Here is a 72,089-nt window from a genome sequence, read left to right on the forward strand (position 1 = left end):
AATTCATTCACTCATTCAAGGATCTCTTGACTGCTTTGTAAGCTTCAAAGTTAGATGACCTACATTTTCTACATTAAGAAAGAAAATGTATATAAAGGGTCTTGATTTCTGTGTGTTAATTTTATATCCTGCCACTTTATCAAACTCTTTTAGGAGTTTCAGTAGTCTTTGGTGGAATTTTTTTGGAATATATATATCATCTTCAAATAGGGATAGTTTTACTTCCTCCTTCCCAATGTGTATCCATTTGATTTCTTTTTCTTGCCTAATGGCTCTGGCTAAATCTTCCAGGACTATATTGAAGAGCAATGGTGAGATTGTGCATCCTTATCTGTTTCTGGATCTTAGTGGGAATGCTTCCAACTTTTTGCCACTCAGTAAGATGCTGGCTGTGGATTTGTCATAAATTGCCTTTATTGTATTGACAAATGCTCATTGGATAACCAATTTGCTTAATATTTCCATCATGAAAGGATGCTGTATTTATCAAATACTTTTTCTGCGTCTATTGAGATAATCGCATAGTTTCCATTCTTCATTTTGTTAATGTGATGTATCACATCTATGGATTTGCTAATGTTGAGCCATTTCTGCGTACCAGGGATAAATCCCACTTGGTCCAGGTAAATAACAACCTTCGTATGCAGACAATGCCATGGCTGTGAAAGAACTTCTAAGATCAATTTCTTTACAATAGCTACAAAAAATGCAACAAAAAATTAAATACTTTGGCATATATTTACCCAAGGCTATCACACAAAAAATAGAAGTCTTCCATGTTCATAGATTGGAACTCAATATCATCAAAATATACATACTTCAAAAGCAATTACAGATTCAATGCGATCCCAATCACAATGCCAAATACATTCTTCTCAGATCCTGAAAAAATGGTGCTGAAGTTCATATGAAAACACAAGAGTTCCTGAATAGCTAAAGCAATATTATATAACAAGAACAAAGCTATAGGCATCACAATACCAGATTTCAAGATCTGTTTCAGGGCAGTTGTAATCAAAAAAGCCTGGTACTAGCACAAAAACAGACATGTAATCTAATGGAACAGAATAGAAACTCCAGAAAACAACCTACACAACCTTATATTTGGCGGCCATTTGAGGGGTGAACCAATGGAAGGAAGACCTTTCTCTCTGTCTCTATCTCTCTCTCACTGTCTAACTCTGCCTGTCAAAAAAAATATGTAAAAGCAGAGACTGAAAAAAAAATTCATTGTTGATCCCAAATATGAAGAGGTATAGCTAAAATTTTTGGCCAAGAAAAAAAAGAAAATTGCATTATTTCATGAGAATGTTTAAAATTCCAAAAGAGGACAGGCTTGAGGTTTGTGTTTCCTAATAACCCAGGCTGTCCCTGATGCTTTTGAAGTTATTTATTTATTTTTGTCTACACTTGCCTTCTCTGTACTCCCAGCCTCCTAAACTCAATGTCACAAGATGAATATTTCAGCTACAGGGACTTCAAGGTTCTCATTCAAGTTCAAAAAGATAGTACTTCAGCCCTTAGTCATCAAATAAGCATGCTAATTTGTACTCTATGCAGGGGCTGATATTGTCACATAGCAGTTAGTCAGCTGCCTAAGATGGTAGCATCCCGTACGGGCACCCATTTAAGTCCAGGCTGCTCCACTTCCAATCCAGCTCTTGAAAATGTACCTGGGAAGCAAAAGGAGATGACCAAAGTACCTGGGCCTCTGCACCCATGTGGGAGACCAGGATGAAATGCCTTTCTTGGGCTTTGCCCAGCCCTGGCCATTGAGGCAATTTGGGGAGTGAATCAGCATATTGAAGATCTCTCTCAGCCTTTCAAATAAATGAATAAATACATCTTTTAAATATATATATATATATATACACACTCTAATCAGTTTAACATAGCATTTACCCCTCTTCAAAAACATGTTGCACAAAGCCCTAGAATGGTACTCTAGTTGGACATTTGGCTTTACACTGGCCTGTTCATGTTTTACCACTGACCAAGGTATTAAAAGTATCCTCTTCCCTTACTACCAGTCCAGGCACCTATCTTGATTTGGGAGTAGAGTAAATCCTTCCCCTTTAAAAATCTCTGTCCAATGAATGATGGAAGAAGCTGTTAAGAATGATGTATTTCTTTAACCTGAGACTACTCAGCCTAATTTCTAACACTAATTCGATCTCTCATTACTAAATGCACAGAACTGATTCAGAGGACACCCTTCTCGTTACCTCCTGCTGTATTTTTTAATATAGTTGGCATAGGATTTGTGTATTTATGCTCGTCATTTAGGTTGGCCCACAATCACCCTTCATTCAAACATTTCTGATCAGATCCTTGAAAGACTTTGTTTAAGACCCATATTTTCTCTTTTTAAAGTATTTGGTAGAATCCACTGGTAAGACACCTGTTTCCTCTTTGAGGAAAGGAAAGTTTTCATTGCTGATTGATTTTGCCTGGTATGTAAGGGAAGGTTCAAGTTTCCTTTTCCATCTTGAATCAATTTTGATAAATTATATTTTTCTAAGAATTTATTTATTTGGCATTTTCAAAAGTTGCTCATTCTGTCCTCACTGTTGCTTGTTGTGGTTTTCTTTTTTTTTCACTTCTGATGTGAGTTGCACCATCTCTCTTATTTTCTTCATCAGGCTGTGATTTTACACAGAGCAAAATTTGTTAATGATCCTTATATTTGGTGGCTAATTATTCTCTAGTATTTATCATACTTTTTAATAATGTTATTAGTTTTCTATTTTTCTGTAATGAATTACCTCAATTAATTGTTTAAAGCAGCACAAGTTTATTGTCTTCTAGTTCTGGAGGTCGAAGTCTGATACAGTTTCACTCAGCCAAAATCAAGGTGTCAACAGGTCTGAAATCCTTTCTGGAGGCTCCAAGGAAGCACCTTTTTCTTTCCAAGTTCCTCATCTATGTCCTTACTCCTTGATTTGTGGCACCCTTACAAGACCTTCAAAATCAGCAAAGGCACCAAAACCTCATTGCATGTTTCTGGTCACAGTTCTTGCCTTCTATGCTACTTTTAAGGAACCCGAATTATTACTTTGGACCTACTCACATAATGGAAGATATCCTAATTTTAAGGCCATCTGAGTAGCACTTTAATACCATCTGTACCTTTAATCCATGGTTGCCATGTAAACAAATGTATATACAAATTCTGTGGCTTAAGACTTAGACATCTTTGAAAAGCCATAGTTCTGCCTGCCACTCAGTTTTTGTTTTTTTATTCTTTTAGAATCCCTTTGAGATAAAAGTTTGACATTAACTTTTGGTCTTTCCCATAATCTAATCCATCCTTTTAGCATTACACTCATTGTTTAAGTTGCTCCTCTAAGTTTGGGTAAGTCTTTTATGCATTAATATAATTGGGAACAAATAATCTCTTTTAAAGGGTATTTATTTATTTATTTATTTGAAAGGTAGAGTTACAGAATGGCAGAGAGAGAGAGAGAGAGAGAGAGAGAGAGAGAAACAGAGAGAGAGAGAGAAACAGAGACAGACTCTTCCATCAGCTAGTTCACTAGCTGATTGCCAGGCCTGCGCCTATCTGAAGCCAGGAGCCAGGAGCTTCTTGTTGGTCTTCTACAAGGGTGCAGGGGCCCAAGCACTTAGGCCATCCTCCACTGCTTTCCCAGGCAATTAGCAGGGAGCTGGATCAGAAGAGGAGCAGCTGTGGCACAAACCGGTGTCCATATGGGATGCCAGTGCTGCAGGTGGAGGCCTAGTCCACCATGCTACAGAGCCAGCCCTGAGAACCGATATTTTCTTTCTTTTTTCTTTTTCATTTACTTTAACTCATCAGTTAATTGGGCATATATTGCTAGTTATCTTTTTTTCTGACTGGTATTAATTTCATTGTCATTAGAGGACGTGTTTTGAAATTTCAGTCATTTGACAGAGCTCCAGTTTGCTTGAAAATAAGGTATGAAGATACTTCAGGAAATACATGAAAAAATATAAATAAAAGATAAGTTTATATTCATACAAACGTTTTTGAGACCCATGCATCGTAAGGTCTTCCCATGCTGCATGAAAAATAAATGTTATGAAAGAACTATAGAGATTTTAATGATTTTTTAATCAAGCAAACTTGTTTTTAGTTTGTTGTTTTTTTGAATGTTCAAAAGTGCTATCATATTTTGTGTGATGTTTTAGGTATGCAGATTGGGTCTGGTTAATCATGTTAAAATATTTTGAGTCATTATTGGAACCTTTTATTTTCTACCAATTACTGAAGTGATGTCGTTGAAATATTTTACTATAGTTTGTATTTTCTGTATTTGACGAGGTCCTTTAAATACTTGTCTGTCATTTTGTTTTGTTTCCTTTCTTCTGAGGTTGTATAATTAAGTGTATAACTGTCTAAAATCATTAAATATTTTTGAATTTTACTTTTTATCAAATGATAGTTTACTTCTAGCAACAGAGATCTTTTATTCAATAGACTTATCTATAGGGAGACTATTCCAGTGGGTCAAGTGAAATTCCAGGCTTCTGTGAAAGTGGACGGACACTGAAATGGAGGTCAGAATAATCTGATGTTGCAGCTTGTCCTGCAAGGCTGCACTGTCAGGGAGAGCAGGGCGACGGCGTTCCGTGTTCTTCCCACAAGGAGCACTGGGGACAGGCTTCGGTGAACATGTCTGATTTGTTCACAGCTACGTACATTTTCAAAGGGGCGAACACTAACTATAGGACAGAACCGATGCTGGTGCAAATATGCCTCTCCAATGAGCTTGAAGGTAGCTAGGATAGCTTTCCAGGTGGGCCTCGCCACACCCAGGAGCAGTTTACCTGATTGGCAGTAGGCGGGGTTGGGGGAAATGTGCCTGGGAGTTCTGCTGCCTGCCAGCAGTCAGGCTAACTGCAAGGGCTAGGCAGCAGGGGATTGCCCACAGACGTGAGTATTTGGGCAGCTTTAATAGCCTTAAGTTACCTTAATATGTACTTTTTATATCTGTAGTTTAATTACATCAGCTTTATTTATAGACTTGTCTGTTTTATAAATGTTCATCCTCATCCTTTTAAACTTCTTGTATGCTTACATTCCCACTACCTGTCCGATAAATAGCTCCATCTACTATCCAGTCTGGCCATCCTTGCGTTTTCTTCTTTGATGATATTGCTATGGATTGCAGCTCATCCTGCAACATGGATTATAGGTATAAGATGCAGGTATAAAATGTTCCTCACCAATGGGCAGGGAGATTTAGAGTACAAAAGAATGTGAAGGTGTAAAGTTCAGAATAATACTTCAGTTGATTCCCTTCTATCTCACAAACCCTACTTTGCGGAAATGAGGTTCTCACAGGATGGTCTTGCTCCTCTCTGCTTCATCCGCTGTCCTTGGTTTAGGCCACTCTTTTCTGATTGCTTCTTCAAGGCTCACAAACAGCAGCTGCATCTCATTTTTAAAACATACATCTTCCCCCCAAAGATGGACCATCGCATGTTCTCCACTGTTCCTTAGATATTCTTTGAATAGGAGTCTTAGGGCAAGAGGAGAGTCTTAGTGCTGAGTTCTGTCCTCACAAGTCTGCTTGGGCTTTGTCCAACTCCAATGCCATCTTTCTTTTCTGTTACATCAAAGAATCTGTCTTCCTTGACAGAACAAACACTACTTATTTTTCCTATGTCAGAAAGTAAAATTTTAGATTATGGAAATTAATTTTTTTCATACTTTGTTTACTGACTCTGGCCTATAATACACAATTTTGTGATGAAACAATGTTTGCTTCGTCAAGTTGAGCCCACTTGAAATGAAAACAAACAAATCATCAAGAGATTAAACACCTTCACTGTATCACAGCAGGTTCTGTCTTTCTGACTTAGATTGTCAAGTAGCAAGGGGCTGGAAAATTTTTTCTTGTATCTTTATGGCTAAGTCCTTCCACACAAGATAGAAGGAGGGATTATCATCGATTGTCAGGAAATAGTTAAAAAGAATTGGCACACACGGACTTTTCTTCATTTTACACACACACACACATACTTAATTACAGAAGGGATCTAGAAAATTGTTACTTTCAGTGATGTAATTTAAAATGAACTTAATAGTTCATGCCTCTCTAGTAGGCATAGATTTATATTTATATATGTATAAATATTATATATATATGTATATATATATATCCCAATTACACTACCTATAAATAAATACTTGAAAGATGATGGTAATATAATTTTCCTGAGTGGTTGGACGTGCTTTTCCATTCACAAACTTGGAAAAGAATATGTGTGTTACTGTTGTGCTTAGCAAACTAATAGTTGGTTATTTACTTACTTCTGGACCTTATATACTATGGTATCACATTAAGTAATTAATAACACTTTAGAAATAATTTGCATGTCTTTTAAAACAAACAATACTCTTTACCTTAAAGGTTGTAAGTGAAATCTAAGGACAGGTAGAGATTCAAAGTAAATGTCTTAGGAAATATCACATATAGCTGAACAAATATAAATGATAAATATGAAGTCAAGAGGGTGCAGTGATTCAAATAGATTCCATTATTATTGTATTAGAGTCTAAGTCTCCCTTTAAGTCCCTTAACATATCTTATAAATAAATCGGTGCCCTGTAATTAGGTGCATATACATTGATAATAGTTACATCTTCCTGTTGAATTGATCCCTTAATCATTATATAGTGCCCCTCTTTGTCTCTCTTAACAGTTTTTGTGTTAAAGTTATAGATTCCATTTCCTTTCAGCTTCCTACTTTTCTCTAAATCATCTCTAAAGGAAGATGTAGCAGTAAAATCATGCAGTATTTCGTTTATAATTACATATTCTTTCCATGGTTGGTATATAATTCTTAGTGGTGAGGTGTTTGGGGATCTGCTGTCTTGTGAACTCAGCGTCCTCAAGTAGGCATCAACAGAATATGGTCTTGAAAGATTGTGCTTACAAAATGGAGATGGTAGGGAGAGCAAACTGAGATATCTCAGGGGCTACTTCATGCGTGCTACTGTGTTAGACACCATATGAATTATTGTCTCTTTTCATGGTCAAATCAGTGGGTTATATTCTTGTCAGATTTCTGTTAAAAAATAAGCAAGATGAGGCCATGAGAACTTAAACATTTGTTCCAGATTTATCTAGCTGGAGGAATTTCATTTAAAAGTCAAACCAGTTAGATTTCTCCATATGTAGGATTGTGCTAAGAGAACTCTTTTCTAAAGAAAAAAAAAGAACATTTTAAAAAACTGATTGTGAGGCCTCTATAAATTATGATGTAAGCATTTTCTTCATGAGAATGTTGAGTGAAAGTCTGGATGGAGCTTCCAGCAGAAACTCCCTCTCCTGCCTGTGCTTCTCAGTTGGCCTCTATAGTGTGTTCTTTTTCCTACTTTGCTTTCACCTAAATGCATCTGGGTGTATTATGGGGAAAATGCCATGGAAAACGAGAATTATAGCTCATTAATTCAGTCAAATGATGGAATCACTTTTTAAATTTGTTGCTGGATGTGTGTGAATATTAAATAAAGAGACATGGACTCTTCACGGTGAAGCAACCTGTCTTTTGGAGTCGGCTACTTGTCTGTATATTTACTTTGTAACTATCCCCCCCTTCCCCCAAGTCAAGCATTTCTTACTACAGCAGGTTTGTCAGCCTCTACAGTGTAGACATTTTATAGTGTGGGGCTGTCTGTACATTGTCACATGTTCAGGAGTACCCTTGACCTCTGCTCCTTAGATGCCAGTAGCATTCTTACAATTCTGATGCTGTGAAAAATGTCACCAGATATTGTCGAATTTCTCTTGGAGCAGATTGTGTCCACTGAGAGCCACTGAGCTACAGGAATCTTTAAATATATCAAAGCTGGAATAACATATAATATTCGCAAGTCTGAATGTTTGATGAATTGTGAGAAGTTCTGATAATTAGATTTTTAAGGTGCAATGCATGGGTAAGAGTAGCAATAAATGTAAGTATTAACATACATTTCCAGTTACTGGTATATCATTTCTTTATCATATGCTTAGCTGCAACATACATTCTCCATATAACTACTTTCTTTTCTGTTAGTCCTTTCACAGTGTGCTTTATGGTAGCAACACTAGAATAATATATCTAAAATACATGATACATATCTATATGATAACACCTCTCTCATACATGTATCAGCATTAATTAATTTCTCAATTTTTCTACAAAATGCTAAATTATAGAGTCCCAACCATATATTATGGCATAGATTGTTTGAGAGCATAGGTGAAATTTTTAACGTGGATAATTTGTAAGAGCCAGATTAGTAAACTTATTGAACTGTGCTTTTTGATCAGCCTGTCCCCTTTTGCCATTTCCCCTCTACTACTGCCATAGGAGTTATTTTTATTCTCTTCTGAAGACCTTTGTCTTTTATTCCCATCTCTAGAGGTTGTGTCAGCTTTTTCTTTTCTTCCAAGTATTATTTTCAAATGATGCTTTTAACATCATTCAACATTTCCTGTCCCAAATTCTCCATCCTTTGTTTAATATATTTGTAAGAATTATCTTAGAGTCCTTATCTAGTAATTCTGAATACTTGGCCATGTGGAGTCCATCTTTTATGGACTATTTTATAAATTTATGTATTATATCTTCATGCTTCTTTGTTTGGCATGCACTTTTATTACGGATACTGAATATAAAATAAAAGTGGAGACAACAGTATAGTAACTTTCAGTTTTGTCTGTTCACCACAGTGTGTCACTCCTTTCTTTTCCTGATAATTTTAATGAAGGATGGTTCTTCAAATTTCTCTGCCAGTTACGTTGAACCACAGCTGTCAAAATTTATTTAGATTGGGCTTATCTGTCTTTATCCTTTCACCAACCTCCTATACTTCACCTACTTGCTATGGTTTTATTTTAGTAGAGGAAGCTGGCTACAGTTTCAACTCTTTTATGACTCCTCTTGGAGCTCAACATCAATATTGGTCTATCATTGCAGACTCATGAAAATGCAGACTTCACTTCTTCTGTATGCACAACTCCTACAGCTACTGAAAAACTGGGGGATAGCTAGTACTGGAATGAATGAAGTCTCCTTCCATATAGGCCTCATTTTTCCTGTTTATAGGAAGATTTAGTTAAGGAATGTGGAAACCATATTTAAGTTTCTTTTTCATTCACCTATGTGAAAACACTACTATATCATCTTTTTTAAAAAAATTATCTTTCTAAAACTTTTTCTGCTTTAAGCAAATCATGATCTCTAAAAATACACTTAAATGGTCCATTCAAGCTGCATAATCATTAAACACAAATCGGCACATGTTTTCCCACTTTCAAAATTTTGTTTTTCAATTAGTCTCCAAAAGACTAGAACTAATGCTACTTTAAGTTCATTTTCATTTGAATGAGTAGTCTCTGTTTTCCAAAACACAGACATGGTAGATATGAATAAAACACATACCAGTATTATGGCTTCCTCCCGCTGGCTCCCAGACCAACAGGGAAAAGGCAAAGGTAACCAAACATGTGAAGGTCATTTCCCCTAGCAGCTCACACTGGTTAGGATTCAATGCAGTCAGGGAGCAAGAGTGTCTGGAATTCTTTTATCCACAAGAAATGATAACACTAAACCTTGCATCCAGGAAAAACAACTTGGTCAGTGGATTTTAGCAGAATAGACAATCTCAGGTTTCTTTTAAAAAATTATTCACTTATTTATTGGAAAGAGACACAGAGATAGAACTGCCATTTCATTATTTACTCTCCCAGGCTCTTCAATGGCGGGGGTTGGGTCAGGGCTGAATCCTGGGCCCAGAAATGCAATCTAAGTCACCCAAGAAAGTGACAGGAACCTAGTCACATGACTCATCTCTTTCTGTTTCCAGGGTCAGCATTGTCAAGAAATTGAAGGCAGGAGGCAGAATGAGGTATAGATATGGGATGTGGATATATTTACTCCTAGGTAAAAAAGCACATTCCAAGCTCAGAATTTTTAACCTTTTGCTTTGGGTTAATGATGAAAAGTATAAGAGGTTTCTCAGTTGTGACACCCAACTATTTTTTTTATTTAAATACAATTAAAGTTTATTATTGATGGATTGATTGAATTGATTGATTTCATTTGTAAAGCAGAGAAACACAGACACACAGAAATTTCCCATCCTCTGGTTTTCTCCCTAAATGTCTGTACAGCTAGGAGGTGGCCAGAGTAGCCACTTACTCAGTCCAGGTCTCCTATGAGTGTAGTAGGAACTCAAGTACTTGGGCCACTACTTATTGCCTCCCAGGGTGCATATCAGCAGGCAACTACATGAGGATTGGAGCCTGTACTCGAACCCAGGCCAGTATAGGATGGGGGTAACTTCTGCTGTGCTGTATTCCCACCCATTTTCTGGTATTCTTATTCACAGTCAGTTATGAGAATGGTCAGAGACATACTAACTAAATGAAATTATTTCAGTTATTCTTTCAAATAATAAACCACTTCCAACTTAGTATAATATTTTTCTCTAAGTTCAAACAATCCTACTATATAAAAGGTCAATGATATTTCTTATAACTTAAGGTCCAGAGGCATAAACAAATTTTGAAATTACTTGGTGACTTAAGAGAAACAAGTAGAGTACCTAAAATGTAATGTATCGGAGTGAAGTTGACATTTTGAGATTCAATGATCGGTTATTAAAGCCCTTGTCTCAACTGTTGAGGAACAGTGTGTTTTTATTCATACTATTTGTTGAACTCTTTACTTAATATGGGATTAATCTTATGAGTATAAAGTGAACTGAAAATAGATGTTTGTGAAAGTTAGGAGTGGGAACAAGAGAGGGAGCACGAAGAAGGCTGGGAAAATGGGCAGGATGGAAGGTAAGCTGGGAAGTATCACTATGATCCTAAATCTGTATACATGAAAAGCATGAAATTTTGTATACCTTAAATAAAATTAAAAAGAGAAAGTGTGTTGTCACACATAGCTTTTGTTTTAGGATCTAGCCTCTATAAATGGGGCTATGTATATATAAGACATCGTGATACAGATTCCTAACAGGATCTCAAAATCGACAGCACACTTCTCTCTATCTGCAGATTCCCTCCCCTGTGTAAGGGTATGTAGGTCAGTGTTTCTATGTCGCCAAGAATATGTGTTGGTAATTATCCAATTCTCAGTCAATATGACTAACACTTAACAAAATATTGCTTTTTTCACACCAGGTATTGTACCTGAAACAATTATAAAGAAATACCTATCATAATCCTTGTCTTTAAGTAAAAATGTAGTTCTGCTAGTGCTCATTTTCAAGTATTAGTATGTGGTATGTGTACATTTTTGTATGTACATAAGGTGTGGGTTTACCAAAGACTTGAAAACAAATACAAAAGCCTAAGGTCACTATATAAAAAGAGTCAACTACTAAATCTACCAATTGAATTTTGGTTTTCATTAAATTTGCTCCCTTAGTTAAAGGATGTGTTTTCACTATAACATACACATTTAATTTGAAATGACATTTTAATTATATTATTTAATTATATAAGGTACTTAATTATAGAAGAATATATAGTGATAAGAAAAAATACAGAAAAAAAACCAAGTATCATTCACCCAAATTGTTTGAAAAATCTGTTTATTCATAAAGCAGAGTGACAGAAAGACTGAGAGGGAGAGAGATCTTCCATCCACCGGTTCACTCCCCAAATGCCCATAAAAATCAAGGCTGGTCTAGGCTAGAGCAAACAGCTAAGAAATCAATCTGGGTCTCCCGTGTGTTTGGCAGAGAACCAAGAAATGGGGCCATCATCCGCTTCTAACCCTGAGACATGAGCAGAAAGCTTGATGGGAAGTGGAACAGCTGGGACTTACCCAGACACTCTGATATTGGATATCAGCATTCCAAGTGGTGTTTTAACGTGCTATGCTATAATGCTCATAACTACCCAGTTTTATCATGTTGCATATTTAGTAAAATATCAGAAATAGGATGCTGCCTTTGATACTTTCAAAATGATTACATTCATTTCCATCTCTAGAAGGGATCCTTCCTGTTGCCCCACTTCATCTCACCTACCTCCTCTTTAACTCCTGAAAATGAATACTCTTTTTTTTTTTAATATTGTCACAGTGCTGTTATATAAATCAAATCATGTAGTATTTAACATTGTGGGATTGGATTTATACTTGATCTCAGCCAAAAGGCCAAGCAGTGATGGGATTGGATTTATTTTACTCAGCATAATACTATAGAAATTCTCCTAGACTGTTATGTGTATCAATAGATAATTCCTGGGGTAGGCATTTAGCCTAGTAGTTAAGACTTCACTTAGGACACCTGCCTTCCATATCAGAATGCCAAGTTTGAATGCCAGCTATTCTCCTGATTCCAACTTCTTGTTGATGTTCACTCTGGTGGTAAGCACTCATAGGTGGAGTAGTTGGGTATTTGACACCAGCGTTGAAAACCTGGATGGAGTTTTCAGGTTCTCAGCTTTGGCATGGCTACCTCTGGTTCTTACAGGCAATTGAAGAATTAATCAGAATATGGGAGCTCTCTATATGTGTATTTCCTTCTGTTTCTCTCAAATAAAATAAATTATTAAAAATAATTAATACTTTGAAATTGGTAAGTCCTATTCTATCATATGGATGGATGATGGTTAATTTTAGATGTCAGTTTGACTAGAATAAATGATACTCAGCTGGTACAACATTATTTCTATAGAAGTCTCTAGAAGACAGTATTGGAATCAGTGGGTGGAGTAAAATAAAAATGCCATCACCATATTGGTGGGCATCATCCAATACATTGAGGGCAACAGAATAAAAAGGTGAGGGAAGGGGAAAATTAACTGTATTTCACAACTAGCTCATCCATCTTCTCCTGCACTCAGGTATCAGAACTCCAGAAGCTGGGCCCTTCAGACCCTGGAACTTAAAAAAGCGTCTCCCTACAGCTTCTTAAGCTGCCTTGGCATATTGTGAAACTTCCTGGCCTCCATAATTGCATGAGCCAGTTCTGAAATTAGATTCTCTATCTATCTATCCATATCTATCTATCTATCTATCTATCTAATATATACCACTGTTTTTCTTTTCTTGGAGAACTCTGACTAATGTTTCACAGATTATTTCTTTTTTTTTTTTTTTTGACAGGCAGAGTGGATAGTGAGAGAGAGAGACAGAGAGAAAGGTCTTCCTTTTTGCCGTTGGTTCACCCTCCAATGGCCGCTGCGGCCGGCACATCGTGCCGATCTGAAGCCAGGAGCCAGGTGCTTCTCCTGGTCTCCCATGCGGGTGCAGGGCCCAAGGACTTGGGCCATCCTCCACTGCCTTCCCGGGCCATAGCAGAGAGCTGGCCTCACAGATTATTTAACAGGTGATGTAGTCCAAGTGTTTGTGTTCCTCCCAAATTCAAGTGTTGAAATCCAATCCCCAATAAAATAGTATTAAGAGGTGGAAATTTCGGGAAGAGATAGAGTTGTGAGCACTTCATCCCTATGAATGGGATCAATTCCCTTATAGAAAAGGCTGAGGTGAACTGCCTTGATGTTCTGCAAAGAGGCAGGGCCTTACATACCTCAGCTCTCCTGGTGATTTGATCTTGGACTCCCCAACCTCTAGAATTGTTAGAAAGAAAATTTCATGGCTTATTAGTTACTCAGTTTAGAGTATTTTGCTATAGCTTCTCAGATACACTAACGCGATCATTCACTCACTGAAGAACATCTGGATTATTTCTAGTTTTTTATTATTGTGGATCAATTTGCTAAAAGCAAGTCTTCATTTCTCCTGGATTAATGTCCAACTGTGTGACTCTTTTGTAGCAGTTGTAGGTTGTCAGTGATATTGTTGCAGTTCATCTTTTCACTTATTTATCATATCCTCACCAATCAAATATCTCTTCATATATTTTCCCATTTTCTAACCGGATTTATTTTGGTTTTTTAAATTATATTTTTGGTGTTCTTTAACACTAGTGTTTTGATGGATATATAGTTTGGAAACATTTTTCTGGCAGGTAGTTTGGCTTTTCATTCTGTCAACAGGCTATCTCATAGGGCAATAATGATAATAATAATTTATGATGTGTAGCACATCAAGTTTACTTTTGTGGATTATGATTTGGTATCAAGCCTAAAAAAATTTACCTAGCCCTGGAACATAATGCTCCAAGTAAATCAGGAATTGTGTAACTAACCTAAATAGAAACCTAAATAGAAACACAAATCAGTATTTGTCAATTATTTTTCTTTATACATTTAGTGGTTGAAATTCTAGATTAAACTCTGATGATCAGAAGGCTTAAAAAACTTGAATTTGGGATTTATTCTGTAGATTTATTCCATTTGCATTATTCTATCATTAATGTAGCAGACTCCGCTATTATATTAAAATTCTAGTCTAACTGTTACATTCAAGGGAACAAAAGTGTTTTAAAGTTGTGTTTAGTGAAGTGGATTAAGTCAGAACTTCCATATTTCCTTTTTCAAGTACAATACTCCCAAGAGAACTTGTTAAACTTTATTTTTACAATGTAAAGTATGCATTTTATAATACACCACTTCAGTATACAGTGAGGGATTTTCAATCCCATATTTCCTATTTCTGTGTAAATCTTAAATTGTTGGTTTACTTAGTGATATTGGAAGACATTTTTCCTTTTAATTCAGGAAGATTAATTGGATGTCAATCTCTTAAATTTTTTAAGTTTCTTGATAACAAAAGGCACAACACTCATATGCATATGGTTTAAAAAATTTTATAGCAAAATAAATTGATCTTTTTATACCATTTTCCATGTTCTTTCTGAAGTACTCCTTTATTATTTGGCAAAAAAAGTGGAAATTATCCTGTTAGAAACAAATGAATGAATATCACTGAACTAAATTCATAGTAATTTATGCATATTATTTAAAATATCTATTCACCGGCCGGCGCCGCCGCAGCTCACTAGGCTAATCCTCCGCCTTGCGGCGCCGGCACACCGGGTTCTAGTCCCGGTCAGGGCGCCGGATTCTGTCCTGGTTGCCCCTCTTCCAGGCCAGCTCTGCTGTGGCCAGGGAATGCAGTGGAGGATGGTCCAAGTCCTTGGGCCCTGCACCCCATGGGAGACCAGGAGAAGCACCTGGCTCCTGCCATCGGATCAGCGCAGTGCGCCGGCCGCAGCGCGCCAGCTGCGGTGGCCATTGGAGGGTGAACCAACGGCAAAGGAAGACCTTTCTCTCTGTCTCTCTCTCTCTCTCACTGTCCACTTTGCCTGTCAAAAAAATATATATAAAATATCTATTCACCAAGAAAGTTAACTGTCTATTATAAAAATGCTTTAAAATTATTTGCATGAACATGATATCTTTTTGTAGAAAGTCTTACCCTTTAAAGCATAAAGATAACAACCTGTAAGTAGCTGCATACACATTTTGCTTACATTTTTTATTTTTTCATTTCAGAGTTATGGAAAAGAACAGGGATAGTACAAGAAGCTCCCTATATAGTCTTCACTGAGATTTGCTATTAGTTTACATTTTTCCTATTTACTTTATCTTTCTTTATATATGTGTATGAATTTTTATGACCCATTGAAAGTAAGTTAGAGATATAGTGCCCCTTTATATCAGAATACTTCAGCGAGTACTTCCTTTAAACTACTGTTGGCAAAATGTGGAAATTTAACTCTGAAGCAAAACTATTTTATCTATATACCATATTCAAATTTTATGAATTGTCCAATAATCTCCTTTATGACTACTTGTTCCCCTGAGCCAGAATCTAATACTGACTCAAACATGGCACTTCTCAGCCTTTTAAAATTTGTCATGTTTGGCCGGCACCGTGGCTTAACAGGCTAATCCTCCACCTTGCGGCGCCGGCACACCAGGTTCTAGTCCCTGTTGGGGTGCTGGATTCTATCCCAGTTGCCCCTCTTCCAGGACAGCTCTCTGCTATGGCCCAGGAAGGCAGTGGAGGATGGCCCAAGTCCTTGGGCCCTGCACCCGCATGGGAGACCGGGAGAAGCGCCTGGCTCCTGGCTTCAGATCAGCGCGATGCGCCGGCTGCAGCAGCCATTGGAGGGTGAACCAACGGCAAAAGGAAGACTTTTCTCTCTGTCTCTCTCTCACTATCCACTCTGCGTGTTAAAAAAAAAAAAAATGTCATGTTTGTTTGATGAATTCAAGCCAGATTATCTAATAATGTTTCTCAATATGGATATGTCTAATGTTTGCTATCATTATTTTTCAGGAACACTAAAGCACTTATATATTCCTTCAATATTATTATATGGAGTGTAATTGATGTTGATTGTCAAAATTGGTGATGGTACTGTTGGTCATTTGATTAAGGTATTGTCCTCCTGGTGGCTGCGATGAAAGTTACTATCTGACCTTTGTAATTAAAGTTGAAAGTATCTTATTGCGAAAATTAATGAATAAAAGAAGCAGGGGGGCTAAAGTAGGAAGGGAAGAGGGAGAAGCTTGGCTATCTTCTTATAATTGTATTTATGAAATACATGAAATTTGCTCAATTAAAAATTATTTAAAAAATAACTTACAGAACAATACTTTTAACTGTAAATATATGGTTTCTTATGAAATTTCATCAAGTAGTTTCACCAAACATTGATAATTTGGAAAATACCTCATCAACCTCTCTGTCATTGATATTCTAGTGTAAGAAATTTTCTGGTACCGGTGCTGTGGCATCGAGCATAAAGCTGCTGCCTGCAGCACTCTCATCCCATGTGGGTGCCGGTTTGAGTCTTAGCTGTTCAACTTGCCATTCCATGTGGGTGCTGGGTTCTAGTCCCGGTTGCTTCTCTTTCTAGTCCAGCTCTCTGCTGTGGCCCAGGAAGGCAGTGGAGGATGGCCCAAGTGCTTGGGCCCCTGCACCCACATGGGAGACCAGGAAGAAGCACCTGGCTCCTGGCCTTGGATCAGCATAGTTCCGGCTGTTGCAGCCATTTGGGGAGTGAACCAATGAAATGAAGACCTTTCATTTCTGTCTTCCTTGCTGTAGTAACAGGATACTCCAAAATTTACTTAAACTTTCTTATCCTACCTGTGATATCAATTTTAAGACTTCTTTTTTAAAAGATTTATTTATTTATTTGATAGGCAGTGTTTTAGAGAAGAGAGAAAGAGAGAGATGTATCTTCCATCTACTGGTTCACTCCCCATATGGCTGCAATGGCTAAGGCTGTGTCAAGCTAAAGTCACAAACCAGGAATTCTGTCCGGGTCTCCCACATGGGTGGCAGGGGCCCAAGCACTTGGGCCATCTTTGTCTGTTTTCCTAGGCACCTTAGCAGGAAGCTGGATTGGAAGTTGTACAGCTGAGCTTCAAATGGCACTCATTTGGGATGCCGATGTGCCTTAACCCAGTGTACCACAATGCCAGTCCTTAGGTCATCTTTTTTGAACTATTTGATATAACAAGAAACTCCAAGATGGGCTCAAAATTTAGCCTTGGTTTCTTTTTGTGGAGAATGGTGTTTAGAAAGTAAAATCTGGCTGTTACATGTACATTGTTTCTTGTGAATCACTGTTTCTAGGTACTGTTAACAAAGCTGGGATTAGATGTGACTTGATATATAAAATAATCTTAAGCCAAAGATATGAACAGGTTTCCCCATTTAGGGTTATTTTTATTCCCTTTGCCAATGGGCTCTCATTATCTTTTATCTTCTAGCTCAAACCTATGATACTTAGAAATTACTTTTAGAATAATCAACACATGCCACTAAAATAATCCTAATTCAATAATTTTTACAGGATTTTTTCCAGTTTGAGATAAAATTTACATGCAGTACAATGCATATATTATTAGATGAGTTTTGAAAAGTAAATACTTGTGGAAACCACACCCCTAATATAATATTAAAGAATTCTATCATCTTCCCAGAAAGTTCACTGGTTTTCCTTTATGTCAATCTCTACTTTTCTTCCTAGAGGAACCATTTTTCTGTTATATAATGCTAGAAATACGTTGAAATATTCTGTTTTCTACTTTTTATAATGCAAATGCAATTATCATTTACATCATGATAGTCCTTATTTTATCATTTTAATTTGTTGCCAAGGTTTTCATTTTTTTTAAAGTTTTATTTATTTGAAAGGCAGGGTTACAGAGAGGCAGAGCAAGGAAAGAGAGAGGTTTTCCAAATGCTGGTCACTCCCCAAATTGTCATAACAGCCAGAGCGTGGTTGATCTGAAACCAGGAGCCTGGACCTTCTTCTGGACCTCCTACATAGGTACAGGGGCCCATGGAATTGGGCCACCTTCCACTGCTTTCCTAAGCCATGGCAGAGAACTGGATCAGAAGTGGAGCAACTGGGACTCAAGCCAGTGCCCATATTGGATGTTGGTACTGCAGGCGGCAGTTTTACCCACTATGCCACAGTGCTGGCCCCTTCATTTTTATATTTAAATGACATTCTATTTATTTGAAAGAGTTATGGAGAGAGGTAGATGCAGACAGATCTTCCGTCTGCTGGTTCATTCACCCAATGACTGCAAAGGCTGGAGCTGGGCCGGGCCAAAGCCAAGAACCAGCAGTTTCGTTCTGGGTCTCCCATGTAGTTGAAATGGGCCCAAGGTATTGGGCCATCTTCTACTGTTTTTCCCAGTCTATTAGCAGGGAGCTGGATTAGAAGTGGAACAGCTGGGACAGGAACCAGTGCCCATGGGATGCTAGCATTGTGAGTAGTGGCTTTATCCACTGTGCCACAACACTAGCCCCTTTCCTTTTATTTTATTTTCAGTACTTGGCTGTGATATACCTAGGTTTTTTTGTATGTTGAATTTTTTCTCAAGACTTAGAAAGATTCTAGTTTCTACATGTTTATTTAAAAAATGCATTCGTTAAATTTTAGGTATATATATATGTATGTATATATGTATGTATGTATATATATTCTGCATCCTTCCATTCTCTTTTTCTAGGACTATTTTTTTTCTTCTAGTGACTTTACAGTTTCAGGTCTTACATTTAAGTCTTTAGTCATTTTGAGTTGATTTTTACATATGGAATAAAGCAAGGGCCTATTTTTATCTGCTATATATGGCTATCTAATTGTCCCAATATCATTTTTTAAAAGACTATCCTTTTCCCATTGTATGTTCTTAAAACTATTGTCAAAAATCTCTTGGCTCTAAATGTAAGGATGTGAGAGGAGGTCTCCGTTCTGTTCCACTGGTCCAAGTGTCTTTTCATTTTTTAAATGCCAGTACCATGTTATTTTGATTAGTGCAGCTTTGTGTTATACTTTGAATATCTTGAAGTCAGGAACCATGCTGCATCCAGCTATTTATTTTTTTATGAAGTGTCCTTTGCTTTTTTGAGGTCTTTTGTGGTTCCATAAGAACTTTAGGGGTAGGTGTTGTGGTGCGGAATGCTAAACCACAGCTTGGGATGGCCACATCCCATATGGGAGCACCTGCTGGGGGCCCAGCTATTCTTCCAATCCAGCAATAGATGATACCTCAAGTACTTGAGTTTGTGACCCCATGCCAGAGACCTGGGTGGAGTTCCTGGCTCTTGGCTTCAATCTGGCCCAGCCCCAGCTCTTGCGGCCCATTGCTGGGGTGAACCAGAAGATAGAAGTTAACTCCTCCCTCTTTGTTATCCTCCATCACTCTGCCTTTAAAATAAAATTAATCATTTTTGAACTTTTGAATTGCCTTTTCTATATTCTATACTTGGAATTTTAATAAGGATTATATTGAATTTGTAATCATTTTTGGTAGCATGTACATTTTAACAACATTCATTCTTCCTTCCATGTACAAAAGATATTTTTAATTTTACCTTTGTCTTTAGTTTCTTTTGTCCATGTTTAATAGATTTCTGGGTAACATGCTTCACTTCTTTGGTTAAATTTAATTCAAAATATTTTGTACAATTTTTGCCTTTAATTCCATTAATGTGATATTTATAAATTGGCATATATTGAACTACCCTTGCATCACTGGGATACATCCAACATGATTGTGATGAATGATCCTTTTAATGTGCTGCTGAATTTTGTTTGCTGGTATTGTGTTGATGATTTCTGCATCTGTATTTATCAGTTGTACTGGTTTGTAATTGTCTTTGCTAGTAGTATTTTGTAAAAGAAATAGGCTCTTCTGAATTTTTTTCTAAGAGTTTAAGAAGGATTGCCATTCTTGAAATGTTTTCTAGAATTTGGCAGTGAAGCCAAATCAGGTCCTGGGCTTTTCTTTGATGAAATAGCTTTTATCACTGATGCAATTTTCTGGTAATTGGTCTGCTCAGATTTCTTATTTTTATTTAACTTTGTAGATTTTATGTCTCCAGGTATTTAACCATTTCTTCTAGGTTATCTAATTTTCTGAGTCTAATTAATCAGAGCAGTTTCTTAGGATCCTTTGTGTTATTGTGATGACAGTTATAGAATCTCTTCTGGTTCTGATTTAACTTATGAGAGTCCACTTGTTTTTTTTCCTTAATCTAGCTAAAGGCTTCCCAATTTTATTTATATCTTCCACAAAATCAGCTCAATTTCACAGATCTTTTCTGCCACTTTTCTAGTTTCTGTCCCGCTATTTCTGCTCAGATTTGTATTGTTTCCCCCCATATGTTAATTGTGAACTTAGGTTGTGCTTATTTTTCTAATTCATGTTTTGTTATATCGGCCATTTTCTGAAATGTTTCTTTTTTGATGTTGTAAAATTTCCTGTAAGAAGCCATTTGCTGCATCCTATAAATTTTGGTACATTGCACACCTATTTTCACTTGTCGCATTAGTTTTGACTTGTTGATTATATAGAAGTATGCTTTATAATTTCTGTGTATTTGTGTTTTTTTAAATTCTTTCTGATATTGATTCCTAGTTTCATTCTTTTGTGGTCAGAAAACTAATAGATAGAATTTCAATCTTTAAAAATTTGTTTTAAGACTTATTTTATCGCCTCATATACAAATCACCCTAGAGAATCCTCTTACGTGCTTGAGAAAAAAAAAATATATATATATATATATTCCTACTGTAGGATGAAATATTCTGTATATATCTTGTACCTAAATGGACAAAACTGTAGTTTTTAAGTTATTTTTAAAGATTTATTTATTTATTTGAAAGGCAGAATTGCAGAGAGGCAGAGGCAGAGGTGGTGGCGGGGTGTCTTCCAACCACTGGCTCATGCCCCAAATGACCTCAGTGGCCAGAGCTGGGCTGATCTGAAGCCAGGAGCCAGGAGCTTCTTCCAGGTCTCCCACATAGGTGCAGGGACCCAGCACTTGGGCCATCTTCCATTGCTTTCCCAGTCCATAGCAGAGATGTGGATTGGAAGAGGAGCAGCTGGGATTAGAACCGGCACCCAAATGGAATGCCGGCATTGCAGGTGGTGGCTTTACCTGCTATGCCACAGCACTGGCCTCAGGTTTGTTTTTAATTACTTCAAGATTCCTTCCTTCCCTCCTTCCCTCCTTCCCTCCCTTCCTCCCTTCCTTCCTTCCTCCCTTCATTAGAGTGACAAAAATGAAAACACACACACACAAGGAGAGGGAGAGAGCACAAGCACGAGTGCTTCAGTCTGCTAGTTCACTCCCCAAATAGCCACAGTGGGTCCAGTGTAAGCCAGACCAAAGCCAGTAACCCAGAACTTCATCTGGTTCTCTGACATGTGTGGCAGAGTCACAAGCACTTAAGTCATCTGTCCTTGCCTTCCCAGGTGCATCATCAGGGAGCTGTGTTGGCAGTTGAGCTACCCAGTCTCAAACCAGCACTCTGATATGAGATGCCATTATCACAAGCGGCAGCTTATCTCACTATGCCTCAGTGGTAGCACCTAATGTGTAGTTTAAGTCCAGTATTTTATTACTGGTTCTCTATCTGGATAATTTACCTTCTGCTAAAACCTTGGTATTGAAGTCCTCAACTACTATTGTCTTAGTGTATCTGTCCCTTCAAATTTATTACTATTCCCACTGTATATTTGCAGTGTCTTGATTTAGGAGATACACACACACACACACACAAACACACAGAACTGACAGATATTCTTTTTTTAAAGATTATTTATTTAGTTGAATGTTAGAAAGATGAAGAGAGGAAGTGAATGTTGAAGGGAGAGAGAAGGGAAGAAGAGGAAGGAGACAGTAAGAAGGAGAGGAAAAGACAGAGTTCTTCCATACACTGGTTTACTCCCCAAAAGACAGCAGCAGCCAGGTCCGGGTCAGGCAAAGCCAGGGGCCAGGAGCCATTATCATCTGCCTTCCCAGGTACATTAGCAGGAAACTGTTTCAGATGCAAAGCCACCAGGATTTCTTTTTCTAAGATTTATTTTATTTATTTGAAAGATGGAGTTATAGACAGGGAAAGAGAGACAGGTCATCTGTGTGGGTATAGGAGCCCAAACACTTGGGCCGTCTTCTACTGGTTTCCCAGGTGCATTAACTGGATCAAAAGAGGAGCAGCTGGGACTCGAACCAGTGCCCGTATGGGATGCCAGCACTGCAAGCAGTGACTTAACTCATTATGCCACAGTGCCAGTCCTGCAACTGGGATTCTTATCCTGCTGACCTCCCCAATGCCCTTTTTTAATGATGATAAATTTTCTTAATCAATTGATCCCTTTATAATTATATAGTTATGTATCCTTTATAGTTTTTTTTTCTTTTTTAATTTGAAGCCTGTTTTATCTGGTATTAGTATAGTTATTTTTGCTCTCTTTGGGTTTCCATTGGAATTCCATAGAATATTTTCCCCACTTTCAGTCTGTGAGTAAGGCTAGTCTTCTTGGCAACATACAGCTGGGTCTTACTTTGTTGCCCATTTTGACATGCTTTGTCTTTTGATTGGAGGGCTTTTCAGATTTATTCATTTTATTCGAAAATCAAAGAAGAAGGGATGGAGTGAGGGAGGTAAGGAGAGAATCTTCCATCCACTGGCTCACTCCCCAAATGGCTGCAATGGCCAAAACTTGGCCAGGCTGAAGCCAGTAGCCTGTCACTTCATCCGGGTCTTACATGCATGCAAGGGCACAGGGACTTGGACCATCTTCAGCTGCTTCCCCAGTCAGGCTAATTAGCAAGGAGCTGGATTGAAAGTGGAGCAGCCAATGTGCAAACTGGTGCCGGTATCCCAGGTGGCATCTTAACCTGCTATCCCCCTTGATTGGAGGATTTAATCCATTTATGTTGAAGGTAATTACTGATATGTAACTACTTACTGGTCTTATTTTGTTAATGTTTTCTGAATCTGTTTTAGGTCTTATGTTCCTATATCTGTACATGTTGCATATTCTTTGTAGTTAGGTAAAATTATCTAGTGGAATGTTTAATTCCTTACTTTTTGTCTTTTGTTTACCTGCTTGTTTTAGTTTGATTAGCTTGGGTGTTCCTCACAGGCCTGTGTTTTAGGAGCTTGGTCCCTAAAGTCTTAGGCTAATGTGTAGTGGCTTAATATTAATGGTTAATGGACACTTGATCCAATTATAGCATCTAAAGAGGTGGACCCTGTGGGAGGCCGTGGAGGAGCATGCTCTTGGAAGGGGGTTCCACAGATTGGGGTGGTTATTTAAGCTGGGTTTGGCCCTCTGCTTCTTGGCTCACCATGTGATCCTCCATCTGCATCCTCTGGCCCATGGATTACCTCAGTTAATGAGACTGCCCAGTCTTAGTCTGTGAGCCTGCAAAAACTGTGAGTTAAAATAAAACTTATTCCTAATTACGTGGCTTCGCTCCGGTATTTAAAAAAATGTAATAATTAAAAAACTAATATCTTACTGTATTTTTTCTTTATTGTTATCATGAGTCTTAGAAAAAATCTTGTAATTGTCTATTTTAAACTGATAACAACTTAACTTTGATCATATATAAAATTACATTTTTACCTCACCACTTCCCACACATTTAAAATTTTGATTTCAAATTTCACGTCTTTTTATTTTGCATATTCCTTAATAACTGGTTGTAGCTATTATTATTTTAATAGTGTTTTCCTTTAACCTTCATACTAAAGTTATGGTTGACTTAGGGACCAATTCCACAACATTAGAATATTCAGAAATTGTCTTCGTACTAACTTTACCAGTAGTTTTATACTTTCCCATGTCCTTACCTTTCTAATCAGTGCTGTTTTAATTTCTTTTTTTTTTTTACTTTTATTTAGTAAATATAAATTTCCAAAGTACAGTTTATGGATTACAATGACTTTCCCCCCCCGATAACTTCCCTCCCACCCGCAACACTCCCATCTCCTGCTCCCTCTCCCTCTCCCATCCATTCACATCAAGATTCATTTTCAAATATCTTTATATACAGAAGATCAGTTTAGTATATATTAAGTAAACATTTCATCAGTTTGCACCCACACAGAACATAAAGTGTAAAATATTGTTTGAGTACTTGTTATACCATTAATACACATTGAACAACACATTAAGGACAGAGCTCCTACATGAGGCGTAAGTACATAGTGACTCCTGTTGTTGACTTAACAAATTGACATTCTTGTTTATGGCGTCAGTAATCTTCCTAGGCTCTAGTCATGAGTTGCCAAGGCCATGGAAGCCTTTTGAGTTCGCCAACTTTGGTCTTATTTTGACAAGGTCGTAGTCAAAGTGGAAGTTCTCTCCTCCCTTCAGAGAAAGGTACCTCCTTCTTTGATGGCCCCGTTCTTTCCACTGGGATCTCACTCGCTGAGATCTTTCATTTAGGGTTTTTTTTTTTCCAGAGTGTCTTTGCTTTCCATGCCTAGAATACTCTCATGGGCTCTTCAGCTAGATCCGAATGCCTTAAGGGCTGATTCTGAGGCCAGAGTGCTGTTTAGGACATCTGCCCTTCTATGAGTCTGCTGTGTATCCCGCTTCCCATGTTGGATCGTTCTCTCCCTTTTCGATTCTATCAATTAGTATTAGCAGACAATAGTCTTGTTTATGTGATCCCTTTGACTCTTAGACCTTTCAGTATGATCAATTGTGAAGTGAAATTGATCACTTGGACTAGTGAGATGGCATTGGTACATGCCACCTTGATGGGATTGTATTGGAATCCCCTGGCACGTTTCTAACTCCACCATTTGGGGCAAGTCAGCTTGAGCATGTCCCAAATTGTACATCTCCTCCCTCTCTTATTCCCACTCTTATATTTAACAGACATCACTTTTCAGTTAACTTTAAACACCTAAGAATAATTGTGTGTCAATTACAGAGTTCAACCAACAGTATTAAGTAGAACAAAAAAAAAATACTAAAAGGGATAAAGTATTAAATTGTACATCAACAGTCAGGACAAGGGCTGATCAACTCACTGTTAACTTTAAGACTCCTTTTAGCATTTCTTGTAAATTCTGGTTGAAATTAAAACCCTGAATTTTTATCTGTCTTAACTTTCCTTCATTTCTGAAGAACTGAAAAGACAGATACAATTCACTTTGTTGATTTTTATAAACTTGAAAAAGATTTAAATTTGTTCTGATTTTAGACAATCCATTGCTTTGCCTTCTTCAGAATTTCATATATTTGGAATCATTTGGTATAGTGTTTTCAAGTTGCTTTCTTCCTCTTATGTTCCTTCATATTTTGTTCCTATCCTAATAGTTCATACATTTTATGCATTCAATCTCCCAATAGATTATTCTTGAGTTTAGTCCATTTGCATGTGAAATAATTGTCCTGGTTTCAAGTCCCAGCTCTGCTTCTTGTTCCAGCTTCCTGCTGGTGTGCATCCTGGAAGGCAGCAGGCAATGGCTTAAGTCCTTGTGTCCCTGCCACCCTGTGGAGACCTAGATGGAACTCTTAGCTATTTTCTGTGGCCTGACTCAGCCACAACAGTCCTGGTATTTGGGGAGTGAACAAGAGTGCTGACTAGCCTACATGTTATAGCTACTTGGTTATTAATCCCACAATATTTTTGTTGATTTTGTTAATTTTTAAAATAGACTGTCAGGCCATCTGTGAACATAGAAAGCTGTATTTCTGCATTCTTGATTTGCATAATCTTAACTTTTTTTTGGTCTTACTGAATTAGCTAATATTTCTAATATGATATTGAAAAAGGGTAGTAAGATAACGTATTCTTTCCTTGTTACTGTACTTAGGGGAAAAGTTTCAAGTTTGTCACCATTAGATATCATGTCTTATGTTTTATGTTTACATTGTTGAGCATGTTAAAGAAGTTCCTCTATTACCTAATTTACTGACAGATTGTATCGTAAATGAGTGTTGGATTTTGTCAAATGACTTTTATGCATCTATGGATAAGATAGTATGATTTTTCTAAGCCGAAAGGTGTATAGGTTACATTAATTGGCTTTTGAATATTAAACCAGCATTGCATACCTTGAATAATCCCACTTGATGTTTTTATGCATCACTGGATTCAACTTGTTAATAATTTGCTAGCAGTTTTTGCAGCCCTGCCAATGAGAGATACTGGTCTGTAGTTTCTTTTTCTTATATTATCTTTTATTTGGTTTTAAACTCAATCCTCAAGTTTCCATTTTGCTGCTGATAGTCTCATATATTGCTTCATTATAAATATGTTTTGGAGTAGTTGAAAACATTTAAAATCATTGCATCGAACCCTAAACATGATGATTCCACTCTGGATTTTAACTCTTTTTGCCCTTCAATGCAGATCATGTTTTCCATTCTATTCAAGCATCCTAATAATGTTTTGATTATTTGTTGAATATTGTGGACATAAGAAAAATAGAGTTAGGTTGTTCTTAAGTTACTGATGTTATGTTATTTTGTGATAATTGTTTTTATTCTCTTTTGGGGTAAGTTTATTTTACTTGTGAACTTAGTTTCTCCAGGTCTCCCACGTGGGTAGCAAGGACCCAAGCACTTGAGCCATCTTTTGCTGCTTTCCCAGGTCATTAACAAGGAGTTGAATAAGAAGTGGAGTAACTAGGACACGAATTGGTGTGCATATGGAATGCTGGTGTTGTAAGCAGTGGCTTTACCTGCTATACCACAATGCTGGCCTCTAAATTATCATGTTTCTAAATTTTTTTTAAGAAATCAAGGAGATAATCTATGTGGAAGTCTTTGTAGAGCTGTTAAGTGCTAGACAGTGAACATCATCATTACTATACAGCAAAAATAAACTTTAGTTTAGTCTGATCCCAAATTCCAGCATAAAAGAGTTAGGAGTTAGAATTGATGGTTCTTAGCAGTACTCTTCCCCTTTAAAATTTTATAATAGCATTAAACTCGAGAAAATGAAATCCTATTTCATTTTTACTGAGGAAGTGAAGATGATCTAACTAGTTAACTTTCAAAGGATTGGATAAATGATGGTTATTTTCCTGAAGTGTAACTTAATTACTTAAATGCATATGGGCTATAAACCACTAGGTAATTCATTTGAATAATATTGATTATTTTAGTAAATATTACAACACCATCAAATCAATGCTTTTGCCTTGTTGGTGACTTCCCTCAATCTCCATTGTTCACTTACCAAAGAAGCAAATGAACTTCAGAGTACCTATTCATTTCCAGTCATTATATGGCTTTTGATAATAGCACCAACATGTTCCCCTTCAATATATAAGCCTCTTTATATTTGGAATTAAATTCTCCTTTTTGACCATGTAAGTTTTTTTTATTTAAAAGTTGAATATGGTGGCAACTTTTCTTTTTAAATGCACTTAAACATTTAGGAAATGAATTATTTTGTTCACCAGAATATTTCCCCAAGGTTCTCCTTTAGGAGGAAATTAGTTTCTTGAAAGTACAAGTGGAATATGCTATTCATAATTTTATGGTTTTAAAAAAATGTAACATCACGTAAGAAAGTTTGGCATGGAGCACAGAATCCCATTAGCAGCAAACATGTATGATAATAGAAGAGTAGCACACACCATGGGAATCTATTATAGAGCTAATAATTCTCCTGAGTTATTTCTGAGGATTAAATGGAGAAATTCTATTGTCTCAGAAAATAATAATAAAATTGACTGGCAGCTTATAATACCATTTGCAGGGGTTTTCCAGAAGAGGAAGACGATTTCTGGGAAAAATATTCAGGCACCATTTATAAAAGGTAAAAGAGAGTTTTATGTATTATATAGAAAAAAGGGAAGCACAGTAGTCATCAAGCAAGCTGAGACCCTCCTTTTTCCAGGAGCTTAAAGGGATCCTGTCATTCTCCATTTCCTCATGTTTAGCTCCATGGACTAAAGTGGTCTAATTTTAAATTCATTAACAACTTAGAAAAGATGTTGATGAACCCCATTTCTAAGATTGGAGAATGCTAGAGATAAGGAATACAGAGTTTTCTCTTTAGAGTTTTCTGATAGAATCTGTACTACCTGGCTTAGGAAGGTTCTATGAGCAGATAAGTAACACCAGGTGAAGACAATTGCAAGATGTTCACTGATCCACTGTCAATCTGAAAGAGATACGGAGCATGAGAGATAGATTATATGGTCATTGCTGTCAAGTTCAATGACAGAAGAGTCAAAGAAATCCTGAGCAGATAAAAGAAGAAAAATACATGATAAAGAGGAGTATAAAGAGAAAATTATATGAAGAAATAATATAAATTTTATATCAAGTATCTCTTTTTAGAAACCTGTTATTTAATGAGTTTAAATTTCAAAAGTACATCTTTAGGAATATAATGTTTCTTCCCACCTTACCTGCCCTCCCACCCACATTCCCTCTCCACTTCCTCCTCCCTCTCCCCTTCCAAGTCCTATTCTCCATTAAGAATCATTTTCAATTAACTTTGTACATAGAAAGCCAACTCTATACTAGGTAAAGATTTCAACTATTTGCACACACATATACATACATACAAATATAAAAACGGAGAACAAGTTTTACAGTTAAATCTCATAGTACAACTCATTTATGACAGAGGTCCTGCTTAGGAAGTTAAGTGCACAGTGACTCCTGCTGTTAATTTAACAATTAACACTCTTATGTGTGACATAAGTGATCACCTGAGGATATTGTCATGAGCTGCCAAGGCTATGGAAACATTTTGAGTCCACAGTCTGTCAGTATTTAGGCAAGGCCATAGGCAAAATATAAGTTTTCTCCTCCCTTCAGAGAAAAGTACATTATTTTTGGTGGCCCCTTTTTCCACTGGGGTCTCACTCACAGAGATCCTTCATGTAGGGCATTTCTTTTTTTGGCCACATGGCTTTCCATGCCTGAAATGCTCTCATGGGCTTTTCAGCCAGACCAAAATGCCTTAAGGGTTGATTCTGAGGTCAGAGTGCTATTTAAAGTGATTGTCATTCTATGAGTCTGTTGTGTGGACTGCTTCCCATATTGGAATATTTTCTTCTTTTTCATTTCTTTCTGTTATTATTAGTAAACACTTGATCATATTTGTATGATCCCTTTAACACTTAATCTTATTTATATATGATCAATTTGACACTTAATATGGTCAGTTTTACACTTAATATGACATTTTTACCACTCAGATTAATGGGATTCGGGGTCCCATAGGAAATTTTTTAAATTATACTCTTAGAATTAAGTCCTTAGATATGTATGCAGAATTATAGAGCTTTACAGTTACAAGTACCTCCTCCCTTTCTTATCCCCACACTTATTTTTTACCAAAATCTATTTTTCAATTAACTTCATACACATATGATTAACTCTGTTAGATAAAGAATTCAACCAGTGGTATTAAGAAAGAAAAAAAGAAAAGAAAAATATAACTGTTCCTCAACAGTCACAAGGGCTGTTCAATTCATTGCTTCTCAAAGTGTCAGTTTTGCTTTTTCAGGTTTCCTTTTAGGTGTTCTGTTAGTTATCACAAATCAGGAGAACATATGATATTTGTCCCTTTGTCTTATTTCACTACGTATGATGTTTTCTAGATTCATCTATTTTGTGGCAAATGATCAGATTTCATTTTTTTACTGCTGTGTATATTTTATGGAGTAAATATCCCTTAATTTCTTAATCGATTCTTTAGCTGTTTGACATTTAGATTGATTTCATGTTTTAGTTATTGTTAATCAAGCTGTAGTAAACATAGCTATTTTATTTGCTGATAAATAAAATAGCAGATAGCTATTTTATTTGCTGATTTCATTTCACTTGGTTAAATTCTAAGGAGTAGGATGGTAGAGTCATATGTTAAGACAATATTCAGATTTCTGAAGTATCTCCAAACTGTCTTTCATAATGTTTTTACAAGTTTACATTCCTACCAACAGTGGATTATGGTACCTCTTTCTCCACATCCTTACCAGCATTTGTTGTTTGTTGATTTCTCTATGAAGGCAATTCTAACTGGGGTGAGGTGAAACTTCATTGTGGTTTTGATTTGCATTTCCCTGACAGCCAGTGATCCTGAACATTTTTTCATGTGTCTGTTGGCCATTTTAGTTTTCTCTTTTGAAAAATGTCTGTTTAAGACCGTTGCCCATTTCCTAACCTTTTTGTTTGTTTTGTTGTTGTTTAATTTCTTGATCTCTGTGTATTCTGGTTATTAGTCCTTTATCAGTTACATAGTTTGCAATAATTTCTCCCATTCTATCAGTTGCCTCTTCACTTTCCTGAGTGTCTTATTTATTTATTTATTTATTTTTTGGTAGTACAGAAGCTTCTCAGCCTCATTTTTTCTAGATCTGAGAAGAATGTCTTTGTAATTTTTAAAGATATTGCATTGAATCTGTAAATTGCTCTTGGAAGAGTGGACATCTTGATTAAATTGATTCTTCCAATCCATGAACATGGAACATGGAAGTTTTTTGCATTTTTTTTTTGCATCTTCCAATACTTTGTTTAATGTTTTGTAATTCCCCTCATAGAGCTCTTTGATTTCCTTGGTTAAGTTTATTCCAAGGTATTTGCTTTTTTTGTAGCTATTGTGAATGAGATTGATCTTAGAAGTTCTTTCTCAGCCATGTCATTGTGTATACAAAGGTTGTTGTTTTTTGTGTACTGATTTTATATCCTGCTACTTTGCCAAACTCTTGTATGAGTTCCAGTAGTCTCTTGGTGGAGTCTTTTAGATCTCATGTATTTAGAATCATGTCATCTGCAAATAGGGGTAGTTTGACTTCCTCTTTCCTGACTTGAATCCCTTTTATTTCTTTTTCTTGTCTAATGGCTCTGGATAGAACTTCCAAGATTATTTAGAATATCAGTGGTAAGAGTGGGCATCCTTATCTGGTTCTGGGTCTCAGTGGGAATGCTTCCAACTTTTCCCCACTAAATACATTAACATTTTTTATATAACGAGGTGCCCTGTAATTAGGTGCATATACATTTATAATAGTTGCATCTTCCTGTTGAATTTATCCTTTAATCATTAGTGTCCTTTATCTCTTTTAGCAGTGTTTGTCTTACAGTTTATTTTCTCTTATATTAGGATGGCTACACCAGCTCTTTTTTGATTTCTGTTGGCATGGATTATCTTTTTCCATCCTTTCACTTTCAGACTGTATGCATCTTTGTTGATAAGATGTGTTTATTGTAGGCAGCAGATAGATGGGTTTTCTTTTTGTAATCTATTCAGCCAGTATGTATCTTTTAACTGGGAATTTGAGACTATTTACATTCAGGGTTATTATTGTTTAGTACTGACTTTGTGTTGCCATGTTTCCATAAATAGTCATAATTTCACATTTTGGGTTTCCTTTGTATTTTTACTGGGTCATTTTCTATTTTCATTTTCCTTTGTAGTGATGCTCCTATTTGTTTCTGTGTGTAGCACATCATTGAGCATATTTTGTAGGGCTGCGTGAGTAGTTATGAATTCTTTTAGTTTCTGGTTGTTGTGGAAGATCTTTATTTCTCCTTCATTCATAAATGAGAGCTTTGCAGTGTACAATATTCTGGGTTGACAGTTTTTTTCTCTTAGGGCCTGGAATACATCTTACCATTGTCCTCTTGCCTATAGGGTTTCTGATGAGAAGTCTAGAGTGAGTCTAATTAGATTTACTCTGCATGTAATTGGGCATTTCTCTCTGCACATTTTAAGATCTTTTCTTGGCTGACATCATGGCTTACTAGGCTAATCCTCCACCTGCAGCGCTGGCAACTGGGTTCTAGTCCTGGTCGAGGTGCTGGATTCTGTCCTGGTTGCTCCTCTTCCAGTCCAGCTCTCTGCTGTGGCCCGTGAAGGCAGTGGAGGATGGCCCAAGAGCTTGGGACCTGCACCCACACAGGAGACCAGGAGGAAGCACCTGGCTTCTGTCTTCGCATCAGCACAGCGCGCTGGCCATAGCAACCATTTGGGGGGTGAACCAATGGAAGGAAGACCTTTCTCTCTGTCTCTCTCTCTCTCACTGTCTAACTCTGCTTGTCAAAAAAAATCTTTTCTTTATGTTTTACTGTGGTGAGTTTTACTGCAATATGTTGTGAAGATCTTTTCTGGTCATGTGTATTGAGGGTTCTGTGTAACTCCTGTATTTGGATGTCTCTTTCTCCAGGTTTTAGAAATTTTCTGTTATTGTTTCATTAAGAAGGCCTTCTAATCCTTTCTCTCTTTCTACCCCTTCAGGAACTCCTAGGATATATATATTTGTCTCTTATTACTATCTTGCAGATCTCCAACCATTTTTTTAGTTTTCTAATTTCTTCTGCTTTTCTGTGCTCTGACTATAACATTTCTAGAAACTTGTCTTCTAGTTCTGATATTGTGTCTTCTGTCTCACCTATTCTGCTTTCCACTGATTGTTTTATTTGATCTATTGAATTCTTCATTTTTAGTATTTCATTCTGGCTTCTATTTAGTATCTCAGTTTCTTGGGAGCACTTTTCATTCAGATCTAAGTAATTTGATGATTAATTTTCTGAATTCCATTTCTGGTATATCCTTGACCTCTTTATCTTCTATTATTGAAGAGTTATAATGTTCCTTTGGTGGGGCTCATAGTTTCTTCCTTATTCTTATTCAGGTTTTTTGCTTTGTTTTTTGACATTTGTGTGTGTGTGTATGTGTATGTGTATGTATATGTGTATGTGTATGTGTGTATTTTTTGTCTGGGGAATTTTGCTTGTGAGGTTTCTCTCTGTTATGAGCTACTATATGTTTGTGCATTTCAAATGGAAGCACAGAGCACTGCTCACTTGTCAGTCATAGTCAGGGCAATATGAGCTCTGTTGCACTTAGCCCCACCTACTGAGACCCAGCTCCATTCTAAATGGTTGCTGAAACAGGCTGAATTTTCAATATTCAGGACTTTTCCTTGTTGTACAGCTTGCATGGTGGAGAAAAAATTCTTCTGAAATGTTGTTGACCTTGTTCCTTGGTGGGGGTGTGTTGGGGTGGCCCCTGCAATTGATGCATGTGTGCTCAAGATGCTAAGGCTTACACTCAAAAATGTGAACATTCAAGATGGCTTCTCTTAGTCAGTTGCAGGTACAAGTGGGAGTTGGCAGGGATGGGCTGGTAGGTGCATGACCTCTCTGTTTGCTTTTCTATACCTTCTCTTTTGTTTCCTGCGGGGAACTTCAACAGCAGTTCACCAATCTCCCCCTCCCGCTGCTATTTGCAGCTCCGTGGACCCACAATTTCCCATCTGACCTAGTTTGTTGGGGGCTGGCACCAGCCACCTCAAGTCACACCTCTGCTGCATATCTGCTGCTTCCTTTCTTATTTGCTCTTTCAGCATGGACCTGCCCAGTCTGCGCTGGCCTCCTGGACTTCCTGTCCTGAATTTCCCATGGCTCTATCTCCAGCATGTATCTTCTCTCCTTTTTAACTATCTATTTTGCCCACATCATCCTGTTGCTATGCCACCATCTTGGGGATCCCATCAAGTATCTCTTGATTTGAATTCATTATGATTGAAGACTACAATAAAGTTATCTTTATAATGAGCATTCTAGTTCTGTGGTACAGGCTTTTTCAATGAGTGACCATCATTTTCACACCAGTACCCAACCATAATCAATTCCCAGGTAATTTATCAAGTTGACCACAAATCTCAATTATGAAATCTAAGAAAACACAGCACTTGTTGAATATTTCCAGCAATTTTTTTTTGAAAACAGGTATAAGAAATAGGTTAGAAGAGGCTCTTGTTGTAGGATAGAAGTTGCCTCTTCTAACACCAGCATCCCATGTCAGAATGCTGGTTTTAAGTCCAGGCTTCTCTGCATCTCATTCATCTTCCTGCTAATGTATCCAGGAAGGAGCAGGAGATGGCTTTGGGCCTATGCCAGCCTTATGTGAGACCACGTTGAAGCTCATTGCTACTGGCTTCAGCCTGGCCCAGACCTGGCTGTTGTGGCCATTTGGGGAATGAACCAACACATAAAATCAATCTCTCTCTCTCTCTTCTTCCTCATCTCCCCTTTTCTTTCTTTCTGCCATTCTTCCTTTCAAATAAATAAATAAAATCTTGAAATAGGGGGTGTTCTATTGCATAGTAGGTAAAGCTGCCACCTGAGGTGCTGACATCCCATATGGGCACCTGTTCTAGTCCCAGCTGCTCAACTTCCAAATCAGCTCCCTGTTAAAATGCCTGGGAAAGCAGTGGAAGATGGCCTAAGTCCCATCCATGTGGGAGACCTGGAAGAAGCTCTAGGCTCCTGCCTTCTAAAGGACCAAGCTCCAACAATTGCAGCCATTTGGGGAGTGAACTCCCTTTTGGGAAGTGAAACAGTGGATGGGAGACCTCTCTCTGTCTCTCCCTGCCTCTGCCTCTACCTCTGCCTCTGCCTGTGCCTCTCTGTAACTCTGCCTTTCAAATAAATAAATCTTTTTTTATCTTTAAAAAAGAAAGAAATAGTTTAGAACACATTTCCATATTTCTCTGTTTTTTTTTTCTTTTTTAAAGAGTTAGGAGGAACAATTATAAGTCAAGCTATCCTATTCATGGTCTGCACTGACTAAATATTGACAGAATAGCCTGATGAATTATGTGTTCTTAAAATAAATTCATTATTTTTAGTTTTCAACTTTAGCAATTTTTAATATTTTGCCACATTCACTTCAAATGTAGCATTACATACATCCATGTATATAATATTTTTCCTGAAAACATATCATTATCTCAAAGTGAGGGATTCATGACAAATGACCATAGTAACATGGGGGAAAGAAATGTATCTTGGCATGTACAGAGTATGATTCAATAGAGCAATATTTAAAACTATATACTGAATCATATGACATCTGCACAATTTTTATACTCCTTTTTTATCCAGTGCATATGTGTATACATATACATCAGAATTTGAGAGCCTTGGCCGGCACTGTGGCTCAATAGGCTAATCCTCTGCCTGCGGTGCTGGCACCCTGGGTTCTAGTCCTGGTCGGGGCGCTGGATTCTGTCCCGGTTGCCCCTCTTCCAGGCCAGCTCTCTGCTGTGGCCCAGGAGTGCAGTGGAGGATGGCCCAAGTGATTGGGCCCTGCACCCCATGGGAGACCAGGAGAAGCACCTGGCTCCTGCCTTCGGATCAGTGCAGTGTGCCGGCCGCAGCAGCCATTGGAGGGTGAGCCAACGGTAAAGAAAGACCTTTCTCCCTGTTTCTCTCTCTCTCACTGTCTACTTTGCCTGTCAAAAAAAAAAAAAAAGAATTTGAGAGTCTCTTTTTTAAAAAGATTTTATTTATTTATTTGAAAGGCAAAGTTACAGACAGAATGAGAGAGAGGACTTCCATCTGCCAGCTCACTCCCCAAATGGCTGCAATAGCTGGAATTGAGCCATTCTGAAGTTAAGAGCCAGAAGCTTCTTCTGGTCTCTCATGCAGGTGCAGGGGCCCAAGCACTTGGGCCATTTCCCACTACTATCCTAGGCTACAGCAGAGAGCTGGATCAGAATAGGAGCAGCCAGGACTAACTGGCACCCAAATGGGATACTGGCACTGCAGGCAAGGGATTAGCCTACTGCACCATGGTGCCAGCCCCACCTCTATCTTTTTTGATATTGAGGTATTGTTTGTATTCTATATCTTTTTTATCCTGCCTTTCTGAGCACAGCCAAATCTATAAAATTCCATTTACAACAATATCCAACTTTTGCCAGAGAGTATTTTTGAAGATATAGTGTAGTATTCAGGTGGTCAAAGGAATGTGGGCAGTCTACAATTTTTTTTTTAAGATTTATTTGAAAAGCAGAGTGACAAAGAAGGAGAGACAGAGATCTTCTGTTCATTGGTTCTCTCCCCAAATGGCCATAGTGTCTGGGGCTGGGCCAGAGCCAAGCCAAAGCCAGCAACCTAAAACTCCAACCAGGTCCCCCATGTGTGTGTCAGGGACCCAAGCACTTGGGCCATCTTCCAGTGCTTTTCTAGGTGCAATAGCAGGGAGCCTGATTGGAAGCAGAATAGCCGAGAATCCATCATGTGCTCTAATACAGGATGCCACTGTTGCAGCCACAAGCTTAACTTGCCGCACCACAATATAAGCCACCAGGACAAAATGGAAATAGAGGCAGAAGCCATGGAAAGAGGCACTCTAACAGAGGGATTTTTTAAAAAGATTTGTTTATTTATTCAGAAGTCAGAGTTATACAGAGAGAGGAGAGGCAGAGAGAGAGAGAGAGAGAGAGAGAGAGAGAGAGAAGTCTTCCATCTGCTGGTCCACTCCCCAGCTGGCCGCAGTGGCTGGAGCTATGTCAATCTGAAGCCAAGAGCCAGGAGCTTCCTCCGGGTCCCCCATGTGGGTGTAGGGGCCCAAGGACTTGGTCATCTTCTGCTGCTTTCCCAGGCCATAGCAGAGAGCTGGATTGGAAGTAGAATAGCCAGGACTTGAACCGATGCCCATATGGGATGCCAGCACTACAAACAGAGGCTTTACCCACTATACCACAGCGTCAGCCCCTCTAACAGAGGTTTTTAGGAGGCAGATTTTTTTAATGCTAAATTACAAAGAAACTTGGACTACTTAAGTGTAGACAAATATTTACTTGACGTTTCTAGATTACTTGATGGTATCTTTTAAGATTGGGGATGTAGTATAAACTTAAGCCTTATTGAGTAATTTTTATAAGAATGAAGAAATGCATATCCAAGAGATAGAATGAAATCCTGTTTGAAGAAGAAGCAAGTTATTAGATATTTTTAAAGGCAAATATTTATTTATTTTTTATTAAACTTTTATTTAATGAATATAAATTTCCAAAGTACAGCTTATGGGTTACAATGGCTTCCCCCTCCCAAAACTTCCCTCCCACCCACAACCCTCCCCTTTCCCGCTCCCTCTCCCCTTCCAATCACATCATGATTCATTTTCAATTCTCTTTATATACAGAAGATCAGTTTAGTATATATTAGGTAACGATTTCAACAGTTTGCCCCCATATAGCAACACAAAGTGAAAAAAAAAATACTGTTGGAGTACTAGTTATAGCATTAAATAAGAGTGTACAGCACATTAAAGACAGAGATCCCACATAATATTTTTTTAAATTAATTAATTTTCTATGCCATTTCCAATTTAACACCAGTTTTTTTTTCATTTCCAATTATCTTTATATACATAAGATCGATTCAGTATATAATTAGTAAAGATCTCATCAGTTTGTACCCACGCAGAAACACAAAGTGTAAAAATACTGTTTCAGTACTATTTACAGCATCACTGCACATTAGACAACACATTAAGGACAGATCTCACATGGGATGTAAGTACACAGTGACTTCTGTTGCTGACTTAACAATTTGACACTCCTGTTCATGGTGTCAGTAATCTCCCTAGGCTCTAGTCATGAGTTGCCAGGGCTATGGAAGCCTTTAGAGTTCGCTGACTTTGATCTTATTCCGATAGGGTCATAGTCAAAGTGGAAGTTCTCTCCTCCCTTCAGAGAAAGGTACCTCCTTCTTTGATGGCCCCGTTCTTTCCACTGGGATCTCACTCACAGAGATCTTTCATTTAGGTCTTCTTCTTCTTTTTTTTTTTTTTTTCTTTTCCATGGTATCTTGGCTTTCCATGCCTAGAATACTCTCATGGGCTCTTCAGCCAGATCCGAATGCCTTAAGGGCTGATTCTGAGGCCAGAGTGTTGTTTAGGACGTCTAAAGGCAAATATTTAAATGAAATCAATAGACATTGCTCAGTTTATATGTTTATGATGCCCATTGGATTTGTCAGTCCTAGAAGGTTGAAAATTTAACTCCTTTAATTTGATCTAGTATTAGATAAAATATTTATAGTTCGAAAAAATACTCTTTCCAAACATAAATGAGTTTAATCCAAATTATTTTTTGTATGGATGAAACAAACAGGAGAAGGATCTTCTCAAGAACATTCTGTACAAATGGATGCATTCTGACTTAACTAGGATATTTCATTTTCAAATTGATTCACTTTTATTTACTTGAAAGGAAGAAAACAGAAAGGAGTCAGGAAGAGAGAAAGAAATATTAATTTCCATCTAATGGTTCAATACCCCAAATACCTGCAATATCCAAGATTGGGTCAAGCCAAAATTAGCAGCAAGAAACTGCATGCTGATCTCCCCACATGGGTGGCAGGAACCCAACTACTTGAACCATTATTTACTCCCTCCCAGGGTATACGTTAACAGGGAGCTGGATGGCAGACAGAGGCAGAACTCAACCCCAGGCATTCTGACTTGGGATGCAGATGACTGCAGTAGCTACTTTACCTGCTGTATCCTAATGCTTGACTCATATCCTACCTTTAAAATACTTAATAAATATTATAATTGTTTATTACGTGCTCAAACCAAAGTTGGTGCTGTGATACACACGCCTTACCTATCCATCACATCTGAGAATTACTCAGAACCAACCTTGAAATCGATGGTTTGATGCCTGAAAGTATCTCTGTCTGTGTTAAATGAGCCTTGGAAATTGTTTACAATTTCATCTTCAGGTTGTACTCTATATGGTCTGAGAATTTAGTGTCTAGCTCTTTGAAAGAATAAGTTATAAGCCAATCTGGCAGTCACATAGAGGACAATATTATGGTTAGGATTTTCAGTAGTTTCCCAGAAAACAGGATTGATGTTTCCATTATGACACAATGCCATAAATACAGCTATTTACTGCTGCTTGCTGTGTTGTCTTTCCCTTATTCTTTGTCTATCTCTGCAAATTTTCTAGGGCTGGACATTCAGTGGTGATCTGGGGGCCTGTAATTTTGAGAATGATGGAGGGGCTCCCTCTCTAGATATAAACATTTCATTTACTTGTGTCGATAGACCAGCCTGATGTAATTGTAGAGAGCAATTTATTCCTTTCCCTTTTTCCTATGAGTGGAAACACACTGTGTCTTAGAAACCTACTTTGGGGAATGCCTTTACTAAGGCTGTGTCTGAAGGAGGTAACTGTGATGCCTAGTTACACAAAGAAATAGTGGCGTGCAGCAGCCTACTTGACCTTCTGTTTCATATTATCAGGTATACAGCAGCCAAATCTATTGGAAAGACTAAAGATTGATTTCTATCACATGAAATTGAATAGTTTGAAAGTTTCTCCATGAATGTATTTGGGTCATCCTGGTTATTTTCTTCAAAAGTTTCAAACACTTAACAGAAATAGACTGTTTACTTGGAGGAAGGAAAATTAAAGGATATTCCAGGAAAGAGAAAATTCTATTTCTAATCAGATTTTTTGTTTGTTTATTTGTTTTAGTTTTTAACTGAGGGTTAGGGTGGGGAGCCCTGAGGAATAGGCTGCTGGAGTGTGAATGACAGAATCAATGCAAACATTTACTAATGTAAGTCATAGTCAGGATTATGGTGGTTATATCCTGGCAGCACCCCAATTTAATTAAAAAAATAATAAATCATAAAGAGCCCCGGATGTCGAAGTTCAATGGCTGACCCTGGTTGTTTTCCTCTACACTGTTTTCAAGTTTCTTCAGGTTTTCTTTCTGTAATATGTATTCCTATTGTAAGTCCAATAGAAGGTATATTTCACCCTTGCCCTGAAATTTACCATTTTTACATTAATGCTTGCAGACATTTATCTCTTTATGCCAGAGATTTTTGTTTTATTTTTAGTGAACATGTATCATTTTACAGCTAGAATAAAGCTTTTACCTGTCTTCCAATTTTTCATCATTTCCCCCTTCAGCATAAGAGAACTAATGATGGTATTTTTTTCATTACGACCAGTGATACCAGTATCAAAAGGTTATGAATAGGCTTATAGATCACAAGATAATGAGGATTGAAGATGGAGGAGCACCCTTTATTCAGTTAGCAATGTGTTCCTAGGATTGGAATGTTGTCCAATGTTCTCTCAAAGTAACACAAAAGTTGATTTTCTTTCTTGTCCCCTGACTACTCTTTCATTTTCTTTTATTCATATAGAATCATAGTGTCAGGGGTTATTGAACTCATGAATTTTGTTAGTCATCATGGAAAACTAAAAGGAATATTATTATTTCAGTATTTATTGAACTTTCTTATATATGAGGCACTATTCTAAACACACTTCAAGATCACATTGTTTTTGATAATAGGAAATACATACACAGTCCATGAAGCTAGTATTTCAAATGTGCCAATTTTAAAATGATGGGAAGGATTACTGGGTAGAAGAATTTACTAAGGTTACCTTAATCTACCAGGATAATATATGAGACTATATTGGATAGTATAATATATATTTACATTGCGAAAACCTTTTTAAATGCAAATTTTAGAGAGCAAACTTCTGCAGGATGACATACATGTAATGATTGAGGATTGTTGTATTAATAAATCTTAGACTACCACCACAAGTCTTTTTATTAAATATATACACTTAAAGAGATTAAAACCAAAACAAACTTTAATTTCAAATCTCTAAACACAGTTATGAAAGCTATCATCATACTCCAACTTTATTTTTCCTGTTCTTGGTCTCTTACTCCAGCCAAAAATATGCCACACAAAGCTCAGTGCCATTTCACACCCACGTTCTTCTCTTTCTGTTCTCCTATCATGCTTTTGCTATTTTACATTTGCCAAAGTCCCCTTACCCTCTAACCTTCTAAGTTACTTCCATACTCTCTATCTCTAGTGCCTGGTCCAGGGATTCAGAATCAGAGACCATTTCCTAAGCAGATAAGTACCAAGCATCATAGCAATTGCCACACCTGCCGTCAACTGTTCTGTGATCAAGAGACATCAGTACCCCTATTCCAACAGTTAGGCAAACTATAGCTCTGAGAGAAGAGGCAGGATGACCTATCGAGGGAAACTCACTGGTCAACACATTACAACTGCTGTAGAATGTTATTCTAAATAACAAGAGGAAGAAATATAAGCTACAGGCAAAACAGGGTTGCTGTAATACTATGAGAAATGACAGAATATTTTACAATAAATGCAGTAAGGCCTTGTACCATTACGATGGTCATTAATCACTTCTCTACCCCTGTATTTCTTCACTGGTCCTGTGCGCCCCCTCTTACTCTCTGCTGGTTCTCTCTCAGTAGCTGTTGCTGCTGTTTGCTCCTCTCTGAATCTTTTCAATGTTTCTATCTTTTTAAAAAGATTTATTTATTTATTTGAAAGACAGAATTATAGAGAGAAATGGAGGGAGAGAAACAGGGAGAGATCTTCCATCCACTGGTTTACTCCCCAGATGGCTACAATGGCTGGAGCTGGGCAAGGCTGAAACCAGGAGCAGGACACAGGTGCTTCTTCTGGGTCTCCTACATGGGTTCAGGGGCCCAAGTTCTTGGGCCATCTTCTGCTGCTTTCCCAGGAGCACAAGCAGGAAGCTAGATTGGAAGTGGAGCCACCAGGACATAAACCAGCACTCATATGGGTGCCGACACCACAGGCAGCAGCTTTACCTGCTACACCTAGCACTGGCCCCCAGTGTTCATGTTTCTCCACAATATCTTTTTCTGACATAATTTTAATTTCTGTGTCTCTCAGCCTTATCTTTCTCTACTAAACTCATCATGGCACTGGACTGCCAGTGGGATAGAGTTTTAGAGAAGGGGATATAAAGAGAAGGCATTCATGAACACAACAGAAGAATCAAGGCCATTCTCCTCTGATTTCAGCTTGTGCTCTTACCACTGTGAAAGCCTGGGAGACTATTTTAATCATCTTCATATTCCTACAATATTTCATAAAACACCTGAAGATTGTAGACTCTGATAAAATGTTGGTTGATGTGATGAATAAGACTCACATTGGCAGGCTATTGACATATTCCAATCATTCTGTCTGAAAGTCACCTCTCAGTTCAGTGTCATTGAAGGCCTCCTGGACTCAAGTCTCTTGACAGGGGCAGGAGGGAGGGAGGAGAGATAATAGAAAGTTTATTGAGATGCTTGATTAGGTTAGCTGAGCAAGGGCAGAGTCCTGAGCCCGGAAGGAAAGAGAACAGAGAATTGGAAATCTATTCCACCGTGTGGTTATTTGACAGTCTGTTGCAGCTTCCAGAGAAGTTTGGGGAAAAAAGGTAGAACTTACATCAGGAGAATGGAAAATCCAGATAAAGAGACAAGATTCTCCAGGCTTAAATAGATCGAAACGTGGCACAGGGATTTGAAGGTTAGTTCTTCTTCTGGAACCCTAGAGACATGAGTACCTGGGAGTTTGAAGTTAGGCAAAGATCTTCAGAACTAATCAGTTTTAGATATTCAAACAGCATTCCATCTGTTTCATCTTCATCTTTAGCATATACTCTCAAATGCTCTTTTGCAATGTTTGCTGAAGGTAATTCAGGGACTAGAAAAGCAAACTCTGAGATGTTTATTTTTTCCCTTTATTTCCTTTGCATCTCAGGTATTCTTCTTCCACATTCCCTCCCTCACGCTCTTGGGAGTCCCCACAGAAATTGAGCTAGTTGACTCATCTGGTCTGCACTGTCATTTGGGTTACCAAATGTTACAGAGTTGTAGGCACCATCTATTTTTTTTTTTCCTTCCTTTGCACCATTCACTCTTCTATTTACCTATCACTTCAAATGTTTGCAATTCTCTAAGAGGTCATAAACATTTGTTAAGCCTATCAGTGCTATTTTTTCTTTTAAAAATATGTTATTTTAAGTTTTTCTTTCAGTTCCTCTGATTTTTCTGAATGGTTCCTTGGGGCTCTCATTATTTGGATCTCCCACTGACTTCAACTTCTCTAGAGCAGAGTGCTTAGAATTTCCTTGGTTTTAAGCCACATTAATAATTTGCTTAGGCTTAAAGGGTTTAGGTGCAGCCTTTTCCAGTGGAGCTGCTGCCTGTGTCACAGCCATGACAGCAAAGAAACCATACCCAGTCTCCTCCACGGAAGGCAATCTGCCCCCTGCCTGAGCTCAGCTTTGTGGCCACAGCAGAACCAGCCCTGTGGGAGCTGGGGAACTTCAGTAGTAAGAGAAACAGCACTGGTTTAGAAGGCATCCCTCCCCTAACCTGCAACTCCATGCTGTGATCAGGAAGGGACATAACGGAGCCTAAACAAGCCCCCTACCCTGTGTTGCCCTCCTCTGGTCCACTCTAATCATGAATCTCCCATGAGTCAGGTGGGAAGCATGCAGAGTGGTTACTTCCTATGTAGCTTTCTTAAGTTTTTAATGAGATTTAAAATTTCTACCCTGCTATTTTTTTTTTTTGACAGGCAGAGTAGACAGTGAGAGAGAGAGACAGAGAGAAAGGTCTTCCTTTGCCATTGGTTCACCCTCCAATGGCCGCCGTGGCGGGCGCACCCCACTGATCCGAAGCCAGGTGCTTCTCCTGGTCTTCCATGGGGTGCAGGGCCCAAGCACTTGAGCTATCCTCCATTGCACTCCCTGACCACAGCAGAGAGCTGGCCTGGAAGAGGGGCAACTGGGACAGAATCTGGCACCCTCACCGGCACTAGAACTTGGTTTGCCAGCACCGCAAGGCAGAGAATTAGCCTATTGAGCCACGGCGCCAGCCACCCTGCTATTTTCTGACCTCCTATCCATCTCTCCTTTCCTCTTTCTTGTCTGTAGATGTGATGTTGGGATATGCATGCACAAGAAAAGAAATTTTCCTTAGTAGTAATTGAATAGAATCTTTTCAGTAGGGATGAGTTAACTTTAGGTAAAATTTTCTAAGATGGCCACAATGGCTGGATATGGACCTCAAATCCAAGAGCCAGGAGCTTCTTTTAGATCTCCCATGTGGGTGCAGGGGCCCAAGCACTTGGGCCATCTTCCACTGCTTCTCACTGCCACGCTATTAGTAGAGAGCTGGATTGGAAGAGGAGCAGCTGGGACATGAACTAGAGCCCATATGGGATGCCAGCACCTCGGGCAGAAGCTTAGCCTACTATGCCACAGTGCTGGCCCTGAATGTCTCTTTCATACACTTTTTAAATTTCTACTTTCATTCCAGATTTTGTGTTAGATTCATGATCATCCCCCCCACACATATTTCCCAGAGCAATGTATTGCACATATTATACATTCAATGAGTAATTATTAAAACATAAATATACAGCCGGCACCGCAGCTCACTTGGCTAAACCTCCGCCTCCAGCGCAAGCACCCTGGGTTCTAGTCCCAGTTGGGGCACCAGATTCTGTCCCGGTTGTTCCTCTTCCGGTCCAGCTCTCTGCTGTGGACCGGGAAGGCAGTGGAGGATGGCCCAAGTGCTTGTGCCCTGCACCCACATGGAAGACCAGGAGGAGGCACCTGGCTCCTGGCTTCAGATCGGCACAGTGCACCGGCCGTAGCGGCCATTTGAGGGGTGAACAAACGGAAGGAAGACCTTTCTCTCTGTCTCTCTCTCTCTCACTGTCTAACTCTGCCTGTCAAAAAAAAAAAAAAAAAACCCATAAATATAAACACATCTATAGCGTGACTTGGCGGATTTCTATGGATAAACATCAATTATTTGGTCAAACACCATATCTACACTAGAAACTAAGTACTCACTGTTGAGTCCAAGCATGGTTCACCTATAAATTCTTTGGTCTTATAGTTCTTTTCAAGTCACTTGGTCACTTTTCTCTTATCATGATACCACCATGACTAGAATGTTCTCAGCTTACTATCCCTTTTGTTTCTTGTTTTTCTTTTCTTTTCTTTTCAATGAGAGAGAGAGACAGAGAGAAAGGTCTTCCTTTTCCATTGGTTCACCCTCCAATGGCCGCCACGGCCAGCGCACTGCGGCCAGCACATCACGCTGATCCGAAGCCAGGAGTCAGGTGCTTCTCCTGGTCTCCCATACGGGTGCAGGGCCCAAGGACTTGGGCCATCCTCCACTGCACTCCTGGGCCACAGCAGAGAGCTGGCCTGGAAGAGGGGCAACCGGGACAGAATCCGGTGCCCCGACCGGGTCTAGAACCCAGTGTGCTGGCGCCGCAAGGCAGAGGATTAGCCTATTGAGCCACGGTGCTGGCCCTATTCTTTCTGCTCAATGATATTTCCCCACTGCATGGCCTGGGTTCTCCCCATTTACAGCTTTGTGCATGATATATGACCTCTTCAATGCAAGTAGACCCAATCAACATCCTTTCTCTCAATTTCTTCTTGTTCAGGTTTTGGCCCTTCTATAAGGTTAGTTGTATCTCAATGAGGAGTCCCAATTCTTAATATCACCAGATCTTACATTTGTGCATGATGCTTATCATTCAGGGTTGAGTATTGAGCCTCTCTCCTACACGGGCAAGAAGCTCTCCATATCAAAGACCTATATAAAAATCTCCCTAATGCTAAACTTGGTACCACCTTTGCTAAGGCCTGTCACTCTTAAGCTCTAAGGGCTACTTGTATACAAAGAAGCCTTACATCTGCATCTTCTGCTTTGGTACTTAATTTCCTTGCCTTCAAGTCCTGTCTTTCTGGGTTTACCACGATCTATCGATTTTAATTTTTCTAGCACAGATATAATGTTTGTGTAGCAATTAGTGTTAAATTAACTATTTATCTTCTCATGGTATCCTCATGAATTTCCTGCCATTTAAAAAAAAAAACACTTGCATTAATGCATAAATAGTCATTGAGCAAATATAAATCATAACACATTTTTCCAGGCACCAGCACATATTGCTAAGAAAGACACCATAATCTTCACTATACCTGAGTTTTAATGTTAATAAAAATTCTAATAAAATTAATCTTTCTACCAAAATAAAATCGTTTAGACAATATTTGGGCTGTTTTAAAGCTAAGTCTTCAGCATTTTTATTGGGCATAATTTATACATCATAAGGCCTTGTTTATTTGTATTTATGAATTTTGACATCTCTCTACAAAAGTTTTATAGATGGCCATCATTTGTTCTTGTAGAACATTCCTTTATAATATTTCTTGATTTAGTCCCATACCCTCTAGCTCAAGTATATTCCAGTTCCTTTATCCTCTTTATCTCAATGTATTTCAGTTGTTTTTCATTTTACTCAAATATTTTTTGTTGATTCTCCTTTCTCTTGTACAACCCTATTTCCATCCAATATGCACAATGTTGCCATTTTCATCTCAGTCAAATATGTTTTGGTTCCACATAGAAAGCTTTACTCGAAGTGAAAAAGAGAAGAAAAATGTAATATAAGGATGTAACAAATAAAATGATTTAACCAATACTAGAAATTAGACAAATTTAGGAAAGTTTTTTTTTTTCATAGCCAGCACTATATTGAATAGGAAAACTGGAAGCATTTCCACTAAGATCTGGAACCAGACAAGGATGCCCACTCCCATCATTACTATATAATATAACTTGGGAAGTTTTAGCCAGAGCTATTAGGCAATAAAAAGAAATCAAAGGGATACCAATAGAGAAGAAGGAAGTTAAATTATCCATGTTAACGGATGATATGATCAAACACATAGTGGAATCTAAAGAATCCACTAAGAGACTGTTGGAACTCATAACAGAGTTTGACAAACTTGCAGGACACATAGTCAACACAGGAAACTTAACAGCATTTGTATACATAAAATTTTCCATGGCTGAGAAAGGACTTGTAAGATGAGTCCCATTCACAATAGCTACAGAAAAATTTCAATACCTGTTGGTGAATTTCATCAAGTACATGAGAGATCACTGTGATGAAAATTAAAAAAAAAATAAGGAATGAAATTGAAAATACCAAAAGATGGAATAATCCTCTATATTCATGGATTGAAAGAATTAATATCATCAGAACATCCATACTACTCAAAAAATTTGCAGATTCAGTGGGAGCACAATCAAAATACCAAGGACATTCTTCCCAGAACTAGAAAAAAATATCTTAAAATTCATATAGAAAAACACTGGAAACCCTGAATAGCTAAAGCAATCTTAAGCAGAAATATAGCCAGAGGCACCGCAATACCAGATTCAAGACATACTACAGAGCATTAATAATCAAAACAACCTGATATTGGAACAAAAATAAACATGTGGACCAATGAAATATATTAGAAATCCCAGGAATTAATCGACACATGTACAGCCAGCTATTCTTTGTGACACATGAGCGAAAATCACTCCCTGGAGAAAGGACAGTCTCCTTAACAGAGGACATTGAGAAAACTGAATCTATGCATGCAAAATGAGAACCCTACTTTATAGCCTTTACCAAAGTCACTCACAGTGGATCAAGGATATAACCTAGGACCAGAAACTATCAAATTACTAAAGGAAAACATAAGGGAAACACTGAGAGACATTGGCCTAGGCAAAGACTTCTTAAATTAGACCCTAGAAGCAGGGCAATAAAAGCTAAAATAGACAAATGGGATTAAATCAAGCTTAGAAGCCTCTGTACAGCAAAGGAAACATTCAACAAACTGAAGGCTCAACCAACAGAGTGGAAGAAAATATTTACAAACTTCATTTGTTAAATGATTAATATCCAGAACATATAAAAAGCTCAAAGAACTTAACAGCAACAAACCAAACAATCCAGTTAATAAATGAGCTAAGGATATGAATAGTAATTTTTCAAAGTGTGAAATACAAATAACCAATAGTCAAATGAAAAGATGTTCATGATCACTAGCCATCAGGGAAATGCCAATAAAATCACAATGAGGTTTCTCACCTTACTGCAGTTAAAATGGATATCATCAAAAAATCAAAGAATAATAAATAATAAATTTTAAGGTTGATGCTGAACACATCTGGTTAAGCCACTGCCTGTGGTGCTGACATCCTATATGGATGCCTCTTTGAATCCCAGCTGCTCCACTTCTGATCCAGCTCCCTGATGATGTGCCTGGGAAAGCAGCTAAAGATGTCTCAAGTCCCTGGAAGGCTGTACCCGTGTGGGAGACCCGGAGGAAGCTCCTGGCTCCTGTCTTCTGCCTGGCCCGGTCCCAGCCATTACGGCTATTTGGGAGTGAACCAGAGAATGGAAGATTTCTCTTTCTGTCTCCTCTCTCTGTGACCCTTTCAAATAAATTAATCTTTAAAAAATAAATAAATACTGGCAAGGATCTGGGGAAAAGGGTACCCTAATACACTGTTAGTGGGAATGTAAGCTCTTACAGCCATCATGGATGACAGTAGGGAGATTCCTCAGAAATCTGAAAATAGATTTACCATGTGTCCCAGCTATCCCACTCCTGGGAATATGGCCAAAGGAATTGAAATCAGCATATGAAAGAGTTATCTGTACAGTATGTTTAGTGATGCTCAATTTACAACACTTAAGATATGAACCCATTTGTCCATCATCTGATGACTGGAAAAAAGAAAATGTGGAATGTATATACATAATGCAAAACTATTCAACCATAAAACAATAATAATAATCCTGTGCTTCACAACAAAATGGATACAATGTGAGACTATTATGCTTAGTGAAATAAGTCAACCCCTAAAGACAAATACAAAAATAAGTTTTCTCTGATTTGTGGTATCTAATATATGGAGTACAAAAATAATAGATAAGAGTGAAATTGACATCTTGAGATTTGATTATTGTTTATAGCCCTTGTCTATATTCCTGAGAAATGATTGTCTTTTTTAGTTACTACTTGCTGCATTCTTTATTTAGTGGAGGATTAAGCTGTGATTATAAAGTAAATTGAAACTATGTCATCTCAAAAATGAAGAGAAGTAAGAACAAAAGAGGAGAGAGGGAGAGAGCAAGGAAGAGAGGTTGGAAAATATCATTATGTTCTTAAAACTATATGTAATTTTATATATGTTACATGAATACTGTTTTCTATGTAAATCTAAAAATGATTTACTTATTTATATGAAAATCAGAGTTACAGAGGGAGAGGCATAGAGATAGAGGTCTTTTATCTGCTGGTTCACTCCCCAATGGGCCACAATAACAGGAGCTTATCCAGAACAAAGCCAGAACCAGGATCTCCATCCAGATCTCCTACATAGGTTGCCCAACACTTAAGACATCCTCTGCAGCTTTTCCCATCCATTAGTAGGGTCTTGATCAGAAGTGGAGCAGCTGAGACTTGAATTGGCATCCATACGGCATGTCAATGTGACGGGAGATGGGTACACCATGCCATAATGCTGGCCCCTAAGGAAGATGAGAGACTTGAAATATGGTGGAACCTGAATGCATTTCCTCTAGGAAACTACAATTTTCCATCTTTGTTTCTTTTTTTTATATTGTTTTTCCTCTTTTTTCATCCCTTCACTATCTTCTCACATATTCTCTTTCCATCTTTCTTTCTGTGTCTCTCCAGTCTGACTTCCCTCCAAAAAGTATCCATTTTCTTTTCAAATACATGTGACTCTAATGTAAACCCATGTACTGACATTCCAAAGTTTCAGTTTGGTTTGGTTAAACTCTTTCTAAACTTCACTTACAAATTATTTGGAGAGATGATAAGATAAACTATTCTTCCCCATTTTAGGTGAGCTAATCCTTTCTAAGGTGCCAAAGAGTGGGGAATGATGGAGTTAGGTAGGGGTGCTCCAGCTCATATTTTATAAATACATCTTCCAAGGCCCAATACTGGGGGTGAGAGTGGAACCAGTTATCAAATGGTGTCTCCTGGAACTCTTTGGAGTAATGCTTTTGGGATGATTTTTAATTTCTCAAATTGAGTATAGTTTTTGCCTTCATTCTTCAGATCCTCTTCCAACCTAATCCTTCCTCTCCTCTTCTTCCAGGTGAAGTTAACTGTTTCCTCTTAACTTTATAATTCATTGATATTTCAGTCATGCAATTGGGTCATTCAGTTTTCTATATCATATCCAGTACAAAAAACTGAAGCCCAAGTGGATCACAAAGTTCAATTTGGAATCGTACCCCCTTTAAAATGTTCCTGGATTCCAATTCCAAGCAGTGCATAATTTGATTTTTATGACAATTGTGATTTGTTAAAAATTATATGAAATCAATAGCAAATTATGATTCTTGTGCTTATAAATCCAGTTTGATTCTTTTGGGGTTTTAAACTACTATATATATATATATTATTTTATAAATCTATTTTCAAACACCCTTAGGACACTCCTCCAGAAAACACAACACAGAACTAGTCATGTAAGGTGATAAATAAACATAAAATAAGATGAGGCTTGTAAAATACTGAATACATAGTATGCCTGGTGATATAGTGGATGCCAAATTAAGCTCAGGATAAATTTATAAAGGGTATGGTAGTTTGTGGACTTTCCATGATTTGATACTTAGTCTGTTTAATTCCACATCTAGTAGTACCAAAATATGTAGAAGTATTTTTACTTAAGGAACAAACTGTTTTCAAAAACTAGAATCGTTGACCCATAAATTGAGTTGACCACTGAGGTATCACACAGTATTCTTATCCATTTATTATGGTTCTTCAGAACCTCACAGCTGAGCCTGTGTTGGTCATTAGTTTGGACGCTATGTACAAGAAACTAATAAGGAAGCCTCCCTTCAACAGCATTCTCTATCAGATACTACTTGCCAGTCAGTTAACCTGAATAAACATCCTTATTAGATACCAGCCTAAGACTCAAGTTTATCTTTCAGAGTTCTGTAACTCCCTTAAAAGACTGATTATGAGTCATTTCCTAAATTAGTTTCATTTTCATTTGATTCATAAGCAATACATATTTGCTCTGGGTTTGGGAAAAGCCTACCATGACTAGTTAAAACAATACTCCATGGAATATGTTATGTTTACTTGGAAAACTTAAAAACAGAAAGAATTTCTTTTTAGATATCCTTTTTTTTAAAATGTATTTCTTCTTTCTGTGAAAGGTGAGAGCCAGAGAGATAGACAGAAAAAGAGAGAGAAAGAGCTCCAACCCACTCATTTACTACCCAAATGCCGACAGTGGCTGGGGCAGGGTTAAGTCAAGCCAGGAGCCAGACACTCAATCCAGGTCTCCCATGTGGATGGCAGGAACTCAGTTACTTCAGCCATCACTGCTGCCTTTAGGGTCCACATTAACTGGAAACTGGAATTAGCGGATATCAATCTGAGGTATTCCAGTGTGGGGTGTAACCATGTTAACTGACATATCCATGACTAGGCTAAATGCTCACTCTTATATATTTCTTTTGAATCCAGTTTTGACAAACGGAGTGATATAATGACTACCTGAAACTATTCAGTTAATCAACAAACTTATTAATTATTGTACCACTGGCATAACTTAGTCTCTAGAACATTAAAAGGAAGAATAGTCTGGTGTTGTGGCACAGGTACTGGTATCACGTATCAGTGCCAGTTTGAGTCCTGGATACTCCACTTATGATCCAGTTCCCTGCTAATGTACCTTGCAAGACAGCAGAAGATGGTCCTAGTACTTGAACACTTGCCACCTACATGGGAGATCTGGATGGAATTCCAGGCTCCTGGCTTTGGGTTAACTCAGTCCTGGCCATTGAGGACAATTGGAGAGTGAACCAGAGGATGGAGGATCTATCTATCTATCAATTATCTACCTATCTACTTTCCTACCTATCTACCTATCTATGGATATAAATATCTGCCTTTCAAATAAATAAAAATAAACATATTTTTTTAAAAATAATAAGAAAATGCAAGAATGCAAGAACACAGTCCATCCCCCTCTCAAAAGAGTGAAAGTAGAGTTGTGATAAACATTGCACAAATGATTCTATTTTGTTTCTGATTTGGTACTGCATTTACCAGAATCTCAGTACAATGGTGTTTTTTCAACCTCACTACCATAAGAAGCCATCAAAACAGTGCTAGAAAACACATCCTAATTTCAGCAATGCAGAGAATTCTGGCTCTACTAGAATTCATATTTTGTAGAATTATTTTGTTCCATATCTTTTGGGGACAGGAATCAGGAATGACATTGAGTGGTTGGTTCCAGCAGCGATAGTGAAGAATGTAGTTATGATAAGCAGCATATCTCCCCATGGAGCTGGGTCTTACTCAATGCTTGTGGTTGAGGTTATATTTTCCTCATAGTAGTATAGTCTATTCAACCTAGTATAATACACAGCTGTCATTCATGAAAAGTGAAGCACTTAGATTCAAGATCTCACTGCAAACAATTAAATCTTACTCTTCCAAAAGGAGAGAGTTGTACACAACAAATAGATTTAAAACTTACCAGTGTTTGCCTTGCCTCCTGGCATTTAGTAAATATGTCATTTGATGCTCATGACGGCATTATAGAATAAAGGCAAGTGCATTCACTTTTGAGATGAGTAACTAAACCATGAAAAATTAAAATAAGTCCATGTAGTCAGAATATCTAAGGTCTAAAACCATTCAGGACTGGTATGTATTTGAACTTGTGTCTTTATGGTTCAAATTGGTAGGTGATAGTGTCAAAATGGCATTTGGTCATATGACGAGCTATTGAGGTATATAATGGACCACATTCAAAATGACAGTGACAGGACCCATAGACTCATATAAGAAGTATACATTAAAATATTTGAAACATCTTTGAAATTGAAATATATTCTTACTCTTTTCCCTTCTCTTGGAACAAAACTATCAAATATAGGCACTTAACTAATTGCTTCAGTAGTAGCAATGGCATATCTTTGTGAAAGATTTATATATTTATTTGAAATGTAGAAAGAGAGAGAGAGAGATCTTCCATTTGCTGGTTCATTCCCCAAATAACTGCAATGGCTGGAGCTGGGCCAATCTGAGCCAGAAGGCAGGAGCTCCTTTGGGTCTCCCACATGGGTGGGTACAGGGGCCCAAGGACTTGGGTCATCTCATGCTGATTTCCCAGATGCATTACCTGAGAGCTGGATCAGAAGGGAGCACTCAGAGCTTGAACTGGCACCTCTATAGCATGCTGACATCATAGGCAATGGTTTAACCTATTACACCACAGTGCCAGTCCCAATGGCATATATTTTTATATTTCATTGTCAAGTAAAATTAAAAGGCAATATGCCTCATTAAAGTCACCTTATTCTTTAATTATCTTTAGGCATTCCATTTGAAATGTGGGAATTTGGATTGCATTTTAAAAGACTTTCTTTTTGCATTCTTTAAAAAATTTTCATCAGTTGAATGACAGAGCTATGGGAAGAGGGAAAAGGAGAAAGCCAAATGCCACAATAGCCACTGCTAATCTAGGTCAATGCCAGAAGCTTGGAACACAGTCTGTGAACGGTGGTCCAGGTTTAAATAAAAGGCTTGAAATTGAGTATCTATAAGAAGAGAGTCTTTCCTCTCAAGGTCTCAAGCTCCGAGTGGGACCCAATGTGGACAGTACGTACCATTAACTATAAAGGAATCCTTGAAAGTCCCAATCATCATGTCTGGTATTGGGAGATTAAGTTTTTCTCATGCTCCAAAGGCTGAAAAGCAAGCTTCTTAGAGAAAGAAATAGAGAAGTTCAGAGGTTCTGGACATCCTGATATCCAAAGATAGATGCTGTGAGATGGGAATCAGACACAGTTTGGAGGACATCATCACGGGGAATTGTTGCACATCTCCAAGGTAACAATAGTGGTAGAAACAAATTGTTGCAGACTACCAGAACATCAAAAATGAGGTTCTTTCCCTGATACTGAAATTAAGTCTTTTGGGAACTGAGAGACTATATGAAAGAGATGCAAAAAAATATTAAATTTGCTGTGTTGAAACACAAATTGGTGGATAATTCACTACATTAAACTATTTACCTATTTACCAGGTAGTAACAGTATTATGTTCCTGTTATACAATACTGCCTCAATTTACAACTGAAGTTTTATTTTTTAATATTTATAAATTTATTTAATTATAATTTATACATACAAGTGTTTAAAAATATTTTTAATTTTATTCTGAAACTAGAAAATTATACCCACTGAATTTCACTTCATGTTTTTAGTTACTTACTGTTGTTATTGTGAGGGTTAAAATAAAAATAAAAGTAAATCCAAGAGAGTGAAAAAGTGAGATCAAGATTTATGCTGAAGAGGAGTTGAGGAAGAAATGATAGAAAACACCAAAAGGAGAAAATTAGATAAATATAGGTCATTGTTCCTCCAAGAGGTCCTCACTAAGAAAAAGACACTGATAAATTCCCGTTTAGCCTGGTCAGAAGGCAATTCCCTCACTGTCTCACGTACTGATGTTGAAAGACAACTTGTATTCAATACTACAATCTGTCCTTCAAATTCCTAGACATTCTCTTAAGCTATTATACATTTGCTGTGCTGTAGAATTACATCATGAAATATTTATGTTAAAAGAGATTTGTACCAAATAAGCAGAAGGCATATCATTAAGGAGGAAGAGGATGATGGAAAAGAAAAAGGTAGAATAGAGAAAGAAGGAAGAGGGAGAGGAGGGGGAGGAAGAGGAAAAATGAGATCAGGAGGAGGGAGAAAGAGAGAAAGAGAGAAAGAGGGAGGGAGGGAGAGAGGGAGGGAGTGAGGGGGGGAAGCAGGGAGGGAAAGGAAAGAATCAGCAGAGTGACAACTTCCCAGGGCTGGTTGGAAATCTGTATCTGAAAAATCAGAAAATTGACTAATGTTCGTATCTAAATATTCGGTAATTTCTTACCCAATCCTTTCATCCCATCCTTTTCCCTTTTAGTGAGGGGTTCCACAGTATCATTTATAAGTGCTTCTGAAACATAGGCTGGTAAAAAATCAATAGAGTGTAGCAAGCCATCTTTGGAGCCCCTGGATAGCACATGCTCTCTCTGAAATAAAGTAGGTTATCTTCTTCTGAATGAGATGAGGCTGAAGGCTTGGGAGGAGATAAGAAACACTAATGTACTGTAGCATTTAAACAAATCAATGCACCACTCTACCTTGAAAGCCACAAAACAAACAATTGATACCCAGCAGGCCTAGCACTTAAGGCAGCTCCAGGCTGCTACGAGGCCAGTCATTTATTTCCATTCTCTGATGCCTTTGGAACATCATTAGCAGCAGGCAAGCATTAAGACGACAAGTGGGATGGATTCACATCTGTCTAGGTAACTGTGAGAGCTAATCTATTTGAAATCTAGAGAGCTGCTTAGAATTTCACTTTTGCTGATGGTGTTATTCTTACCAGATTGACTGTAAACATCAGTGCCAAAGGGGTTTCTTCAGTTTTGTCTGTCTCCAAGGGAAAACTTTTATTTTTCCCTAAACAGAACAAGCAGGGACTGACTTTGCATATTCAAGTTCAGTCCAAGCTTTTTCAAGTCACTTTTCTTCTCCTCATGAAAAATGGGATGCTTAATAAAAACAAACCTTGCAAAACAGACCCCGAAGTGACAGACAAAATAGTATTTTTATGCCTTCCCATGTATGTACTGAAGTGTAATTTTTTCTCTTGTTTTTGCTTCCCCTAATGATATATTTTTTTAAAAAATAGATAACCATGGTCTCTATTTTCTCCTTGAGTCTCAGAATATGTTGTCAAACTTGGTAAATATTTTAACAGCTGTCAGAGTAAATTTATTAACAAAGATGTCTAAACTTTTATGTAATTTAGAAGGGAAGGTACTCTTGATGGGCTTTATTTCAGCTGTTTGAAGACCAAATGTCTAGCATGATATGGATGCAAACACAGAGTTGGTGATAGGAGATCTCCAACTGTCATCTGCAGCAGTGAATAAAAGCAGATTGTCTGAAATTGCACCACTTGAAATTTCCCTTCAGTCACATAAGCAAGAACTATAGACAGAGAAGAACTAGCTAGTCTGGAATCACAGATATGCATTTTGGAGATTAAACATGCAGCAGATTTACTATAGACAAAAAAGGACTGTAATAGTTAGCTTCCTGACTTAGTGTGTGATTTTTTTTTAAATCCAAAGCTAAGTAGAAAGAGAGCACAGTTTGTGAAGTTTAATGCAAAAATAGATAGAGCAAAGGAAAAATTGTTATTATTTACAAAGAGAATACTAGTATCTATTCCGTTTGAAGTCTGTGAAGGATTTCCCTGTCGTTACTGAGAGTGATAGTATATAGGGCATACTCAGAACACAGATAATGGATTTCAGGGTATGTTTCATGAGCCAAATAGCTTGGGATTCAAACAATCTAGCAACATAATCTTACGTATCTAATAATTTAACATAACATGGATATATATACACAGAGAGAGATCTATAAGTAGCCATTAGGTATCCCCAACCGCTACATTCCGTCTCAAAAATAGGGAAGTTACCCGTGGAAATATCAGTCTGGGTAAACTCAATAGAATGCAGATTTTTAAAAGTGTGGACATTGACTTCATCCAAAATGTCTGAAATATCCCTTGACTTTTACATACTGAAAGGATTCTTAAAAGATTAAAACATAACTATAGGAAAAACTAAACTCACCAAAGAAACATAACTTTATCTTCTTCTTGATTAATATTCCATGGTAGTGCAGACTACTGTCAGCAAATGACACTCTGTGATACAAACCTAGCCTGCAAACTGCTTTGGTACATGCCCATTCTTTTACATTTGTCGATGGCTGCTCTCATGCAGGGAAAGCACAGGCGAGTAGTTGCAACAGACAGCATATGGCCTGCAATCACAAAATATTGATGATATAGTTGCTTACAGAAAAAGCGTGTTAATTCCTGGTGTAGGTATTAAGGATTCAATCTGAACAGATTCAAATTCAAGGTCTTGAATGTTATTCATTTTCTTTACCATTAAGACTAGGGATGATGTTAACCACAGAGTTACTATTAGGACTCAATGAGTAAATGTACATAAATCATTAGAAAAGTGGCTAATGGATAATAAGATGTGATATGACCAAGGATTGGTATACCATTACAGTACTCAGTAATGCAACTTGAAAGAATTCCAATGGAACTATGAATTTTCATCTATGATTCTTTTTAATTAAAAATTTGAAAGACTGTACAGTTCCATTTATGACAGATCAAGAGAATACCATGAGATTAAGTTAAATCCTGGCATATCAGAAGCTATTAGTTATTTTAAAAGTGATCAGAAAATTGGTTAAATTAGGGCTGAAATTGAGAAAGTGAAAAGTAACCAAGATTACAATGTATGTAGCAATCACTATTTATACAGCTTAGCTACATTATCCCCCACTGCCCATATTTACCATGTTAGAAAAATTCAAGGCATGAGGTATTTTCATAATGTAGAAACTTGGGAATGAGTTCACACAGAGTTGAAAGCAGCAATGGCCATCTGTAACTGAAACTTGGGCCTCTGTGGTGGCCACCATATAAGTGGTACTAGGAAGCCTTATGGTTCTTGGCATGCTGATAAATAAAATTTTAAACTAGAGATTAAACCCATGTAAATGTTCTATTAAACAAGTAGTGTTCCCAAAGTGCAGTTTGTTGATAAGAAGTCCAAGTTCATGAATAAAATGAAAAACATAAAAGTTCTCTCTTTAAAAAAAAGTCCCATTGTTTAAGTTAGACTGACAGATCCATATTATATGATCCAGTCTGGAACTCAGCTAAAGAGAATAAAGTTTAACATCAGAGCCAGATTGTACAGTAAGTATCATGGAAAGAGAATGGGGAGTGGAGAGGGAAGGGAGAAGGTAGATGAAAGATGGGAGATGAAATCTGGAGAAAGGATCTCTGGAAATTTTCCTTGTTCCAATGAAGTTACAGAAACTTAAAAAAATGTTCAGAATTGAGACATACTTGGTACTTGGTAGGATCAGACTTTTTGTGAATGATTTATCTCAGGACGAAAGTAAAAATAATCAAAGGAAGCCATCAACTTGAAGCTCTATACAAACTGGCAAGAAACTCATAACCATTGTCTTATATCTCTCTCTCCATGATAGCCAGGTCATTCTCAGGCCCCATGGACCATAACACACTGCTACATAAATTGTCAGTGGAAAAAACAGTTGTCAGTGGAACTGTGGCTGTCACATGAAATCTTCCGTCCATTTCCTGTTTGATATTTCAACTTCATTCCTGTAACTGGCCATTGCATATTTGATTTCAGTGACATTCCTCTTCTACGTCCTCATACACACCATGCTATATCTGGACCCATATAGTACCTTCTGCCGAGAATTACATATTCCCATTTTTCAGATAGCTGGTCTAACTTGACTTCATATTGTAATCCTCTGTTTTGGTTTTCCCTGAAGAATTTTTGTAAACCTACCTACTAAATTAGATATTCCTCCTGTATATTCCCATCACATATGCAAATAATAATCCTTTCATTATAGTATCTCATTGTAGTTATTTTATGGGTGTCATAATCACTAGAGATATGTCATCCAGAGTATGACTCATTTATATTATGTTCTAATATTGATAGGGTGATATCTGACATTCATCGTAATCCTTGTTTAATGAGCAAAGAGATGAGGGTCTTTCAATATTCTCACTCAAGTTTCTGAAATATGTAGTTTACGTGTTGGATTTCAGAAAATGTGGTGTGTCCTGATGATTAAAAATTTTAAAGAAAGCTATGTACCATAAGACACAATTTGAAAGATGCCCAAAAATGTGGGGAGAGGAAGTGCATAATGCATAGGGAAACATTTCTGCTGGAAGTTTCTGCTCTAGTGTCACCATTCATTAAGGAAAGACAAGTCCATACATTTATGCTCCATTTAAGCTGTTGATAATGATTTTCTAATTAACTTCTTTCTTTTTTTTTTTTTAATCTCAGGAGTACCTAAGCTGCAACATCTTTAACAACCTTGAATATTATCAGTTTACGTTAGTTCACTTATTTCAAAAGCCAGAAATGGCATCCTCTATGTAGATATAAATCTTAGAGCAAGGGATTCCCTAGTTGATTAGAGTAATTACAGCAAATTTACTGGATTGTACCTTCTCTTACATCAGCCAGTACAGAATCATGTTATACTAGGAAAACTTCATCAACACTTTTGTATAAATTACTTTTCTGCCTGTTTTTCCTTTTCTCGTTAATTTGACCAAAGATAAGTTTTTCTGCTGCAGGCAGCCATGGGAAAGGATAGAATGTGGGAAGTGAATTTTAGTAACTAATGACATGCACAAGGCATTGTGATCAATATGTATATACATATTTAGAATATTGCACTCAATCTTTGTTATAAACTTTATTATCTCTATTATATAATAAAGCAGAGACTAATACGATTGAGTTGCTTAACTCAGAAAATCAGTCATCTATCTCTGCATAACTAGCCATCATAAAGTTGGTGGCTGAAATCCTTAATCCTGTCTCAATTTCATTCCTGGTTCTTCACCTTGTCTCAATTGGTGAATCATGAGGCCATTGTCATCTTATGCATCTAGATGGCCTGAAATGAACTAACTCATGTGTCTGGCACTTATTGACGACCATCGGCTAAGCCATGTGTTTCCCATAAGCTAGCTCAGCTTTGTCACATAACAGCAAAAAGATAACAAAAGATAAGGCATTCCCAAATGCATACATACCTTTCAGTATGTATTACAGTAATATTCTGTGAAGCTCACATCATTCAAAATATTGTTGAATTAAAAATAAATAAAATGGGGGCCGGCGCTGTGGCACAGTGGGTTAATGCCCTGGCCTGAAATGCCGGCATCCCATATGGGCGCCGGTTTTAGTTCCAGCTTCTCTTCTTCCGATCCAGCTCTCTGCTATGTCCTAGGAAAGCAGTAGAAGATGGCCCAAGTTCTTGGCCCCTACAACCACATGGGAGACCCAGAAGAAGCTCCTGGCTCCTGGCTTCGAATCGGCGCAGCTCTGGCCCTTGCGGCCATCTGGGAAGTGAACCAGCTCTGTCAGTTTCTGCCTCTCTCTGTAACTCTGTCTTTCAAATAAATAAATAAATAAATAAATATTTAAGAAATTTAAATAAATAAATAAATAAGTAAAGCGGGGACTGGTATTGTGATAGAGTAGGTTAAACTACTGCTTTGGATGCCCACATTCCCCATCTGAGCGCCTGTTAGATATCTGCTTGCTCTGCTTCCAATCCAGTTCACGTTAAAGTATAGTGGTTTACACTATATGGCATGCATATATAGCAATTATGGATTAGGGATGTCATTGTGAGAAGTTCTTGCATGGTTGTTGTGATAACTAAAAAAAAATTGCTCAATTATAATGCAGTGAATCGGGGGAAGGGGGACTACACAAGACATTTTGGAGAGGGGTTGGTTACTAAAGAAAGATGGTGCTATTCTTGAATCTCCAAGCAAGTTTGCATTGCATTTAATATATCACAAATCCCTATCGTATTGCATTGTATTGCATTGTATTGTATTGCATTCTATTCTATTCTATTCTATTCTATTCTATTCTATTCTATTCTTCTATTCCATTTCCAATCAGCTCACTCTAACATATTTCAGCACATTTAAAAGGCAGGCTAGGGATGGAGTTTTATAGTCCATAGTTAAAAAGTATAGTGCCATATCTCTAAGTTTGATTTATGTTCATGCTTTAGAGGCCCTCAAATAGACCAGTAAAAATTAGCCGTAATAACACTAGTTCCCACTGACCCAAAATAACCTTGATTCGGGATATCTACCTAATGTTTGTCCATGAGTTATTTCCTGATTTTTCTTTCAATTGTAAAATTTCTCTAAATGCAAACAAATGACTTGCACTCTTATGTCTCTGCCTTCTTCCACTCTGTAGGATAGTTTTTATAATTATTCATTTTGAACATTTCTATCAGTTGACTTTATTTCCAAGTTGTAGTTGTTGCTTGTTTTCTGAAAACGGTTACCTGCCAATGAGCATTTTGAGTTATTTGTATTTTGGAACTACTTCAATGAAGACTTTTATGACTTCTTATATAAGTCTCTCTGTGAATCACATCATTTTTCTCGGCTAATACAGGTCATATTCAGATGAATGTTTAGCTTCTTATGAAACAGCTGAACCATTTCTCAAAGTGGTTGTACTAATTTATATTTCTAAATATGTGCATGAGTTTTAGTTGCTCCACTTTCTTCCCAAAACTTGACATTTGCTTTCTTTATAATTTCAGCCATTTTAGAGGCTGTGTGGTGATATTTTTCTTACTTATGTATTTGTTTTGCTATGTTTTTTTCAGTCTTTTAATTTGTTCTTAAGTTAAAATAATACATAAAAGTATAAAGAAGAGTTTAATAAGCAAGTCTAGATTTAACTTTTTAAATTTGCCATATTCTCTTCATATGTAAAAATTGTATCTATGCAATTGCATAGTATTTTTTGAAGCAGATATGGATGTATCAGTATCATATAATGTGGGAATCATGACTGAAATCAGAAAATGAGGAAAAAGGGCTACATTATTATGTAAGAGATATAATTCAATGAAGACAACAGCATTATACCAGACAATTTGCTTTTCTTTGCCAGCTATGCTGGTATTTATATATATATATATATATATATATATATATATATATATATAATATATACACACACACATATATATATACACACACATAATGGCTCACAGTTACTTTACGTGAGCAATTTCTGATTTATTTTCTATTAAAATACATTATTTAAATTTTATCTAAATGACCATCACAGTGATGAAAAGGATTAGTGATTTCTCAGGGAAAAAAATGTTCCAAAAGAATTGAGCTTTGGTATATGTAAGAAATGATCTTTCAGTATGATTATTTTCAAATAGTTGAAATGTGAAACATGTACACTATTGAGGAAATATTTAGAGTAGCACATAATACTTTATACTTATTTATCTGTCACTACATTTGTATAATTCTACAAATCTTCAATGTAAATTCAAGACTCACAAGGTGATAAAAGCATAAAAGTGTATTTTGTTTAAAAGGATTTTTTTTTAAATTGTAGACAATACAGATTTTCAATTCAAATTTACCTGGGAATGTAGTAGGGGTTTGAAGATTTAGGAACTTTAAAAATCTTTGAGGAATAAACACTTTGCTATTCAAAATGTGGCACTGACATTACCTGGAAGATGTTGAAAGGCAGGATCTCACCACTTACTGGATGAGAATTTGCAGTCTGGTGGGATTCTCAGAGAATTCACACACATGTAAATGACTGAGAAATGCTGTAGTCAACTGCTTGTCCCTTTGTTCAGGATTAAGAAAGTCCTTTGATTTAACTGCCACTTCCCAGTCTCTAGTAATTAGAAAAAATGGAAACAAGATCTCAGTCCTTTCTCCCATGCGACAGGTGATTTGTCTTGTTTTCTATAGATTCCAGAAGAGAGGAACACAGAAGTCACTGTGGATGGTGCATTTTCTATTCATTTCACACCAGAAGCATTGGCTCCCCTTGCCTCAGCCTAGCTTTAAAGCCGGGTGTTTACACTTTGATGAATTAGCCATGTCACTTGCAGCTTTACATCCAAAGCCCTCCTGAGATACTGTTTCAAATATCTGTTAATTGTGTTTTGATCCTGAATCCCAAGTCTCGATGTATACCAACCACTGTTTATATATATATATATATATATATATATATATATATATATATATGTGTGTGTGTATATATATATGTGTGTATATATATATGTATATATGTGTGTATATATATATATCTCAGCACTGTTTCCTTACCCACTGGTGTCATTTAGGCTGCCTCCATTCAGCTCTGTACTAATATCCGTTGTTTTGGTCTCTGGCCTCATTACCCAGGACTGTTATTTGGTCTCCATCCTCAATACCTCTCACTTCTGTTTTACCCTCTCAGCAATCCTTGCTACTTTGCAGCATGTTCTTTCTTCCAGGTTATTAACATATAAAGTGGAAAAAAATTGGCCTTAATATTGACCCTTCTGGTTCTCTATTTCCAAGTCTTCGAACTCCTAAATAGTTTCCACACCCAACTGCTCTTTTGGTAAGGAATAATCCAATTCTTCTTCCATTTAAATGTGGTCTAAGAAGGGATTGAACTCTGTGTTATTTTTAACTAAAAAAGTGTGATTTAGCCAGTCTTTCTGAGTTTAATGAAAGACAACTCATAAAAGACTATACTTGCTGTTCAGATTGAGGGAATAGGTTACCTAGCTGAACAGCTAGGGACAGGGCCATAAGAGATTGGAAAACCATGATTGGCTTGATTCCACACTAGTTCTGAGAACCCATCATAACGTGTACAAGAACATTCTGAAATGACCAAAGCAGGGCAAGTGTTTTCTGAGTTTGGTTTTGGTTTTGGTTTTTAAACATTTATTTATTTGAAAGGCAGAGTGACAGAGAGAGGATAAACAGAAAAAGAGAGTTTGTCCATTTTGCTGGTTCACTTTCCAAGTGGCTTCAATAGCCACAGCTGGCCAGACTGAAGCCAGGAGTCAGGAACTCTATCCAGGTATCCTATTTGGGTGGCTGGGGCCCAAGCACTTGGGGAATCTTTTGCCACTTTATCAGGCACATTACAGGGAGCTGGTCAGAAACAGATAAACCTGGACTCAAATAAGCACTCTGATATGGTGAGACTCTCACACATCTGAGGATGGGTGTTTGGCACTTGGGATTCCTAGATCCCGTATCAGAGTGCAAGTCACAGCTCTCAGCTTCTGATCCACGTTCCTGCTAATGTGCGTCCTGGGAGCCAGCAGGTGATGGCTAATGTGCATGGATCCTTGCTACTCATGTGAAAGACCAGCAAGGTTACGGGGCTCCTGGGTTTGGTCTGGCTCAGCTCTGGTTGATGCAGGCATTAAGGAGGTAAACAAGCTGATGGGAGATCTCTCTTTCTGTCTCTCTGCCTTTCATATTAAATAAATAAATAAATAAATAGATATCACCAAGACAAATCGCAAATGAAGAAGTTAGATTTTGTTTCCCTTTTTGAAAAACAAGATAAAATGAAAAAAAAAATTTTTATGCTACTATTTCTCACCATTTACAAATTTCCAACTAGTCAATTCACAAAGCTTCCTTTGATATTTTGTCATATAGAGAATGGGGCATGTATAAGCAGTGCCAGAGAGAAATAATGAATATGATATGAGAAAACTCCTAAACTAGGAAAATATGAGAACCAGAATTCAAGGACCATTCAGAGGTCACTTGCTGAAAACAGAAGGACTTAGGTTTAAAATTTGATTCTAAAACTTCTCAGCAGTTGCCTAGTCCATCAGTGCATTCTAACATTGGGATAAAATACATATTTCAATCATGCCTAATTTTCTTTGCTTTTGTGTTTATTCTCTCTCTCTCTCTCTCTCTGTGTGTGTGTGTGTATCATATATTCTTCTATAAATTGGGATTCATTGAGGAGAACAGCAAGTCTATGTAGTTAAATGATTCTTCATTGTAATCTCACAACAATATTAAATAGAGGGAGGAAGACTAGGAAAAGGAAAGTTTTCAGCCTTTGAAATGGATTCATTACACTTAATATACATAACCAGTACATCTTGCTGCCTTGGATTGTATGTGATTAGGAAAAATCCACAACACATATTTGATTTAAACAGCAATATGTATTAATTTCAGTGGAAAATTTTAACAAAGATTGATTTGTTCATATAGATATTCTGTAATTCAGTAGATATTATGGAAAAATGAAAAGAACAACATGGTATACAATTCCACATGAGAGACAGAATGGCTTGTCAGAATGGGAACAAGGTATTGATATTTTCTTAGTTTCCTTCTCTGAAAAAGAGAGGTGGTAATCATATTTAAAGAAAAGTGTCTTTCATTGGTTAAAACAGAGGGAAAAACTTGCTAGTGTGGTTTCTGGCTGCAATAGCAACAGTAAATATCAATAGTATTTGCTTCTACTGTATCACCATGATTTTTTTATTGCACAAAAGAATATTTAAGATGGTAAGAAACCTCCAAAACCATGTTGTACAAGTGCCTCATTTTATATAGGTAGAGATTAAGAGCTAATGGGAAACAGTGAATGAGAATTGAGAATAGAAGGGGAGTTCTTATTCCCCAAATTAAATATTTCTGGTTCATAACACTACCTCCTTCATAATATCTGAAAAGCCAGGTAATCAGGGTGACATGATTCTTGGCGTGGAAAAGATAGGAGACCATGTCTACTATAAATCACTTAGCAGGAATTGTTGTTGTTATTCTTTTCATTTTGCTTAATATCTTAATGAGATGTATTGAGTCTTAATTATTTGTCAGGCCCTATATTTGATAAGAAAAATCACACAAAACAGTTGAAAAAAGGTAAAATCTATTCAATTAAGGATTTCATAACAGAATTGGAGAAGTAGCTTAGAATAAATGATTTAAGATCATTATGAAATGTTGTTCATGTATTTTCAGAATTTATGCATGTCCAATTCAGAGTCAAGTTCATGTTCAATAAATAGAATAAAAAAGATGGCTTTTCTCTTTAGAGCCAAGGTGAATTTTCAGAAAGCATTTGAAGGAGATAGTGGGCATGGAGTTGTGGAAACCATTTCAGGGGAGAACATGACAGGGGCAAAGTCAAATGGAGAAGTCGGCACCACTTTTGAGGTTTCTAATATTTTTGCAAAGAGCTCTACCATTATATACTTAATGACTATTCCAATGTGGCCCAGTCAAATTAATTATGAAATCATGGGCTGAATGCCAACACCATTCCAGGTGTGGTAGTGTACGTAAGGTTAGATATACTCACTTTCTTCCTTGCAGGCAGAGGATTTCACAAATTAAGAATAGATGTTCAATGGCATGAAACTCGTTTTACATTTTTTAAATTGCCTAAACCAAATTAGAGGCTATGTTTTCACATATCCAATTAGTCACATTAATTACCATGAGATTTTTCTAAAACCAAACTATAGACCTGTATTCACTAGAGCACATAACAAAAAACAGCCATAAAATTGGGGGGATAAGTAAGAAGGAATTATGTAAACTTTTACAAGAATCCTATAAATGAAAATCAGTGGATACTCTCGGCCTGAAAGTACACACATTTTGATTGTAATTTCCTCATTATTAAATTTTTGTGCCTGTGTGTGAGTGGTAAGATGTGTGTATAGCAACTTCTGCCAGGACACAGACACACAACAACAAAATACTTCTATATATTGACTCACTATTTGCCTAAATGTTGCTTAAAGGTACTCACTTTGTAACTTTTTTTGTTATTAATATCTCAAACCAGTTTGAAGAATATTTCCTCCCTGTGCTAAATGCACACGCTAGTTAAATTATGTTCATGTCAATATTTTACACTTGGTAGAACAGTCAAGCAAAGATTCAGCCTGGAAATGTTATGCCTCACAGTAAGTTGGGAATAAATTACCCACATAGTTCATGCACATCATTGTGAGATGTAAACAAGGAAGCAAATTTACGGTAAAAAAAAAAAAAAAAAGGAGCCAAGTGTGTGTGCCTTAATGCTAAGTACATTTCATGGTATAGCTTGATGTTTAAATTTATTGACCAAGAGACAATGCAAAAAAAAAATCTTTGATCAGAATTTTAATATCACACAATCTACAGATGCCACTTCATAAAGTCAAGTATTTATATCTTCAGACTGGAAGGTCTGGCATCAAACAAGCTACTGAGATTTCATATTTTTTTTTCTGTGTATAATTTTGTAAGCAAAACAATATGCATGAAATATGTATTGTTGAAAGTTCATGATACTTTCTTTTTTTTTAAGGTTTATCTATTTATTTGAAAAGTAGAGCTATTGAGAATCAGAGGGAGAGAGAGAGAGAGGTCTTCCATCAGCTGATTTCACTCCCCAAATGGCTGCAACAGTCAGAAATGGGTCAATCTGAAGCCAGGTGCTTTTTCAGGGTCTCTCATATGGGTGCAAGGTCCCAAGGATTTGGGTCATCTTCCACTGCTTTTCCAGACCATAGCAGAGAGCTGGGTTGGAAGTGGAGTAGCCAGGACTTGAACCACTGCCCACATGGGATGCTGGCACTGCAAGTAGCGGCTTTGCCCACTACTCCACAGTGCCAGCCCCAGTACATGATACTTTCATAAAGCTTATTGACAATTTTAATATGTTATCTACTTAATGTTTTATAAGGTCCATAAACTTTAGCTACCTGTATCCAAAAATGAATAATTCACTAGAATAAAACATGTAATAAACTAATTTCATGCATATATCTATTCCTTATTAGACTATCATAACTTAAAAGTATTAATTTTCTTATGATAAAAGCAATATATTCTCCTTATAAAATTTTCAAGCTGTAAAGAAATACATGCAGTGATATGTAAGCTTTGTGTTGCTCATCTACTTATTTTAAAAAAGGTGTGTTTTTATTTATTTGAAAGGCAGAGAGAGAGGGAGAGGGAGAGAGAGAGAGAGAAAGCTACCATCAGCTGTTTCATTCCCCAAATGGCCACAATGGCTGGAGCTGGGCCGATCTGAATCCGGGAGCTAGGAGCTTCTTCCAGGTCTCCCATTTTTGGGTCCTCTTTTGCTGCTTTCTCAGGTACATTAGCAGAGAGCCAGATCAGAACTGGAACAGGTGGGACTTGAACCAGTGCCCATATAGGATGCTGGTGTTGCAGATGTCAGCTTAACCCACCACAGTGCCAACCCCTGCTCAGCTACTTTATTTTTTATTTTTATTTTTTGACAGGCAGAGTGGACAGTGAGAGAGAGAGAGAGCCAGATGCGCTGCAGCCGGCGCACCGCACTGATCCGAAGCCAGGAGCCAGGCGCTTCTCCTGGTCTCCCATGGGGTGCAGGGCCCAAGCACTTGGGCCATCCTCCACTGCACTCCTGGGACACAGCAGAGAGCTAGCCTGGAAGAGGGGCAACCGGGACAGAATCCGGCGCCCTGACCGGGACTAGAACCTGGTGTGCCGGTGCCACAAGGCAGAGGATTAGCCTATTAAGCCACGGCGCTGGCTACTCAGCTACTTTTATAATAGTATTTCCATGCTTTTCAGAGTTTGAGTTTGGAGTTTATGGCTTCAAAGATAGGAAGTTTTAGGTGTGCAATACAGTACTGTCACTTTAACCAGAAAAAATTGTAGAGGTGTTGAGTGCCACACTAACACTATACTTGGTTTTGAAGCAAGGACTCTCTGTTGGGTTCCTGCTCCTACTAGAAAAACAATGTACAATGTATTCTGACATCCATGCCGTTATCTAGAAAGGGACAGCCTACTAGGTGCTAAATTTTTATTTCTAACAGAACTCAATTTTCTTGAAATATATAATTGTTTGATAGTTTGTGCTCCTGCATTGTTCCCTAAGGAAATGTAGGATTTTTCATTGCTTTCTCTCATACGATCATGAATTGCTATTTTGAACCAATTGAAAGTGCTCCCTGATGGGGCCATTGCACTTGTATTATAGCACAATACATACAGAAAAGATTTTCAAAGCCAAATGACAAAGAGCTGTGGTTTTCTGAAACAGTGATAGAGGAAACATAGCAAATACTCCCCAAGTGGAGAGTCAGTAGCACATGACATTATGAGTATAAATCACTTCATGTACAGGAAGATGCTAGAATACAACAGATACTCAATAAACATGAGGTTCTCCTCTGGTTTGATTTCAGACACATTTGGAGACCTTTTCATGATAGCTCTCAACTGTAGCATTTGTCCTACTCATTTGAAGATGAGGTTAAGGTAGATTATGTGGTAATAATGATGCCTACTGAATTCCAACCTAGTTGCATGTCACAGTAGTTCTCAGCCATGCATTCCATTGATACCCTCAGGCCAAAAGGAAAGCCACAATAAATGATAGCCTCTCTTTACCCCAGCATTTTTCTCAAGATTATTTCAGAATCATTATAAATGCATTTATTAGGTCATAAACTGTATGATTATAGAATGGGGTTTTCAACAAGATGAAGGTAAATAAAATTGCAAGCCTTTATAAGGCAATATATTTTTTTTAGTTTTCTCCCTTTGCTTTTCACTACCTTTTCCTTTTTCTGATATGGAAAATTGAGACTGAGATTCTTTCCTACATAAAGAGGACCCTGTCCTGGGAAACTCTGCTCTAGGCATTAGGGATAGATTGCTTTTCTTCCTTGAATTCATTTTCCCTAGCTTTCTTTTTTTTAAACTTTTATTTAATGAATATAAATTTCCAGTGTACAGCTTATGGATTACAATGGCTTCTCCCTCCCATAACTTCCCTCCCACCCGCAACCCTCCCCTCTCCCGCACTCTCTCCCCTTCCATTCACATCAAGATTCATTTTCAATTCTCCTTATATACAGAAGATCAATTTAGTATACATTAAGTAAAGATTTCAACAGTTTGCACCCACATAGAAACACAAAGTGAAACATACTGTTTGAGTACTAGTTATAGCATTAAATCACAATGTACAGCACATTAAGGACAGAGATCCACATGAGGAGCAAGTGCACAATGACTCCTGTTGTTGACCTAACAAATTGACACTCTAGTTTATGGCGCCAGTAACCACCCTAGGCTCTCATCATGAGTTGCCAAGGCTAAGGAAGCCTTCCAAGTTCGCCGATTCTGATCATATTTAGACAAGGTCATAAAAGACAGGGTGAGGATTGTAACCAATGATCCTAAGAGTGGCATTAACCAGGTCTGAACAATTATACAGCATTAAGTGGGGAAGAGAACCATCAGTACACACAGGTTGGGAGTAGAGCCATTGGTGGTAGAGTAGAGGTTATGATTACGAAGGAATGAGGCCCAAGTGCGCTAGACAGGGACTAGAAAAAAGGACAGAGTCATTATTAGAGGAGCTAAGAAAGGTGCTGTCTAAGCTACAATTAAGTTTTCTGATTGAGAGGCAAATAGAACCTGACAGAAGGGGCTCGATAATAATCTGGTGGGCTTTTGGCCTTGTAAGTTAAGAGGCCCAGACCTATCTATCTCTTCACATGGGGTACATCCTAAGGGAGGTGTGAACCTCCTAGGGGAAGGCACTCTGTTGACTTTCATGACTTGGCTGGCCTGGGAGGAGAGCTGGCCAGGTAAAGGCAGGTGGCATCTCTAACAAGAAATTTACAGTTCTGCCTGCAATGTTGCTGACCCTACTTGGCCGTCCCCTCAGCTGCAGTGGTCACTTTGGAAGCTGGGCTGAGTGAAGGGCTTTTCAGCTTAGAGCCAATAAGATCTGTGGCTCTGACCTGGGCATCCTTCGACTCCAGGGCAGGTCCATTTCCAGTGATCCAACTCTTGGCAGAGCTGCCAGGGCTCTTCACAAGCTGACTTCTGCTGAAGCCCAGGCTTACCACATTGAAAGCCATTGCAGTGGACTGGCCTGTTGGGTCTCCTTGAGGGCAGAACACTGTACCGATCAGCCATTAATAGGCCTGCCACCCATTGCTTCTGATGCCTAGCTTTCTTTTCCTCCTGGTTTGTGTTAAAGCAGACCAGAGGATGCAAATCAAGGGAGTGCCCGTGTCCCATCTCTATAATCTTCGGTGGCCTGAACTACAAGTCTATATTCACGGGCATGTTCTGTAGTAGTTTTTCTAAGGTAGACAATGCCCATGAGGAAAATTACATTCTCAGTTAAAAACTTTCTTTCCCTTTGGTCTGAAAGGGAAGTTTTTTTCTACTTACTTTTTACGTTGCTGATGGCGAAGTAAATCTAGCTATGAGATTGTAATTTAAGCTCTTATTTTGGCTATGCTATTACAGAAAAATGTTAGCCATCTCTTTTATACGTTCTAAAGTTTAAATTGTGTGTCCTACAGATTCCTTCATAATAGAATTAGTTACCTACCTTGAAGAGAATAGAGAAATGAAAGAACAAGTTGGGCTTAGAATAGAGAAATCAGGGAGTAGGTCCTAGATCGCTTGCTGACAATAGCAATATTACATGAATACTTAGCAAACAGTTTCAACCATTAGATAACAACTTAAGAAAACATTTACCAGAAGGTCCAATGCCTTCTATAAATTTTAAGAATCATGTATTTGGAAACACCTCTTAAATATCTAACATGGTGTAGTTTGTTTAACCAGTAAACTTAAGCACAAACATATAAAATATTTTTAGTTTCTTTCTACCAACAAGTATAAAACATATGAAGCAGAGATTCAGGTCACACGAATTAAAATGTATCTTTGATTAATTTTAGCAGCTTAAATTTATGGACAATCTTATCTATAAGCCAATTAAAATAAAACTCTTAATAAAATTTTCCCATGTGGACATACAATATGTACACACATATAACATAACATAATAAACCAATATAGCAATTTTAATAATAGCTTTTAAATTTCTTTAACTTTTTTTGTAGATTGCCAATTGATTTGAATTGCTTTTTGTTTTTAGTAACCTCAGTTAACCATACTTTCTCTCAGTAGGTACTGTTAATACATTATTGGCTTCATCTGTTTACAGAGCCATCCCAAAGTACTGAATACAATAAAAGTGGCTGGAAAAAGTCCATAGGAACCTATAGGAGGACAGCTAAACACAGAACCAACAATGCTTTAGTTTTATGAGCAGCAAGTCATATATAACTGTGGATGACAAAAGACTTTAAGTTGCCATGTTTAAAATTATAAACTCATCAATCAACAAGAGGCACTTGCTTTCTTCACAGTATTTTTGAAAGCACCTGTAGGATTTTACAAGTATTTAACCCTTTAGGCCTCTGGGGCTTTCTCATTAACATAACTATCATGTCTAGTAACACAAGATCATTAGACTTTTTAATTCTTAAACATTTGTATTAATAGCATTTTCCATTATAGAAACTTAAAATTTAGTACCACGTCACATCTTGACAGTCCTTCTAATATAATCCAAATAGCCTGATTAGTTGGTGTTTCTATAAGATGAGAGACATAGGTCCTTCGATTTTTTCAGTTGGGCCCAAACTGGAAAAACCAAAGTCCAAGATTTACTGGAAATTTTAGAGTCCAGATTGTTTGAAACTTTGATTTTTTGAATGCCTGTCAAGAATGCCAAAATCCAAAATATCTGGTTGAAATAAGATTCCTTAAAATCATGACATAATATAGACCAAATTTGATCATTGTTACAAGGTGATTATTCAAATCTTTGAAAATAAGCACATATTTAAATACCCCATAGCTCTTAATAAAAATTCAGCTGTTTTTGAACAATTAGAATTTAACAGACATCAAGAGAACATAATAGATTACTTTAACACATTGCTTTAACAGAGCATCAGAGTTTAATTCTATGTCAAAGAGAAATTGAGCTTCCTGTGAT

The sequence above is a fragment of the Lepus europaeus genome, chromosome 18, assembly GCF_033115175.1.
Source record: "Lepus europaeus isolate LE1 chromosome 18, mLepTim1.pri, whole genome shotgun sequence".
In the NCBI taxonomy this organism is placed as follows: Eukaryota; Metazoa; Chordata; class Mammalia; order Lagomorpha; family Leporidae; genus Lepus; species Lepus europaeus.